This window comes from Pongo abelii, chromosome X (assembly GCF_028885655.2).
Source record: "Pongo abelii isolate AG06213 chromosome X, NHGRI_mPonAbe1-v2.0_pri, whole genome shotgun sequence".
In the NCBI taxonomy this organism is placed as follows: domain Eukaryota; kingdom Metazoa; phylum Chordata; class Mammalia; order Primates; family Hominidae; genus Pongo; species Pongo abelii.
This window is the reverse complement of record NC_072008.2, coordinates 46,355,477-46,427,565: the sequence shown is the minus strand read 5'-3', so window position 1 is coordinate 46,427,565 and position 72,089 is coordinate 46,355,477. Positions and strand designations below refer to the sequence as shown.

General features: G+C 38.0%; 1 pseudogene; it reads left to right on the top strand.

Moving 5' to 3' along the window:
* The first annotated feature begins 38,546 nt into the window (after positions 1-38,546).
* LOC100457446 (proliferating cell nuclear antigen-like) lies at positions 38,547-39,483 on the top strand (annotated as a pseudogene).
* The last annotated feature ends 32,606 nt before the right edge of the window (positions 39,484-72,089 follow it).

Genomic DNA, 72,089 nt, shown 5'->3' with positions numbered 1-72,089 from the left:
GCAATTGTGAATGGGAGTTCACTCATGATTTGGCTCTCTGTTTGTCTGTTATTGGTGTATAGGAATGCTTGTGATTTTTGTACATTGATTTTGTATCCTGAGACTTAGCTGAAGTTGCTTATCAGCTTAAGGAGATTTTGGGCTGAGACAATGGGGTTTTCTAGATATACTATCATGTCATCTGCAAACAGGGACAATTTGACTTCCTCTTTTGCTAATTGAATACCCTTTATTTTCTTCTCCTGCCTAATTGCCCTGACCAGAACTTCCAACACTATGTTGAATAGGAGTGGTGAGACAGGGCATCCCTGTCTTGTGCCAGTTTTCAAAGGGAATGCTTCCAGTTTTTGCCCATTCAGTATCATATTGGCTGTGGGTTTGTGATAGATAGCTCTTATTATTTTGAGATAAGTCCCATCAACACCTAATTTATTGAGAGTTTTTAGCATGAAGGGTTGTTGAATTTTGTCAAAGGCCTTTTCTGCATCTATTGAGATAATCATGTGGTTTTTGTCTTTGGTTCTGTTTATATGCTGGATTACATTTATTGATTTGTGTATATTGAACCAGCCTTGCATCCCAGGGATGAAGCCCACTTGATCATGGTGGATAAGCTTTTTGATGTCCTGCTGGATTCGGTTTGCCAGTATTTTATTGAGGATTTTTGCATCAATGTTCATCAAGGATATTGGTCTAAAATTCTCTTTTTTGGTTGTGTCTCTGCCAGGCTTTGGTATCAGGATGATGCTGGCCTCATAAAATGAGTTAGGGAGGATTCCCTCTTTTTCTATGGATTGGAATAGTTTCAGAAGAAATGGTACCAGTTCCTCCTTCTACCTCTGTTAGAATTCGGCTGTGAATCCACCTGGTCCTGGACTCTTTTTGGTTGGTAAGCTATTGATTATTGCCACAGTTTCAGAGCCTGTTATTGGTGTATTCAGAGAGTCAACTTCTTCCTGGTTTAGTCTTGGGAGGGTGTATGTGTCCAGGAATCTATCTATTTCTTCTAGATTTTCTAGTTTATTTGTGTAGAGGTGTTTATAGTATTCTCTGATGGTAGTTTGTATTTCTGTGGGATTGGTGGTGATACCCCCTTCATCATTTTTTATTGCATCTATTTGATTCTTCTCTCTTTTCTTCTTTATTAGTCTTGCTAACAGTCTATGAATTTTGTTGATCCTTTCAAAAAACCAGCTCCTGGATTCATTATTTTTTTGAAGGGTTTTTTGTGTCTCTATTTTCTTCAGTTCTGCTCTGATTTTAGTTATTTCTTGCCTTCTGCTAGCTTTTGAATGTGTTTGCTCTTGCTTTTCTAGTTCTTTTAATTGTGATGTTAGGGTGTCAATTTTGGATCTTTCCTGCTTTCTCTTATGGGCACTTAGTGCTATAAATTTCCCTCTACACACTGCTTTGAATGTGTCCCAGATATTCTGGTATGTTGTGTCTTTGTTCTCATTGGTTTCAAAGAACATCTTTATTTCTGCCTTCATTTTGTTATGTACCCAGTAGTCATTCAGGAGCAGGTTGTTCAGTTTCCATGTAGTTGAGCGGTTTTGCGTGAGTTTCTTAATCCTGAGTTCTAGTTTGATTGCATTGTGGTCTGAGAGACAGTTTGTTATAATTTCTGATCTTTTACATTTTCTGAGGAGAGCTTCACTTCCAACCATGTGGTCAATTTTGGAATAGGTGTGGTGTGGAGATGAAAAGCATGTATATTCTGTTGATTTTGGGTGGAGAGTTCTGTAGATATCTATTAGGTCTGCTCGGTGCAGAGCTGAGTTCAATTCCTGGATATCCTTGTTAACTTTCTGTCTCGTTGATCTATCTAATGTTGACAGTGGGGTGTTAAAGTCTCCCATTATTATTGTGTTGGAGTCTAAGTCTCTTTGTAGGTCACTCAAGACTTGCTTTATGAATCTGGGTGCTCCTGTATTGGGTGCATACATATTTAGGATAGTTAGTTCTTCTTGTTGAATTGATCCCTTTACCATTATGTAATGGCCTTGTTTGTCTCTTTTGATCTTTGTTGGTTTAAAGTCTGTTTTATCAGAGACTAGGTTTGCAACCCCTGCCTTTTTTTGTTTTCCATTTGCTTGGTAGATCTTCCTCCATCCTTTTATTTTGAGGCTATGTGTGTCTCTGCACGTGAGATGGGTTTCCTGAATATAGCACACTGATGGGTCTTGACTCTTTATCCAATTTGCCAGTCTGTGTCTTTTAATTGGAGCATTTAGTCCATTTACATTTAAAGTTAATATTGTTATGTGTGAATTTGATCCTGTCATCATGATGTTAGCTGGTTATTTTGCTCGTTAGTTGATGCAGTTTCTTCCTAGCCTCGATGGTCTTTACAATTTGGCATGATTTTGCAGTGGCTGGTATCGGTTGTTCCTTTCCATGTTTAGTGCTTCCTTCAGAAGCTCTATTAGGGCAGCCCTGGTGGTGATAAAATCTCTCAGTGTTTGCTTGTCTGTTAAGTATTTTATTTCTCCTTCACTTATGAAGCTTAGTTTGGCTGGATATGAAATTCTGGGTTGAAAATTCTTTTCTTTAAGAATGTTGAATATTGGCCCCCACTCTCTTCTGGCTTGTAGAGTTTCTGCCGAGAGATCCGCTGTTAGTCTGATGGGCTTCCCTTTGTGGGTAACCTGACCTTTCTCTCTGGCTGCCCTTAACATTTTTCCCTTCATTTCAACTTTGGTGAATGTCACAAGTATTTGTCTTGGAGTTGCTCTTCTCGAGGAGTATCTTTGTGGTGTTCTCTGTATTTCCTGAATTTGAATGTTGGCCTGCCTTGCTAGATTGGGGACGTTCTCCTGGAAAATATCCTGCAGAGTGTTTTCCAACTTGTTTCCATTCTCCCCGTCACTTTCAGGTACACCAATTAGACGTAGATTTGGTCTTTTCACATAGTCCCATATTTCTTGGAGGCTTTGCTCATTTCTTTTTATTCTTTTTTCTCTAAACTTCCCTTCTTGCTTCATTTCATTCATTTCATCTTCCATCACTGATACCCTTTCTTCCAGTTGATCACATCGGCTCCTGAGGTTTCTGCATTCTTCACATAGTTCTCGAGCCTTGGTTTTCAGCTCCATCAGCTCCTTTAATCACTTCTCTGTATTGGTTATTCTAGTTGTACATTCGTCTAAATTTTTTTCAAAATTTTCAACTTCTTTGCCTTTGGTTTGAATTTCCTCCTGTAGCTCGGAGTAGTTTGATCGTCTGAAGCCTTCTTCTCTCAACTCATCAAAGTCATTCTCCATCCAGCTTTGTTCCATTGCTGGTGAGGAACTGCATTCCTTTGGAGGAGGAGAGGCGCTCTGCTTTTTAGAGTTTCCAGTTTTTCTGCACTGTTTTTTCCCCAATCTTTGTGGTTCTATCTACTTTTGGTATTTGATGATGGTGATGTACAGATGGGTTTTTGGTGTGGATGTCCTTTCTGCTTGTTAGTTTTCCTTCTAACAGACAGGATCCTCAGCTGCAGGTCTGTTGGAGTTTGTTAGAGGTCCACTCCAGACCCTGTTTGCCTGGGTACCAGCAGCGGTGGCTGCAGAACAGCAGATTTTCATGAACCATGAATGCTGCTGTCTGATCGTTCCTCTGGAATTTTTGTCTCAGAGGAGTACCCGGCCGTGTGAGGTGTCAGTCTGCCCCTGGGGGGGGTGCCTCCCAGTTAGGCTGCTTGGGTGTCAGGGGTCAGGGACCCACGTGAGGAGGCAGTCTGCCCATTCTCAGATCTCCAGCTGTGTGCTGGGAGAACCAGTGCTCTCTTCAAAGCTGTCAGACAGGGACATTTAAGTCTGCAGAGGTTACTGCTGTCTTTTTGTTTGTCTGTTCCCTGCACCCAGAGGTGGAGCCTACAGAGGCAGGGAGGCCTCCTTGAGCTGTGGTGGGCTCCACGCAGTTTGAGCTTCCCTGCTGCTTTGTTTACCTACGCAAGCCTGGGCAATGGCAGGCGCCCCTCCCCCAGCCTTGCTGCTGCCTTGCAGTTGATCTCAGACTGCTGTGCTAGCAATCAGCGAGACTCCATGGGCATAGGACCCTCTGAGCCAGGTGTGGGATATAATCTCCTGGTGCACCGTTTTTTAAGCCTGTCAGAAAAGAGCAGTATTGGGGTGGGGTGACCCAATTTTCCAGGTGCCGTCTGTCACACCTTTCTTTGACTAGGAAAGGGAACTCCCTGACCCCTTGCGCTTCCCGAGTGAGGCAATGCCTCACCCTGCTTCAGCTCGTGCACCGTGCACTGCACCCACTGTCCTGCACCCACTGTCTGGCACTCCCTAGTGAGATGAACCCAGTACCTCAGATGGAAATGCAGAAATCACCCGTCTTCTGCGTCGATCACGCTGGGAGCTGTAGACTGGAGCTGTTCCTATTCGGCCATCTTGGCTCTCCCTCTCAGGTATTTCCCAATTGTCAGTTTTGGCTTTTGTTGACATTGTTTTTGGTGTTTTAGTCATGAAGTCTTTGCCAATGCCTATGTCCAGGACGGTATTGCCTAGGTTTTCTTGTAGGGTTTTTACAGTTTTAGGTCTTACATTTCAGTCTTTAATCCATCTTGAATTAATTTTTTTATAAGGTGCAAGGAAGGGGTCCAGTTTCAGTTTTCTGCATATGGCTCTCCAGTTTTCTCAACATCATTTATTAAATAGGGAATACTTTCCCCATTTTTGTTTTTGTCAGGTTTGTCAAAGATCAGATGGTTGTAGATGTGTGGCATTATTTTTGAGGCCTCTGTTATGTTGCATTGGTCTATATATCTGTTTTGGTACCAGTACCATGCTGTTTTTGTTACTGTAGCCTTGTAGTATAATTTGAAGTCAGGTAGCATGATGCCTCCAGCTTTGTTCTTTTTGCTGTGGATTGTCTTGGCAATATGGGCTCTTTTTTGGTTCCATATGAAGTTTAAAGTAGTTTTTCCAATTCTGTGAAGAAAGTCATTGGTAGCTTGATGGGGATGGCATTGAATCTATAAATTACTGTGGGCAGTATGGCCATTCTTACAATATTGATTCTTCCTATCCATTAGCATGGAATGTTTTTCCATATGTTTGTGTCCTCTCTTATTTCCTTGAGTAGCAGTTTGTAGTTCTCCTTGAAGAGGTCCTTCACATCCCTTGTAAGTTGGATTCATAGGTATTTTATTCTCTTAGTAGCAATTGTGAATGAGAGTTCACTCATGATTTGGCTCTCTGTTTGTCTGTTATTGGTGTATAGGAACACTTGTGATTTTCGCACATCGATTTTGTATCCTGAGACTTTGCTGAAGTTGCTTATCAGCTTAAGGAGATTTTGGGCTGAGACAATGGGGTTTTCTAAATATACAATCATGTCATCTGCAAACAGAGACAATTTGGCTTCCTCTCTTCCTATTTGAATACTTTTATTTCTTTCTCTTGCCTGATTGGCCTGGCCAGAACTTCCAATACTATGTTGAATAGGATTGGTGAGAGAGGGCATCTTTGTCTTGTGCTGGTTTTCAAAGGGAATGCTTCCAGCTTTTGTCCATTCAGTATGATATTGGCTGTGGGTTTGTCATAAATAGCACTTATTATTTTGAGATATGTCTCATCAATACCTAATTTACTGAGAGTTTTTAGCATAAAGGGAAGTTGAATTTTGTCAAAGGCCTTTTCTGAATCTATTGAGATAATTATGTGTTTTTTGTCATTGGTTCTGTTTATGTGATGGATTGTGTTCACTAATATGCATATGTTGAACCAGCCTTGCATCCCAGGGATGAAGACCACTTGATCATGGTGGATAAGCTTTTCAATGTGTTGCTGGATTCGGTGTGCCAGTATTTTATTGAGGATTATTGCATCGATGTTCATCAGGGATATTAGCCTGAAATTTTCTTTTTTTGTTGTGTCTCTGACAGATTTTGGTATCAGGATGATGCTGGCCTTGTAAAATGAGATAGGGAGGAGTCCCTGTCTTTCTATTGATTGGAATAGTTTCAGAAGGAATGGTACCAGCTCCTCTTTGTACCTCTGGTAGAATTTGGTTGTGAATCCATCTGATCCTGGGCTTTTTTGGTTGGTAGATTATTAATTACTGCCCCTATTTTAGAACTTGTTATTGGTCTATTCAGGGATTCAACTTCTTCCTCCTTTAGTCTTGGGAGGGTATATGTGTCCAGGAATTTATGCATTTCTTCTAGATTTTCTAGTTTATTTGTGTAGAGGTGTTTATAGTATTCTCTGATGGTAGTTTGTATTTCTGTGTGATCGGTGGTGATATCTCTTTTATCATTTTTTGTTGTGTCTATTTGATTCTTCTCCCTTTTCTTCTTCATTATTCTGGCTAGTGGTCTACCTATTTTGTTAATCTTTTCAAAAAACCAGCTCCTGGATTCATTGATTTTTTTGAAGAGCTTTTTGCATCTCTATCTCCTTCAGTTCTGCTCTGATCTTAGTTATTTCTTGTCTTCTGCTAGCTTTTGAATGTGTTTGTTCTTGCTTCTCTAGTTTTTTTAATTGTGATGTTAGGGTGTCGATTTTAGATCTTTCCTGCTTTCTCCAGTGGGTGCTTAGTGCTATAAATTTCCCTCTAAACACTGCTTTAGCTTTGTCCCAGAGATTCTGGTATGTATGTCTTTGTTCTCATTGGTTTCAAATAACTTAGTCATTTCTGCCTTAATTTCATTATGTACCCAGTAGTCATTCAGGAGCACGTTGTTCAGTTTCCATGTAGTTGTGTGGTTTTGAGTGAGTCTCTTAATCCTGAGTTCTAATTTGATTGCACCGTGATGTGATAGACTGTTAGTTATTATTTCTCTTCTTTTGCATTAGCTAAGGAGTGTTTTACTTACAATTATATGGTCAATTTTAGAATAAGTGTGATGTGGTGCTGAGAAGAATGTATATTCTGTGGATTTGGGGTGGAGAGTTCTGTAGATGTCTATTAGGTCTGATTGGTGCAGAGCTGAATTCAAGTCCCGAATATCCTTGTTAATTTTCTGTCTTGTTGATCTGTCTAATATTGACAGTGGGATGTTAAAGTCTCCCACTATTATTGTGTGAGAGTCTAAGTCTCTTTGTAGGTCACTAAGAACTTGCTTTATGAATCTGGGTGCTCCTTTATTGGGTGCATATATATTTGGGATAGTTAGGTCTTCTTGTTGCATTGATCCCTTTACCAATATGTAATGGTCTTCTTTGCCTTTTTTGATCTTTGTTGGTTTAAAGTCTGTTTTATCAGAGACTAGGATTGCAATCTCTGCTTTTTTTGCTTTCCATTTGCTTGGTAAATATTTTTCCATCCCTTTATTTTGAGCCTATGTGTGTCTCTGCATGTGAGATGGATCTCCTGAATACAGCACACTGATGGGTCTTGACTCTTTATCCAATTTGCCAGTCTGTGTCTTTTAACTGGGGCATTTAGCCCATTTACATTTAAGATTAATATTGTTATGTGTGAATTTGATCCTGTCACTATGATGCTAGCTGGTTATTTTGCTCATTAGTTGATGCAGTTTCTTCATAGTGTTGATGGTATTTACAATTTGGCATGTTTTTACAGTGGCTGATACCGGTTTTTCCTTTGCATATTTAGTGCTCCCTTCAGGAGCTCTTGTAAGACAGTCCTGATGGTGACAAAATTTCTCAGCATTTGCTTGTCTATAAAGGATTTTATTTCTCCTTTGCTTATGAAGCTTAGTTTGGCTGGATATGAATTTCTGAGTTAAAAATTCTTTTCTCTAAGAATGTTGAATATTGGCCCCCACTCTCTTCTGGCTTGTAGGGTTTCTGCCGAGAGATTCATTGTTAGTCTGATGGACTTCCCTTTAACTCGACCTTTCTCTCTGGCTGCCTTTAATATTTTTTCCTTCATTTCAACCTTGGTGAATCTGAGGATTATGTGTCTTGGGGTTGCTCCTCTTGAGGAGTATCTTTGTGGTGTTCTCTGTATTTTTGAATTTGAATGTTGGCCTGTCTTGCCAGGTTGGGGAAGTTCTCCTGGATAATAACCTGAAGAGTGTTTTCCAACTTGGTTCCATTCTCACTGTCACTTTCAGGTACACCAATCAAATACAGGTTTGGTCTTTTCACATAGTTGCATATTTCTTGGAGGCTTTGTTCATTCCTTTTCATTCTTTTTTCTCTAATCTTGTCTTCACTCTTTGTTTCATTAAGTTGATCTTCAATCCCTGACATCCTTCTTCTGCTTGATCAATTCAGCTATTGATACTTGTGTATGCTTCACAAAGTTCTCGTGCTGTCTTTTTCAGCTCCATTAGTTCATTTATGTTCTTCTCTAAACTGGTTATTCTAGTTAGCAATTCCTCTAACCTTTGTTTCAAGGTTCTTAGCTTCCTTGAATTGGGTGAGAACGTGCTCTTTTAGCTTGGAGGAGTTTGTTATTACTCACCTTCTGAAGCCTACTTCTGTCAATTTGTCAAACTCATTCTCCATCTTGTTTTGCTCCCTTGCTGGCAAGGAGTTGTGATCCTTTGGAGGAGAAGAGGTGTTCTGATTTTGGTAATTTTCAGTCTTTTTTGTGCTGGTTTTTCCTCATTTTTGTGGATTGATCTACCTTTGGTCTTTAATGTTGGTGACCTTTGGATGGTGTTTTTGCATGGATGTCCTTTTTGTTGATGTTGATGCTATTCCTTTCTGTTTGTTAGTTTTCCTTCTAACCATTAGGCCCCTCTGCTGCAGGTCTGCTGGAGTTTTCTGGAGGTCCGCTTCTGATCCTGTTTGCCTGGGTATCACCAGTGGAGGCTGCAGAACAGCAAAGATTGTTGCCTGTTCCTTCCTCTGGAAGCTTTGTCCCAGAGGGGCACCCACCAGTTGCCACCCAGAGCTCTCCTGTATGAGGTGCGTGTCCACCCCTGCTGGGAGGTGTCTCCCAGTCAGGAGGCACAGGGGTCAGGGACCCACTTGAGAAGGCAGTCTGTCCCTTAGCAGAGATCGAGTGGTGTGCTAGGAGATCTGCTGCTCTCTTCAGAGCCAGCAGGCAGGAATGTTTAAGTCTGCTGAAGCTGTCCCCACAGCTGCCCCTTCCCCCAGGTGCTCTGTCCCAGGGAGATGGGAGTTTTATCTATAAGCCCCTGACTGTGGCTGCTGCCTTTTTTTCAGAGATGCCCTGCCCAGAGAAGAGGAATCTAGAGAGGAAGTCTGGCTACAGTGGCTTTGCTGAGCTGTTGTGGGCTCCGCCCCGTTTGAACTTCCTGGCAGCTTTGTTTACACTGTGAGGGGAAAACGGCCTACTCAAGCCTCAATAATGGCAGACGCCCCTCCCCCCACCTACCTCAAGCTTCCCAGGTAGACTTCAGGCTGCTGTGCTGGCAGTGAGAATTTCAAGCCAGTGGATCTCAGCTTGCTGGGCTCCATGGGGTTGGGATCTGCTGAGCTAGATCACTGGGCTTCCTGGCTTCAGCCCCCTTTCCAGGGAGGTTCTGGCATTCCAGGCACCACTGGAGTATGGAAAAAAAAAAAAAAAAACTCCTGTGGCTAGCTCTGTGTCTGCCCAAACAGCTGCCCAGTTTTGTGCTTGAAACCCAGGGCCCTGGTAGCATAGGCACCTGAGGGAATCTCCTGGTCTGAGGGTTGCAAAGACCATGGGAAAAGCATAGTATCCAGGCCACAATGCACTGTTCCTCATGGCACAGTCCTTCATAGCTTTCCTTGGCTAGGGGAGGGAGTTCCCCGACCCCTTGTGCTTTCCAGGTGAGGCGACGGCCCACCCTGCTTCAGCTCACCCTCCATGGGCTACAGTGCACCCACTGTCTAACCAGTCTCAATGAGATGAGCTGGGTACCTCAGTTGGAAATGCAGAAATCACCCACCTTCTGCATTGATCTCACTGGGAGCTGAAGACTGGAGCTGTTCCTATTCAGCCATCTTGCCAGCCAACCATTGCTTCTAATTTTGATGACTATGATTAAAGAAGCTATAAACATTAATGTACAGGTTTTTGTGTGGACATAAGTTTTCAGCTTATTTGGGTAAATAGCCAGGAGCACAATTGTTGGTAAGACTATTTAGCTTTGTAATAAACTTCCAAACTGTATTCCAAAATGGCTGTTCAATTTTGCATACATAACAGTTTCACTGCCCTAAATATCCTCTGTACTCCACATACTCATCCCTTTCCCATCTCCCAAACCTGTAGCAACCACTCATCTTTTCAGTCTCCAGAGTTTTGCCATTTCCAGATGTTATACAGTTGGAATAATACAGCATATAGCCTTTTCAGATTGGCTTCTTTCACTTAGTAATGTGCATTTGAGGTTCCTCAATGTCTTTTCATGCCTTGGTAGCTCATATTTTTTTAGTGCTAAATAAAATTTCATTGTACCACAGTTTATCCACTTACCTACTGAAAAATATCTCGGTTGCTTCCAAGTGCTGGCAATTCTGAATACAGCTGTTATAAACATCCATGTACAGGTTTTTGTGTGACCCACTTGTTTAACTCATTTAGGTAACTAGCTAGAAGCATGATTGTTGCATTGTTTGGTAAGGGTATGTTTAGTTCTGTAAGAAACTGTTGCATTGTCTTCCAAAGTGGCTGTACCACTTTGCATGCCCACCAGCAATGAATGAGGGTTCCTGTTGCTCCACATCCTCACCAGCAGTTAGTGTTGTCAGTGTTTGGGGTTTTCACTATTTCAATAGGTATATAGTGGTATCTCACTGCTGTCTTAGTTTGGAATTTTCTAGTGACATATGATGTCAAGCACCTTTTTATATGGTTCCTTTGCCAAATGCATACCTTCTTTGGTGAGGTGTCTGCTCTATACTGTATGGTTTCAACTATATGACATTCTGGAAAAGGCAAAACTATAGAGACAGTAAAAAGATCAGTAGTTGCCAGGGTTTGGGGAAAGGGAGCAATAAATAGGCAAAGCACAGAAGATATTTAGAGCAATGAAACTGTTCTGTATATACAAAGCTATGCTATGCTATACTATACTATACTATACTATACTATACTATACTAGTGGATACATGTCATTATACATTTGTCAAAATATATGGCATATACAAAACCAAGAGTGAACCCTAATGAAACTATGGACTTTGGATGGTAATGATGTGTCAATGTAGGTTCATTGATTGTAACTAGTGGGGGATGTTGATAGTGGGGGAGGCCGTGCAAGTGTGGAGGTGAGGGAATATATGGGAACTCTGCACTTTCTGCTCAATTTTGCTGTGAACTTAAAACTGCTTTAAAAAATAAAATCTATTTTTAAAAAAGGTATTCCTCTCCCCAATCCATTGAGGTTATCCATTATATTAACAGATTTAGGAAGGAAAAGTCACACAATGCTATGAACTGAAAATCATATAAAGTATTTGACAAATTAAAATCACCATAAGATACAATTATATACCAATTAGAATGGCTATATTTGGTATAAATATTATTTATACCAAATGGTGGTGAGGATGTGGGGCAACTGAATCTTTCATACATTGCTGTTGGCATAGCACTCTGACAGTTTCTTATAAAACTAAACATACAGTTATCATATCACCCAGCAATTGCACTCTTGATCATTTATCAAAAAAAAAAAAAAAGAAAATGTATATTCACAAAAAATCTTGTACATGAATAGCAGATTTATTTGTAATAGACAAACACTGGAAACAACCCAGCTGTCTTTCAGATAAATTCATGGTTAGACAAACAGTGGTACAGTCATATACATCCTGGAATACTACTCATCAATAGAAAGGAACAAACTATTGATATATGCAGCAAATTTAATGAATCTCCAAGGAACTATACTGAGTCAAAGAAGCCAGACCCAAAGGCTGCATACTGTGTGATTCTATTTGTATGTTATTCTGAAATAGAGAAACCTATAAAGATGGATAATTCATCAGTGGTTGCCAGGAGTTGGGGGTGTAGGGGGGAGGAGATGTGACTATAAAGGAATTGCAGGAGGGAGTTGTCAAATTATAACATTTTATTCCTAGTTCTACTCCTCCTCATCTATCACCTTCTCCTCCACCCTTCCTATGTGTTACTTAAAGAATAAGTATTCATCCAGCCTTCTCTAGACTTCCACCCCTCCTGCACCCCTAGTTTGGTTCAGAGAGAGTATCAATTCTTCCACGAGCTTATCTCTGGTTTGTGGCAGGTAGCAGCAGTGTGACATGCGTGTATGATGCAAGGGGTGACCACTCATTTTCATTCTATGTTGTGTTGACAATTACTTTGCAATTCTACCTTTGTCTCCTCCCTACTTTTGCATTAATATTAACATTTGATTTGGGGTCTAGCCTATTTTCTTCATTTGTTTTTGGTACTTGTTTTTATTACAGTGTGACCAGGGCCTACTCCTGGAAAAGGAGTTAATCTCACTATGCAAATCTATTCCTTTCCTCCCCCACCAAAATAGCTTAATTTAATTCTAAGACCACTGGGTAAAATGACAAGTGGAAAGGAGATTATTTGCTTGGATGTAAATCTGAAGTAAACTTGAAGTAATCACAGCTTCAAAGAATAGAAGAGAAGGAGCAAGATTTTTAGTGGTATAATAGTGCTCTTTTTGATTTTGCTGATGCCAGATGACAACACACCTTTCTTAGAAAAATGGCACTTATTTCTGTTCATATTATTCTCAAAAGGAATATATCCATACAGATGGGGGGATTTAATTAAATAAATAATTTTATTTATTCCATTATAAATGTATAGCTATTTAGAAAATTTCTCAAATATGTTTGTGTTTCTTTGTCTTGAAAAATCTGAGGAGTGTTTCTCTCCAACTGTATACTTTCAGTACAACTTTCATCACTTGACTAACCACAATAAATGGTGTGATATAGGCTCACTGGGTTTTGTTATATTTGTTATATTTTCACTAAACCTTGAACTTAACACTAAACAATATAAAAGAGAAGGTGAGTACAACCCATTCTGACTATTCACAGCATGTCAGGTACCATGGAGAAGGTCACAAGCGCACTAGTAGCTAATTCAAGGACAATTTCTTTAAGGAGATAAGACTAGCAAATAGGCACATGTTTTATTCCTTTACTTGGTTGGAAAACACACATTTCTTACTTCTTTCCCAAGCTTGGCTTCCAGGCCTGTTTGCCTCTCACTCCACTCTTACCTCTTCTAGTCAAAATGTTACCAGTTGTATTCAGTGTAAGGAGAATTTAGTCTTAACCAATATACAACTTGAGGTGGTAAAAATATGTCTAAGTTAGATGGTAAGAAAGAGGGGTAAATATTCAGAGAAAAAGGTGGTACACTGTCACCAAATTCCAGTCAATCAATAAAATCTCTCATCTGGTGAATGCACAGAGAATCTATGATAATGTTCTAAGGCACCTCTAAAATGGAGTGAAGAAGATGAAGAGGATTCCTGAAGAATATGCTGAAGGAGTAATCAAGCATAAGGCAGAAACTACAGACAAATCGTTACAGTCGAGCTATCTTCTAACATGAAATGTGGTAAGATGGGATGGATACAGTGGCTCATGTTTGTAATCCCAGCACATTGGGAGGCCGAGGCAGGAGGATGGCTTGATCCCAGGAGTTCAAAAGCAGCCTGGGCAACAGAGGGAGACCTCATCTCTACAAAACATAAAAAATTTAAAAAATGGCTCAGTGTGGAGGCATACACCTGTAATCCTAGCTATTCGGGAGGCTGAGGTAGGAGGATTGCTTGAGCCCAAGATTTCAAGGCTGCAGTGAGCTGAAGTAATTCCACTGCATTCCAGCCTGAGTGACAGAGTGGGACTCCGTCTCTTAAAAAAAAAAAAGAAAATGTGTTAAGCTGGGTGCAGTGGCTCATGCCTGTAATCTCAGCACTTTGGGAGGCCTAGGCAGGTGGATCACGAGGTCAAGAAATCAAGACCATCCTGGCCAACATGATGAAACCCCGTCTCTACTAAAAATACAAAAATTAGTCAGGCGTGATGGCAGGTGCCTGTACTCCCAGCTACTCGGGAGGCTGAGGCAGGAGAATCACTTAAACCCAAGAGGCAGAGGTTGCAGTGAGCTGAGATTGCACCACTGCACTCCAGCCTGGTGACAGAGTGAGACTCCTTCTAAAAAAAAAAAGTGTTAAAAATGATCACAGTGTTCCTATATGGAGTCAGACGTTGCCCTAATTATTAATGAGAATCAGTATGGGAAGCAAACAAATACCATGTTGGAATTTTAACTCTAAAATCTTGCCAGAGAACCTGCAGGCTTTGACATTACAGAGGTAGGTACAGATCTTGGGGAAGAATAGAGGCCCATATATTCACTCACATTTGGTATATGAAGAAAAGGCATAGAGTCATTGAGAAAGGTTCAAGTAAAGACTTGTAGTACATTTTGTTTATAAAAATATTACAAAGGGAGATTCTCATAGGACACAAGGGAATGGTAATCTTTTCCAGTGGGCATAAGGCAAAGGAAATATTTTCTTACATAGGAGAGGAAAAGGAATCTGGAAACCCCATTCTTTTTTCTTTTCCTCACAATCTATGATACCAAAAGTCTACAAATTTTGAAACTGGAAAGAGAACCTCAAGTTCAATATAATTAAATCATTAAATGTCCCTGGCATCTGTGATCGCATGGTAACTGCTAAAAAGTGATGGCATCCCAACCCTTTTTATAGATTATTTTTTCTCATTATTTTCAGCTCAAACTCTACAAATATCACAAAAACCTGCAATTACAGTAGTGCCATAAAAATATAAAGTTGACAAAGTCTTCTGTTAGAACAGATGGGCCTCTAGAGTTCCAACCAATGCAGATTAAAAGCTATTATAAAGTATAAAATCAGGCCATTGTGAATTTCAGTCAGGCTTTTAACAAAAAAACTCTGCTTCATGTGGTCTTGTTGATCTGTAGAGCCTGCAGCTCTGCATTGCATGGAGATTAAACTTTACCTGGTTGATGTTTCAGTATTTATATGGTTTAGTACAGAAAGGAGAAAATACATGTAATGCTCAAATAGAGGATATTGCTTCATAGGTTTCCAGGGTATATAGTATAGTAGATTGTTATTTTGTTTGGCAGCCCTAAATCTGAATACCCTTTCTAAGTCTGGTAGATAAACAAATTGTGAGTTTTGGTGGGAGGCAGAGCTATCTCTCTTTGGGAACTGAAAATGCCAGATACTTTTTAAGCTCCCTTAAAGTTTTGATACAGGCATGTGACCTGGAGTCAGACAATTATATGCAGCCACAATGGATGTTAAATCCAGGCTAAATGATGAAAAGAATCAGAATTACACAGACCTCCAATTAACATTCCTTAGTGATTCCTTGCTTTGAAAACCCTTTTGGATCTAAACACACAGCAATGGTGCATAAGATACAAAAAGTAAAAATAAAAAGAATGTAGTTGAGATCAAATACAAGAGATATATATTTGTGAACCAGAGATGGGCTGAGGATTGCTGAACTCGAAACCCAAGAACAGGCAATAGTAGCTAGAAATTTAGCTCCTGTATGGCCATGGAGACTGGAGTGATTCATACAAGACACGGAAAACAGATGCAGACTCACAGTGTAAAGCAATGGGTCAGGGGAACCAGGTCCCAACTCATCCCCTCTGAAAGGGGCCTAAAGAAATTACCCCAAATGTTTCCTGGGAGGACTAGAGTGAAGAACCTAGAACTAGAATAATGCTGCAGGTCAAGGAAGGTAAAAGAACAGACATACCATGTTGAAACCTGGGATTGAACTAAGCCACATGTTGGCCTTTACTGAATCTGTCAGGTCCTCAAGATCACTATGAGACAAAGCCCCCCAAAAGTTATTATTAGACCTAGCTTTGAATGGAAAGTACAGAGGGACAAGAATAAGCAACTACAAAACTGCCAAAATAAAAGGGGGAGCATAGATGGGAGAAAAAGAAAGAAAGAAAACTGAGGCTACAAACAAAAATTCCAAAATGCAAGAATAAATCTAAGACTATGAAAAAATTGATAAAACAAATAATTGAAACAGAAATTTTCCGCACAAGAAATTATTTTTGGATTCTGTTCCAAGATGTCTGAATAGGAACAGTATTGGTCTGCAGCTCCCAGCGTGATTGATGCAGAATATGGGAGATTTCTGCATTTCCAATCGAGGTACCTGGTTCATCTCATTGGGCTGGTTCATCTCGTGGGCTGTAGTGGGTGCAGCCCACGGAGGGCAAGCTGAAGCAGGGAGGGGTGTCGCCTCACTGGGGAAGGGCAAGGGGTAAGGGGATTTCCTTTTCCTAGCTAAGGAAAGCCGTGACAGATGGTACCTGGAAAAATGGGACACTCCTGCCCAAATACTGTGCTTTTCCAATGGACTTAGCAAATGGCACACCAAGAGATTATATCCTGCATCTGGCTCAGTGGGAGCCTTTCTTACTGTTAGCGCAGCAGTCTGAGATTGACCTGCAAGGCAGCAGCCTGGCAGGGGGAGGGGTGTCCGCCATTGCTAAGGCTTGAGTAGGTAAACAAAGCTGCTGGGGAAGCTCAAACTGGGTAGAGCCCACTGCAGCTCAGCAAGGCCAGCTGCCTCTCTAGTCTCCACCTCTGGGGGCAGGGCATAGCTGAACAAAAGGCAGCAGAAACTTCTGCAGACTTAAACATCCTTGTCTAACAGCTTTGAAGAGAGCAGTGGTTCTCCCAGCAAGGTGTCTGAGCTCGTAGAATGGACAGACTGCCGCCTCATGTGGGTCCCTGACCCCTGTGTAGTCTAACTGGAAGACACCTCCCAGTAGGGGCCAACTGACACCTCATACAGGCAGGTGCCCCTCTGGGATGAAACTTCCCCAGGAAGGATCAGGCAGCAATATTTGCTGTGCTGCAATATTTGCTGTTCTACAGCCTCCACTGGTGATACTCAGGCAAACAGGGTCTGGAGTAGACTCCAGCAAACTCTAACACACCTGCAGCTGAGGGACCTCACTGTTAGAAGGAAAACTAACAAACAGAAAGGAATAGCATCAACATCAACAAAAAGGACATCCACACCAAAACCTCATCTGTAGGTCACTAACATCAAAGACCAAAGGTAGATAAAACCACAAAGATGGGGAGAAACCAGAGTAGAAAGCTGAAAATTCTAAAAACCAGAGCACCTCTTCTCCTCCAAAGGATCACAGCTCCTCGCCAGCAACAGAACAAAACTAGATGGAGAATGACTTTGATGAGCTGACAGAAGTAGGCTTCAGAAGGTTGGCAATAACAAACTTCTCCGAGCTAAAGGAGGCTGTTCTAATCCATTGCAAGGAAGCTAAAAACCTTGAAAAAAGATTAGACAAATGGCTAACTAAAATAAACAGTATAGAGAAGACCTTAAATTATCTGATGGAGCTGAAAACCATAGCATGAGAACTACGTGACGCATGCACAAGCTTCAATAGCCAATTCGATCAAGTCGAAGAAAGGGTATCAGTGATTGAAGATCAAATTAATGAAATAAAGCGAGAAGAGAAGTTTAGAGAAAAAAGAGTAAAAAGAAACAAACAAAGCCTCCAAGAAATATGGGACTATGTGAAAAGACCAAATCTACGTTTGATTGGTGTACCTGAAAGTGATGGGGAGAATGGAACCAAGTGGGAAAACACTCTGCAGGATATTATCCAGGAGAACTTCCCCAACCTAGCAAGGCAGGCCAACATTCAAATTCAGTAAATACAGAGACCACAAAGATACTCCTCAAGAAGAGCAACCCCAAGACACATAATTATCAGATTCACCAAGGTTGAAATGAAGGAAAAAGTGTTGAGGGCAGCCAGAAAGAAAGGTCGGGTTACCCACAAAGGGAAGCCCATCAGACTAACAGTGGATCTCTTGGGAGAAATTCTACAAGACAGAAGAGAGTAGGGATCAATATTCAACATTCTTAAAGAAAAGAATTTTCAACCTAGAATTTCATATCCAGCCAAACTAAGCTTCATAAGTGAAGGTGAAATAAAATCATTTACAGATAAGCAAACACTGAGAGATTGTTGTCACCACCAGGTTGCCTTACAAGAGCTCCTGAAGGAAGCACTACACATGGAAAGGAAGAACTGGTAGCAGCCACTGCAAAAACATGCCAAATTGTAAAGATCATTGATGCTAGGAAGAAATTGCATCAACTAACAGGCAAAATAACCAGCTAACATCATAATGACACGATCAAATTCACACATAATAATATTAACCTTAAATGTAAAAGGGCTAAATTCCCCAATTAAAAGACAGAGACTGGCAAATTGGATAAAGAGTCAAGACCCATCAGTGTGCTGTATTCAGGAGACCCATCTCATGTGCAGAGACACCCATAGGCTCAAAATAAAGGGATGGAGGAATATCTACCAAGGAAATGGAAAGCTTAAAACGAAAAACAAAAAGGAAAGGATTGCAATCCTAATCTCTGATAAAATAGACTTTAAACCAACAAAGATCAAAAGAGACAAAGAAGGCCATTACATAATGGTAAAGGGAGCAATGCAACAAGAAGAGTCCCCTAACTATCCCAAATATATATGCACCCAGTACAGGAACACTGAGATTCAAAAAGCAAGTCCTTAGAGATGTACCAAGAGACTTAGACTCCCACACAGTAATAATGGGAGACTTTACCACTCCACTGTCAGTTAGACAGATCAACGAGACAGAAGGTTAAAAAGGATATCCAGGACTTGAACACAGCTCTGCACCAATCAGACCTAATAGACATCTAGAGAACTCTCCACCCCAAATCCACAGAATATACATTCTTCTCAGCACCATATCACACTTATTCCAAAATTGACCACATAGTTGGAAGTAAAGCACTCCTCAGCAAATGTAAAAGAACAGAAATAACAACAAACTGTCTCTCAGACCACAGTGCAATCAAATTAGAATTCAGGATTAAGAAACTCACTCAAAACCACACAACTACATGGAAACTGAACAACCTGCTTCTGAATGACTATGGAGTAAATAATGAAATGAAGGCAGAAATAAAGATATTGTTTGAAACCAATGAGAACAAAGACACAATGTACCAGAATCTCTGGGAAACATTTAAAGCAGTGTGTAGAGGGAAATTTATAGCACTAAATGCCCACAAGAGAAAGTGGGAAAGATCTAAAATCGACATCCTAACATCACAATTAAAAGAACTAGAGAAGCAAGAGCAAACACATTCAAAAGCTAGCAGAAGGCAAGAAATAACTAAGATCAGAGGAGAACTGAAGGAGATAGAGAGAGAAAAAAACCTTCAAAAAATCAGTGAATCCCAGAGCTGGTTTTTTGAAAAGATCAACAAAATAGATAGACCATTGGCAAGACTAATAAAGAAGAAAAGAGAGAATAATCAAATAGACTCAATAAAAAATGTTAGAGGGGATATCACCACCGATCACACAGAAATACAAACTACCATCAGAGAATACTATAAACACCTCTATGCAAATAAACAACAAAATCTAGAATAAATGGATAAATTCCTGGACACATACACCCTTCCAAGACTAAACCAGGAAGAAGTCGAATCCCTGAATAGACCAATAACAGACACTGAAATTCAGGCAATAATTAATAGCTTACCAACCAAAAAAAGTCCAGGACCAGATGAATTCACAGTTGAATTCTACCAGAGGTACAAAGAGGAGCTGGTACCATTCCTTCTTTTTCTATTGGTTGGAAACTATTTCAACCAATAGAAAAAGAAGGAATCTTCCCTAACTCATTTTATGAGGCCAGCATCATCCTGATACCAAAGCCTGTCAGAGACACAACAAAAAAAGAGAATTTTAGATCAATATCCCTGATGAACATTGATGCAAAAATCCTCAGTAAAATACTGGCAACCAAATCCAGCAGCACATCAAAAAGCTTATCAACCATGATCAAGTTAGCTACATCCCTGGGATGCAAGGCTGGTTCAACATATGCAAATCAATAAACATAATCCATCACATAAACAGAACCAATGACAAAAACCACATGATTATCTCAATAGATGCAGAAAAGTCCTTTGACAAAATTCAACAGCCCTTCATGCTAAAAACTCTCCATAAACTAGGTATTGATGGAACGTATCTCAAAATAATAAGAGCTATTTATGACAAACCCACAGCCAGTATCATACTGAATGGGCAAAAACTGGAAGTATTCCCTTTGAAAACTGACACAAGACAGGGACGTCCTCTCTCACCACTCCTATCCAACATAGTATTGGAAGTTCTGGCCAGGTCAATCAGGCAAAAGAAAGAAATAAAGAGTATTCAATTAAGAAAAGAAGAAGTCAAATTGTCCCTGTGGGTAGATGACATGACTGTATATTTAGAAAATCCTATCGTCTCAACCCCAAATCTCCTTAAGCTGATAAGCAACTTCAGCAATGTCTCAGGATACAAAATCAATGTGCAAAAATCACAAGCATTCTTATACACCAATAACAAACAAACAGAGAGCCAAATCATGAATGAATTCCCATTCACAATTGCTACTAAGAGAATAAAATACCTAGGAATCCAACTTACAAGGGATGTGAAAGACCTCTTCAAGGAGTACTACAAACCACTGCTCAACGAAATAAACGAGGAATCAAACAAATGGAAGAACATTCCATGCTCATGAATAGGAAGAATCAATATCATCAAAATGGCCATATTGCCCGAGGTAATTTATAGATTCAACGCCATCCCCATCAAGCTACCAATGACTTTCTTCACAGAATTGGAAAAAACTACTTTAAACTTCATATGGAACCAAAAAAGAGCCCATATTCCATATTGCCAAGACAATCCTAAGCCAAAAGAACAAAGCTGGAGACATCATGCTACCTGACTTCAAACTATACTACAAGGCTACAGTAATAAAAACAGCATGGTACTGGTACCAAAACAGATATATAGACCAATGGAACAGAATAAAGGCCTCAGAAATAATGCCACACATCTACAACCATCTGATCTTTGACAAACCTGAGAAAAACAAGCAATGGGGAAAGGATTCCCTATTTCATAAATGGTGCTGGGAAAACCGGCTAGCCATATGTAGAAAGCTGAAACTGGATCCCTTCCTTACATCTTATACAAAAATTAATTCAAGATGGATTAAAGACTTAAATATTAGACCTAAAACCATCAAAACCCTAGAAGAAAACCTAGGCAGTACCATTCAGGACATAGGCATGGCAAGGACTTCATGACTAAAACACCAAAAGCAATGGCAACGAAAGCCAAAATTGACAAATGGGATCTAATTAAACTAAAGAGCTTCTGCACAGCAAAATAAACTACCATCAGAGTGAACAGGCAACCTACAGAATGGGAGAAAATTATTGCAATCTACCCATCCGACAAAGGGCTAATATCCAGAATCTACAAAGAACTTAAACAAATTTACAAGAAAAAAACAAACAACCCCATCAAAAAGTGGGCAAAGGACATAAACAGACACTTCTCAGAAGAAGACATTTATGCAGCCAAAAAACACATGAAAAAATGCTCACCATCACTGGCCATCAGAGACATGCAAATCCAAACCACAATGAGATACCATCTCACACCAGTTAGAATGGCAATCATTAAAAAGTCAGGAAAACAACAGGTGCTGGAGAGGATGTGGAGAAATAGGAACACTTTTACACTGTTGGTGGGACTGTAAACTAGTTCAACCATCGTGGAAGACAGTGTGGCGATTCCTCAAGGGTCTAGAACTAGAAATACCATTTGACCCAGCCATCCCATTCCTGGGTATATACCCAAAGGATTATAAATCATGCTGCTATCAAGACACATGCACATGTATGTTTATTGTGGCACTATTCACAATAGCAAAGACTTGGAACCAACCCAAATGTCCATCAATGATATACTGGATTAAGAAAATGTGGCACATATACACCATGGAATATTATGCAGCCATAAAAAAGGATGAGTTCTTGTCCTTTGCAGTGACATGGATGCAGCGGGAAACCATCATTCTGAGCAAACTATCACAAGGACAGACAACCAAACACCGCATGTTCTCACTCATAGGTGGGAATTGAATGATGAGAACACTTGGACACAGGGTGGGAAATATCACACACTGGGGCCTTTCATGGGGTGGGGGGAGGGGGAGGGATACCATTAGGAGAAATACCTAATGTAAATGACGAGTTAATGGGTGCAGCACACCAACATGGCACAGGTACACATATGTAAGAAACCCGCACATTGTGCACATGCACCCTAGAACTCAAAGTATAATAAAAAAAAGAAGAAAAGAAAGAAATTGTTTTTGTATAATAGTCTGATGAAGAATTGAATATAAGTGTATTGAAAATGTTCAAAGACATAAATGAAAGCATAATTTTGACTAAAAGAGTAAAGAAATAAAAACAGAGAGATATTTTAAAATAACTGATATATTTGACAAAAATTAGCTGGGCATAGTGGCATGCACCTGTAGTCCCAGCTACTTGGGAAGCTGAGGTGGGAGGATCTTTTGAGCCTGGGAGGCAGAGGTTGCAGTGAGCCATGATCACACCACTGCACTTCAGCCTAGGTGACAGAGTGAGACCCTGTCTCAGAAAAAGAAAAAAAAATGTATATTTGAAAACAAACCCATTAGAATGTTGGAAATTTGATCTCTTGTCAGAAAAATTGAAATTTAATAAAGACTAGGCCAATAGAGAAAATTAGTGAATTATATGAAATAATCCTGAGGAATGCAGGATGGAAGAGGGAAATAAAAATAAACAGAAATATTAAAGAGAAGACTGAGATGCTTCCACATTTGTAGAAAAGTGTTTTAAGGGGGTGAGAACAGAGGAAATGGCAAAATACAGTAATTTGAAGATATAATAAGTGAGAATTTTCTTTTAATTAAGTTAAGCCTAATTTGCTGGGCCTGGTGGCTCATGCCTGTAATTCCAGCTACTTGGGAAGCGGAGGCAGGAGTATATCTTGAGGCCAGGAGTTTGAGAACAGCCTGGGAAATATAGTGAGATCCCCATCTCTAAAAAAATAATAATAATAAATTAGCTGGGTGTGGTGGTGCATGCCTATAGTTCCAGCTACTCAGGAGCATGAGGCAGAAGAATCACTTGAGGCCAGGAGTTTGAGGCCCATGGGGCTATGATTGCACCACTGTACCCCAGCCTGGGCAACAAAATGATATCTTGTCCCTTAAAAAAATAGTAAAATAAGATCGCTGTGGCTATTAGGTCTCTTTTTGGTTCCATATGAATTATAGAATAGGTTTTTCTAATTCTATGAAAAAGAATATTGCTAGTTTGATAGGAATAGTGTTGAACCCGTAGGTTGCTTTGGGTAGTATAGCCATTTTAATGATATTGAGTCTACCAATCCATGAGCATGAAATGTTTTTCCATTTGTTTGTGTCATCTGATTTCTTTCAGCAGTGTTTTGTAGTTCTTCTTGTAGAGCTCTTTTAAATCCTTGGCTAAAGGTATTTCTAGGTATTTTATTTTTGTGTGTGGCTATTTTAAACAGGATCGTGTTCTTGATTTGGCTCTCAGCTTGAACATTATTGGTGTATAGAAATGCTACTGTTTTTGGTAAATAGATTTTGTATCCTGAAACTTTATTGAAGTCATTTATCATTTCTAGGGACCTTTTGGTGGCATCTTTAGGGTTTTCTAGGTATAGAGTCCTATCGTCAGTGAAGAGAGAGATCTTGACTTCTTCTTTTCCTGTTTGTATACCTTTCATTTCTTTCTCTTGCCGGATTGCCCTGGCAAGAACTTCTAGAACTATGTTGAATATGTGTGGTGAGAGTGGGCATCCTTGCTAAGCAGCCAACAAACATGAAAAAATGTTTCATGTCATTAATCATCACAAAAATGTAAATCAAAACCACAGTGAGATACCATCTCACACCACTTAGAATGGCTATTATTTACAAGGCAAAAAATAACATGTTGGTGAGGCTGCAGAGCAAAAAAGGGGAATTCTTACACACTGTTGATGGGACTGTAAATTAGTTCAGCCACTGTGGAAAGCAATTTGGAGATTCCTGAAACAACTAAAAATAGGACCACCATTCGACATTCAACCTGGAAACTGCATTACTGGATATATACCCAAAGGAAAATAAATCATTCTACCAAAAAGATGCATGCATGTCTATGTTCATTGCAGCACTACTCACAATAGCAAAGATGTGGCATCAACCTAGGTCATCAATGGTGGACTGGATAAAGAAAATGTTGTACATATACACCATGGAATACTATGCAGCCATGAAAAGGACAAAATCATGTTTTTTGCAGCAACATGGACACAGCTAGAGGCCAATATCCTAAGCTAATTAACACAGAAAGAAAACCAAATACTGCATGTTCTCACTTGTAAGTGAGAGCTAAACATTGGGTACATGTGGACATAAGGATGGGAGCAATAAACATGGAGACTACGAGAGTGCGGGTGGGGAGCAAGGGTTGAAAAGCTGCCTATTGGGTACTATGCTCATTACCTGGGTGATGGGATCATTTGTAAACCCCAAACCTCAGCATCATGCAATATACCCATGTAACAAATCTGCATATGTACCTCTGGAATCTAAATAAAAGTTGAAATTTTTAAAAATAATAATAAATTAAATAGAACAAAAGCTTGAACATGCAGAATAAAAGGACTCTTGGCACCTCATACAATAAATTAAAACAAATACATAGCTAGGCATTTCATAGTAAAGTCGTAGAATTTCAGAGATGAAGAGACTGTAGTAATAGCTACAAAAGACATTATATACATATTAATAAGAATTTGAGAGAAGACTTCTCACCAGTAGCACTTAATGACAAAGAGAAAGGAGTAACGTTTTCAGAGGGGAAAAATAAATCTCAATTTACCATTTTTACACAGCTAAACTTATCATTTAAGCTTGGTGGGGAGAGATAGAGAAATTTAAGAGAAAAAAAGACTAAGAGATCCTTCATATATGCAAACACCATTTAGGAGGTTGAATGGGAGATACGAGCCTTTTTGCCATAGAAAAAAATTAAATAAAATGCTTAAACATAAACTTAACAAGAAATATTCAAAACAGACATGAGCAAACCTCTACAACACTTTAAAAGACCAAAATAGACTTAGCATATTCTTGCATTAAAGAATCAACATAATAGGGTATCAGATCTCCTTAAGTTTATTTTATAAATTTAACAGTTATTTTCCTGGAGCTTAACAAGTTGATTATAAGTTCATTTAGAATCACAAATAAGTAAGAATATCCAGGAAACCCTGAAAATGAAAAGTAATGGTGAAAGGTCTAACAATACTAGACATTAAAACATACTACATATCTTTTAAAATTATCAACATTTTGATACTGGTTCATAGACACACCAATGAGAAAGAATAGAAAATCTAGGCCAGGCATAGTCACTCACGCCTGTAACCCCAGCACTTTGGGAGCCCAAGGCAGGTGGATCACTTGAGGTCAGGAGTTTGAGATCAGCCTGGCCAATATGGCAAAGCCCTGTCTTTACTAAAAATACAAAAATTAGCCAGGCATGGTGTTGGGTGCCTGTAGTCCCAGCTACTCAGGAGGCTGAGGCAGGAGAATCATTTGAACCTGGGAGGCGGAGGTTGCAGTGTGCTGAAATCACACCATTGCACTTTAGCCTGGGCGACAGAGTGAGACTCCGTCTCAAAAAAAAAGAATAGAAGATAGACCCCATTTTATATGAAATTTAAGTGTACACTAAAAGTGACATCTCAAGTCAGTAGGGGGAGATGGACTTTTATTTAGTTGGTATGGGATAACTATATAACCTTAATGAAAAAGATAAAACCCCTCACACCATGCACTAGATAAGTTTTAAATGGATCAGAGATTCAAACACAGAAAATAAACATATAAGTACCAGAGGAAAACATGGGTGAATTCTTCTATAAGTTGAGAGTTGGAAAAACTTTCCTTACTGTTTTAAAATCCAGAAGTAATAAGGGAAAAAAGACTGATATATTTGATTACATTTAAAACATTCTGAATAAAGGAGAAAGAGAAATAATAAACTGGGAAAGAATATAGGACTTCTTAAAATAGGCAGGAAAAAGACCATCAGTCCTAGAGAAAACTTGGATAGAGATATGAACAGACAGTTCACAGAAAAAAATGCAAATGGACCTTAACCTTATGATGGTTAACTCAAAATGAATGAAATGCAAACTGTGCAGAAAGACCATTTCACACTTACCAGATTGGCTGAGGCTATGAGGCAACACTGCTGATGGGAGTGGAAAATGCAAAGTCCCTATAAAGGGAAATTGGCAAAATCCTGAAAAATTACATACTAAATTATCCTATGATCCAGCAATCTCATTTCTAAGTATATCATTCAAAGATACATTGCCAAAAATGCAAAAAGAGACATATATGTGTATATATATATATATAGTTATTCATTGAAACATTATTTGTAATGATAAGAAAGCAGGAAACAGATCTAAATGTCTATCAATAGGGAACTGGTAAAATAAATTGTGGTATTAAAAAGTGAAGTGCTATGCAGGTACAAAAACGGATAAAAAAATCTCTGTGTAATACTATGAAGTAATCTTAGGGTATGTTGTTTAGGGAAGAAAATCAAAAAGGAGAAAACAGTATAGATGCCATTTTTATCTAGGAAAGGGGAAATAGAAATTATAAATGCATGTATAATTATGCCCATATGTCATTGTAAATGAAATTATAAACCATAACATTAAAGAATGGTTACTTATGAGGAGAGGAAGTAGCATCAAAGAGACAGAAATAGAAGCTAGATTTCAATGAATATACCTCATTTTGTGTATTTGACTTTGAAACTATGTAAATATTTCCTGCATTTATAAGGCAAAATTAAATTTATACAAAGCAACTCCTAAAATTGAAATTAAGAAGACATAAATGAACTTATGTGTATATAGTTGGTGGCATAATCACCTAAAGAAGACTTATACCCATTGATTTTAAAACACAGAAATTTGTCTGTACATCCTTAATGGGGACAAAACCTAAGGACAAAACAACAACAACAAAAGGCAGCCCTGAAAAATAGATCTAAAACCACTTAGTAATTACATTGTTAGTGGTAGTGTTGATAATGTTATTTTGTGATTGTTGTGTGTTTATTGTTGAATAAGGCAAATGAGTAATTTTTTGGTGTCATCAAGATTTTTGACATGGGAGAAAGGAAATCAATATGTAAATTCAATGAGGTTAGGTAAAATTGGTTATTCTTATTTTGAATTGGAAGTATCATTATGAACTCATGATGCATTTTCTTCTTAAAAGGCCTATTTGTTTTTATCGCTAAAAAGATCTAGAAACAAAAATGAACCAGAAGTAATAAGCACCACTAGAGCCCACATTGTGGTCTCTAATTTCCCATTAGAAGGATCAGAGTTCCTGGATATAAAATGTATTAGATGAGCTTAAATATCATGTGATATAATAAAAGCAGGAAGTTTTATCAAAGAGTAATAGAATTGTGTCGGTAGGACTCAGAAACCAGTATGAATAGGTTCCAACTAATCAAAGGTAGGTCTGTCTGAACATCATGAAGGATAAAAACATGTAATGGATTTAAATCCATGAGTTCATAAGGATATTTTAAAAAATACTCTTTCATCTTCCTTGGAGGGTGCTAGAGAATGAATTTACTACTCAAAATTAACAAATAAGGGGGTATGCCAATGCACTCCAGAAAAAAACACACATAAATAAGGGGGGAAAATCAAGTATTAATTATGCCTTTCCTATATGAATTGTACCTCAGGGTAAACAAATAGTTGATAAGTACAAGTTTCTATCTATAGAAGTATTTCAACTAATAAATGAAAAAGAAATAATAAAAATAAAACATCACCATTTTGTAACACCTATCTAATTTATGATGTAGGTAATGGTCATTAGTGGCTATTAATGGCATAAAAAGAGAGCCAGTCATTATATGCTTTCTAATGGAAACACACCACATCACCTATAATAAATATGTGAGTAAATTTGTTTAACTATTAATTTAAAATAATTATAACAACTTTTCGTATTTAAAATGGATATAAAATTAAAACATTAAACAAAACCAAGAGCAAGTGTGTCCATTGGATAGTAAAACTAAGCTAAGGATCAAGGTTGGATAAAGACATAGATATTGAATAACTGAACTTTCTTAGAAAATACAGCCTCCAAATCAACAAATGGAAAATTTTATCTATCCAACAGAAGGCATAAGAAAAGGAACAAATAATAATTACACAAGTAACTTCAAATACATTAGTAATCAAAATAAATGTAACATATTATTACACTCTTTATTAAAAGAGTGGGCCATTTAAAAATTCAAGTATGTAAGACACACATCGAAAAATAAAGCCACCAGAAATGTTGACAACAAAGGAATGAAAAACATCATGCAGGGTACAACAAGATGGCACAATAGAAGTCCCCACCAATTATACCCTCTGCAAGGACACCAATTTAACAACTATCTATGCACACAAAAAAACCTTTGTAAGAACCAAAAATCAGGCAAGCACTCACAGTACCTCGTTCTAACTCTATATTGCTGAAAGAGGCACCGAAGAGGTAGAATAAACCCTTTTGAATTGCCGATGCCACTCCTCCCCCATCCCCTGGCAGTGGAGGCTTGGTGCAGAAAGACTTTCTGTGCCCTGGGGAGAGAGACAGCCAGCAATCCTTAGGTGATGAACTTTCGAGCTGCCTTTGTTAAAGCAGAAAGCAAAATGAGACAAAACTCAACTGATGCCCATCCACTGAGGATGCATTTAAACCTGCCCTAGCCAAAGGGGAATAGCCAGTCCCAGCAGTGGGAACTTGAGTTTCTGCAAGCCTTCCCACCATGGGCTAAAGTGCTCTGGAGCTCCAAATAAACTAGAAAGGCAGTCTAGGCCACAAGGACTGCAACGCTAGGTGAGTGCCAGGGCTGAACTGGGCCCAGAGACAGTGAACTTGGTGGCGGGTGGCAGGTGGTGGGGGCGGGAACTTCACCTACTGAATCACCATCTGGGGCAGCTAAGGAATTGCTGGTATCACTCCTTCCCTAAGCCAAGGGTGCACAGCTTGTGTCTCCAAAAGACATCCTCCCTATCATGGTAGCATCAGCTTCTACAATCCTCCTCCTTCCACAGTCATGGTGGAAGGCAAAGTGGGAGCAGACAAAAAAAAAAAAGAGAGTCCCTCCTTCTACTTGAGGAGAGGAGAGGGGAGAGTGGGAGGACTTTGTCTTGCTTCTTGGATACCACCTTAGCCACAGCAGGATAGGGCATTGATCAGAGTCATGAGGCCCCCATTACAGGCCCTACCACCCGGACATTTCTAGACACACCTTGGGCCAGAAGTGAACCCACTGCTTTGAAAGGTGTTATGCGCAACCATGTGAAGAGACCACCAAACAGGCTTTTTGTGAGCGATAAAGCTTTTTAATCACTTGAGTGCAGGTGGACTGAGTCCGAAAAAGGAGTCAGCAAAGGGAGATGGGGGTGGGGCAGTTTTATAGGATTTGGGTAGGTAGTGGAAAATTACAGTTAAAGGAGGTTTTCTCTTGTGGGCAGGGGTGGGGGTTACAAGGTGCTTGGTGGAGAGCTCCTGAGATTCATTGTCCAAGAGAAGGAATGTCACAAGATCAATTTATCAGTTAAGGTGGGGCAGGAACAAATCACAATGGTGGAATGTTATCAGTTAAGGCAGGAACTGGCTATTTCACTTCTTTTGTGGTTCTTCAGTTACTTTAGGCCATCTGGATGTATACGTGCAGGTCACAGGGGTTATGATGGCTTAGCTTGGGCTCAAAGGCCTGACAAAAGGACCCAGTCCTGACAGGATGAATCACCTACTAATAGAAGAGCCCTTGGACCCTGACCAGCAGTGATACCCAGGTACTACGTTAAGTATACTATGATGGGTGTAACACCCACCAGGCTCTTGGGGTCCCCAATTCCAGGACTTGGCTCTTGGATGGCATTTCTGGACCTGCTCAGGTCAAAGGGGAGCCCACTCCTCTGAAAAGTGAGTCTCAGGCCAGGCAGCATTCACCATAAGCTAACTAAAGAATCCTTGGGCCTTGAGGGAACATCAGAGGTAATTTGGTAAAACTCCTTGTGGGCCTGAGGTGGCAGTGGCCACATGCTGAGTTTCCTTTGCCTTTGGAAATGGGGGGAAGGAGTGGGAAGGACTGAATCTTGTGACTGGAATTTCAGCTCAGCAGCAGTACGCTAGAAGACCAGGTGTAATTCCAAGGTCTTTGACTCTAGTCCCTGGCTCCCAGATGGCAATGCTGGGCCCTCCTGAGGCCTGGGGGAGCTTGCTGCCCTGAAGGGAAGGAGATAGGCCTGGATGGATTTGCCATCTGCTGATTGTAGAACACCAGGACCTTGAGCAAACATAGGCAGTAGCCAGGCAGTAGTTACAGCAGGCCTTGGGTGAGAACCAGTGCTGTGCTGGCTTCAGGTCTGATCCAAAGTAGTCCTGGGGTAGTAGCAATAGGGGTGCTTGTGCCAATCCACCCCCAGCTCCAGGTGACTCAGAGCAGAGAGAGAAACTCCATTTGTTTGGGAGAAAGCAAGGGAAAAGAACAAAACTTTCTGCCTGGTAATCCAAATTCTTGCAGATCTTGTGCAAGACTGTCAAGGTGGTACTTCTATGAGTCTGATGAAACATAGCACTACTTGGCTTGGAGTGCCCCTTAAAGCAAATGTAACTTAGATCACAACACCCAAATCCTTTCAAATATCTGGAAAGCCTTCCCAAGAAGGGCAGGTACATACAAGCCCAGACTGCGAAGACTAAAATCAATACCCAACTCTTCAATACCCAGACATAGGTGAACATCTACAAGTATCAAGATGATCCAGGAAAACATAACCTCACAAAATGAACTAAATGAAACATCAGGGACCAATCCTAGAGAAACAGAGATATGTGACTGTTCAGACAAAGAATACAAAATACCTATTTTCAAAAAACTAAAAGAAATTCAAGATAATGCAGAGAAGGAATTCAGAGCTATCAGATAAACTTAACAAAGAAATTGAAATAATGTAAAAGAATCAAGCAGAAATTCTGGAGTTGAAAAATGCAACTGGCATACTGAAAAATGCATCAAAATCTTAAACAAATTTACAAGAAAAGGACAGATGACACAATTAAAAAGTGGGCAAAGGACATGAACAGACCCTTTCTAAAAGAAGACATACATATGGCTGTGGGATATGATAAGGTTTCTCTTCAAATAATCTGATCAATCTTTTATTCTTTAATTAATAATACCCGCCCTCTTTTCTCCTTTTCTCCTTTTTTCCTTTTTGCCTCTGTTAAATGCCCAAACATGCCACAATACCAAACGTTATCAATACCAACTCACATTCCTTTCCTTATTTAAAAAAAAATTTTCTAACTCATTACAAACACCCCTTCCCCTTCCTCTCCACTTTCTTTTATGTGCCCACCTTATCTAAAAAAATCAAATGTTTAGCCAACCAAAATTAGTTTAAATTATACAACCCGACCCCAGCCAATAAAAAAAATACAAAAACAAAACTTGTGTCAAAAATAAAAACTTTCATGCCCCTTTGTTCAAATATACTCTCATAGCAACTGGCCAAAAAACACCCCTCTACACAAAAGTAAAATTGCTTTACTAAAAATCCTTTATTCAAGTGTTCAATTTCCTTAAAATTTTAAGTGTTATTCCTAACATGGCCAGCAGTCATATGAAAAAATGCTTAATATCACTGATCATTAGAGAAACACAAATCCAAACCACAATGAGATACCATCTCACACCAGTCGGAACGACTATTATTAAAAAAGTCAAAAAATAATAGATGCTGGTGAGGTTGTGGAGAAAAGGGAACACTTATACGCTGTTAGTGGAGGGTAAATTAGTTTAACCATTGTGGAAGACAGTGTGGTGATTCTTCAAAGACCTAAAGACAGAATTACCATTTGACTCAGCAATCCCATTACTGGGTATATATGGAAAGGAATATAAATCATTCTATTACAAAGACACATGCACATGAATATTCAATGCAGCACTATTCACAAAAGCAAAGACATGACATGGAATCCACCTAAATGCCCATGAATGATAGACTGGATAAAGAAAATATGGCACATATACACCATGGAATACTATGCAGCCATAAAAGAGTATGAGATCATATCCTTTGCAGGGACATGGATGGAACTGGAGGCCATCATCCTTAGCAAACTAATTCATGAACAGGAAACCAAATACTGGATGTTCTCGCTTATAAGTGGGAGCTAAATGATGAGGGGAACAACACACACTAGGGCCTATTGGAGGGTGGAGGATGAGCAGAGGGAGAGAATCAGGAAAAATAACTAATGGATACTAGGCTTAATACCTGGGTTATGAAATAATCTATACAATGAGTCCCCATGACACAAGTTTACCTATGTAACAAACCTACACATGTACCCCTGAACTGAAAATAAAAGTTAAAAAAATTTTTTTTAAAAAGAGAGAGAGTAGAAAGATGTTTACCAGAGGTTGGAAAGGCTCGTGGGGGGTTGAGCTGGAAGTGGGGATGGTTAACGGGTACAGATATATTTAAAATGAATAGCTAAGGCCTAGTATTTGTTAGCACAACAGGGTGTCTATAGTCAATAATAATTTAGATGTACATTTGAAAATAACTAAAAGAGTATAATTGGATTGTAAAACAAAGGATAAATACTTGCGGGGATGGATACCCCATCTTCCATGATGTGATTTTTATGCATTGCATACCTTATCAAGACATCTCATATACCCCATAAACATACATACCTATCCACAAAATTATCCACAAAAATTTAAAAACTCATGCAAATACTAACTATAAAAAGGCGTTAAATTATATTCATATCACTCAAGTTAAAATTGGAAGCTAAAAGCATTAACTGTTATAAAGACAGATAACTAGCAATAATATAATGAAATGAAAATTGTACCAGAAAGATATTTGTTTTCAACTTGTATGAAACTGACAATGTTGCCTCGATGGATATACAACAAAACTCCACAATCATAATACGAGATTTAAAATAATCTCTACTATAAATTGATAGATCAAGAAGATAAAAAATTATTAAGGGTGTAGAATCTGTGATATTGCAAAATATATATTTGATCTTTGTCCCTATTTCCTTACATACAGCTACCAAAACCCTTGGATTCTCTAAAGTGATGAAAATCTTTTGTATACTAATGAGATGACTGGTAGCTGGGGCCCCTAAATATCTTCAGGAAGGAGGGTAGTCACTGGAAATACCAACATATTATTAGAGGGTTGTGATATTTAGCCCCACCTCCCAACCTTTGGGGAGAGAAGAGGGGCTGAAGGTTGAGTTGATCACCAATGGCCAATGATTTAGTTAATCATACCTACACATGAAGCTGGTTCAGAGAGCTTCTAGATATCTGAACACATGGAAGTTCCTGGAGTGTGGCATGCTCAGAAATGGGATGAAAACTCTGTTCCGCTTCCCACATGGTTGCCCTGTGCAGCTCTTCCATCTGGCTGTTTATCTGTATCCTTTTTAATATCCTTTATAATAAATTGGTAAACATAAGTAAAGTATTTCCCTGAGCTCTGTGCAATGCTCTAGCAAATTGATAGGATCCAAGGAGAGAGTCATGGGAACTCCAATTTACTGCTGATAGGTCAAAAGTACAGATCAAACCTGGGGTTTGTGTCTATCGTCTGAAGTGGGGGACAGTCTTGTGGGACTGAGCCCTCAACCTATGGAATTTGACAATAGTGTCAGAATTGAATTGGAGGACACACAGCTGGTGTCCTGTGGAGAATCTGGTATCCATGTGCTATGTGTTGAGTGTGAAAGTAGAGAGCAGAAAGGAAAAACAGGGTTTTTTTCTCTTACAAGAAAGAATTTTGTTATTCAAAGGAACAACAAAATTAATTACCATTCAATAAATATAAAATATACATTATTTCCAAATATAGATGGAATATTTATAAAAACTAGTCACTTAATAGGACTTAAAGAAAGTTTCTAAAAAGTATAAAAGATCTGTTATCATATTGACTATGTTCTTCCTTGATCACAATAAAATTGAATTAGAAATCAAGCACCAGAAAAAGGTAGTTAAAAACACAATGTTTGTAAACTTAAAAATGTTCCTGGAACTAACTCATGCTTAATAAGAAAGAATGAAAATTGCAAAATAGAAATTTAGACCTGAATGACAATGAAAATACTACACTTCAAAACTTGTAACATGCAGCTAAAGCAGTGTTTAGAGAGAAATTTATAGTCTAAAATGTATTTATTTAAAAATGAAAAAGATTGAAAATAAAGACATTAATTGAAAATAAAAAAGTTGTGTTCTCTTCCAGCAACTAGAAAAGGAATGACAGATATTCAGTTAATATGGAAGAAATAGAGGCTTTATGGGACTAGGAAACTTAAAAAAAATCTTCCTTGAAACAAGAACAGGAAACTACAAAAAAATCACATTCAGGAAACAACAATAAGAGCAAAGAAATAAAAACATGGAAAGTTTTCAATAAAATGGAGTGTAATTTTGAGAAAAATTTCCTGGAAAACAGCAACAAGACAACTTTACGAAAATGGGAGATAAAAGATAAACTACCTGTTGAGGTTTTACATCTACGTAATAGGAATTCATAAGGAAAGACAAAGAGATGCAGAGAACAAAGAAAATAGCACAGAAGTCATGGATGAAACGATTTAAGAATGTTTCCCATATCTGAAAGACCTGTTTCACAACTAAATGGATCAATCAATTGAAGGGCTCCAACCTAGGCATGTCTTCATAAAATTTTAGAGCACCAGAGATCCTGCAGCTTCCAAAGAGGAGAAAAGGAAAAGGTTTAACAGGAATGTAAAAGAGTTGGAATAGCACTGGCATTCTAACCAGCAACAATGAAAGCCTAAAACCAATAGAGCAGCATCATTCTTAGAAAATAATTACAATTAAGGATTAACAAGCAGCTAAACTATCAAATAAGTGTGAGGGTAGCATAAAGGCAGTTTTTTCCCAACATGCAAGATCTCAACCATTTTTGCCTCCCAGAAAGTGAGGGAGTAAACCAAGAAAGAGGAAAACATGGGATTCAAGTAATGGGTGCTGATATAAGAAAGAAGGAAGGAAATTCCCCCTATTACTGCTGACGTGAAATCTCAGAAAGACAACTGCAGATTAGGGAGAGAGCAATCACTACTTTCCAGAAGGGATTTCTCCAAGAAGATGGAAAAAAAAAATAGAATCCAATATTATATTATTCTATTATGAGGCTATTTACACAATGGAGCATAATTTTAGGGGGAAGCATTTGCAAACAAAACAAAAAGATATCAACTACAAGAAAACAAAAGATTATGCAGGAAAAAAATATTCCAAGATAAATAGCGTTTATATAGACTCAATAATGACTCAATTATGGTTAAATTATTATGATTTAACCAAAGAAACCATATAACTGTTCTGGAAGGACAGGGCACAGGGAAAATAGGGCATGAGGGAATGTAGTGGGGATTGAGTAATAGTGAGAGGTAACTAAACGCAGATACCAATATTCCATATTGGGAAATCAATGGATAATGTTTAAAACTTTGCAAGCAAAAAGTAGCAATATAAGCCATGTTTTTAAGATACATGAATCATAAGTAATAGCTAAAAGAATGAACATGGTTGCTTCTGGGGAGCAGGAATGGGGAAGGTGTGGCAGGACAGTGTTATTTGTTATGAAACGATCTATTTGCACAACTCTGTAACTTTTCCAAATATATGCATACACACACACACACACAAAATCTTTTATAAAGACAAATACTAAATAAAAATAAAAAGACTAACATTGCAAATAAGTTGGAATACAGGGGACAAGAGCTGTAAAAATAAAGTGGAAAACTACATAGGATCAACAAAAATAAAAACTGTTACAAAATCTATAAATTGAACATATCTCTAGTAATACTGAACAAAAAAAAGGAAATCACACAAAAAGCACACAAGTAAACAATATTAGGAACAATGAGATATTACAAGCAAGGAGTTTTCTAAAATTAAAAGATAAAGAGAATATAAATAGTATATTTAGGAACAGATGAAATAATTTCTTTTTTAAATTGCATATTGAGTTGCATATATGAATTATTAAGTTGCATATATCATGCTATTTTCTCATGTTTCTTAATGTACACTGCTTTTTTACTATTATAATTTTTCTTTTCTTTTTTTAAAATTTCACTTTAAGTTCTGGGATACATGTGCAGAACGTGCAGGTTTGCTACATAGGTATACATGTGCCATGGTGGTTTGCTGCACCTATCAATCTGTCATCTAGGTTTTAAGCTCCACATGCATTAGGTATTAGTCCTAATGCTCTGCTTCCCACCCCCTGACAGACCTGGTGTGTGATGTTCCCCTCCCTGTGTCCATGTGTTTTCATTGTTTAACTCCCACTTATGAATAAGAACATGCAGTGTTTGGTTTTCTCTTCCTGTGTTAGTTTGCTGAGAATGATGGTTTCCAGCTTCATCCATGTCCCTGCAAAGGACATGAACTCACTCTTTTTTATGGCTGCATAGTATTCCATGGTGTATATATGCCACATTTTCTTCATCCAGTCTATCATTGATGGGCATTTGGGTTGGTTCCAAGTCTTTGCTGTCATAAATAGTGCTGCAATAAACGTATGTGTGCATGTGTCTTTATAGTAGAATGATTTATAATCCTTTGGGTATATACCCCGTAATCGGGCTGGCAGGTCAAATGGTATTTCTGGTTCTAGATCCTTGAGGACTGGCCACACTGTCTTCCACAATGGTTGAACTAATTTACACTCCCACCAACAGTGTAAAAGCGTTCCTTTCTCCACAGCCTTGTCAGCATCTGTTGTTTCCTGACTTTTTAATGATTGCCATTCTAACTGGAGTGAGATGGTATCTCATGTGGCTTTGATTTGCATTTCTCTAATGACCAGTGATGATGAGCTTTTTTTCATATGCTTGTTGGCTGCATAAATGTCTTCTTCTGAGAAGTGTCTGTTCATATCCTTCACCCACTTTTTGATGGAGTTGTTTGTTTTTTTCTTGTAAATTTATTTATGTTCCTTGTAGATTCTGGATAATAGCCCAGTGGAACAGAATAGAGGCCTCAGAAATAACACCACACATCTACAACCATCTGATCTTCAACAAACCTGACAAAAACAAGCAATAGGGAAAGGATTCCCTACTTAATAAATGGTGCTGGGAAAAAAATGGCTAGCCATATGCAAAACTGAAACTGGACCCCTTCCTTATAATATCTTATACAAAAATTAACTCAAGATGAATTAAAGACATAAAAGTAAAACCTGAAACCATAAAAACCCTAGAAGAAATCCTAGGCAAAACCATTCATGACATAGGCATGGGCAAACACTGCATGACTAAAACACCAAAAGCAATTGCAACAAAACCAAAATTTACAAGTGGGATCTAATTAAACTAAAGAGCTTCTGCACAGCAAAAGAAACTATCATCAGAGTGAACAGGCAACCTACAGAATGGGAGAAAATTTTTGCAATCTATCCATCTGACAGAGATGAAATAATTTCTAAGAAAATGTAAATTATAAAAAATTGACTCAAGATGTCAATTAACCACTGAAAGTTTTCAAAAGTAATCAACTGTCTTATTCAAAAGATATCAGGCCCCATTAATTTTATAGGCAATTTTAATCAACTTTCAAGGAATACATTCTCTCTATGTTGTATAAACTGTTCCAGAGAATATAAGAACTCATTTATGAGGCTAATAAAAACTTGATAACAAAAATGGAATAAAAACAGTGCAAAAAATTAAACCATTCTCGCTTATAAACATAGATACTAAAGTTCTAAAAACAGACAGTGCAGATTTAAAAATATATTATACCAATGTATTAGTTTTCTATTGCTGTGTAACAAATAATCACACAATGTAGCAGTTTGAAACAACATTCATTTACTATCTCAGTTTCTGTAGTTCAGAAATTCAGACACAGCCTAACTAGATTCTCTGCTTAGGGTCTCATAGGCTGCAGTTAACTTGGCCAGAGCTGGGTCCCATTTGAGTGCTGGAGTCTTCTTCCAAGCTCACAAGTTGTTGGCAGAACTCATTTTCTTGAAGCTGTGGAACTCATAGGGGCATATTTCTTCAAGGCCAGCAGCGGAATCTCTCTAATCACTAGACCCTCTTTTAAAGAGCTTGCCTGAGTAGGTCAAGCCCACCCAGGAAATCTCTCTTTTAATTAACTCAAAGTCAACTGAATAGGGACTTTAATTGCACCTGAAAAATCCCTTTGCTTTGCCAAATTCTATTGGTTAGAAGCAAGTTATATGTTCCACTCACACTCAAGGGAGATGATTACACAAAGGCATGGATACCAGAGAGTGGGAATCACAGGGGCCATCTTAGAATTCTACTTAGGACAACCAGGTAGAGTTTATCCCAGGAATAAGTAGAGTACATTCCAGTGATGCAAGGATGATTAAACGTTAAAAAGTCTATTAATGGTCGTCATTCTAGGTCTCAGCCTCTCCCCACAGCATTCGCCCGCTTGCTCTGAGGCTCGTGAAGCCAAAACTGGCTAGACTTTCCTACTTTCTGCCCGCCTGTAGCCGCGTTGTTGCCACTCCGCCACCATGTTCGAGGCACACTTGGTCCAGGGCTCCATCCTGAAGAAGGTGTTGGAGGCACCCAAGGACCTCATCAACGAGGCCTGCTGGGACATCAGCTCGAGCAGCGTGAACCTGCAGAGCATGGATTCGTCCCACGTCTCCTTGGTGCAGTTCACCCTGCCTTCTGAGGGCTTTGACACTTACCGCTGCGGGTGCAATCTGGCCATGGGCGTGAACCTCACTATTATGTCCAAAATACTAAAATGCGCTGGCAATGAAGATATCGTTACACTAAGGACTAAAGATAATGTGGATAGCTTGGTGCTAGTATTTGAAGCTTCAAATCAGGAGAAGGTTTCAGACTATGAAATTAAGTTGATGGATTTGGATGTTGAACAACTTGGAATTGCAGAACAAGAGTACCACTCTGTAGTAAAGATACCTTCTGGTGAATTTGCATGTACACGCCGAGATCTCAGCCATATTGGAGATGCTGTTGTAATTTCCTGTGTAAAAGATGGAATTATATTTTCTGCAAGTGGAGACCTTGGAAAATGGAAAACAAATTGTCACAGACAATTACTGTCGATAAAGAGGAGGAAGCTGTTACCATGGAGATGAATGAACCAGTTCAACTAACTTTTGCACAGAGGTACCTGAACTTCCTTACAAAAGCCACTCCACTCTCTTCAATGGTGACACTCAATATGTCTGCAGACATACACCTTGTTGTAGACTATAAAATTGCTGATATGGGACACTTAAAGTACTACTTGGCTCCCAAGATCGAGGATGAAGAAGGACCTTAGGCATTCATAAAATTCAAGAAAATAAAACTAAGCTCTTTGAGAACTGCTTCTCAGATGCCAGCATATACTGAAGTCTTTTCTGTCACCAAATTTGTACCTCTAAGTACATATGTAGATATTGTTTTCCGTAAACAACCTTTTTCTCTATTCTCTGCAATTTGTTTAAAGAATAAAGTCCAAAGTCAGTCAGATCTGGTCTAGTTAACCTAGAATTATTTCTGTCTCTTAGAAATACTTGTGATTTTTACAATACAAAAGGGTCTTGACTCTAAATGCAGTTTTAAGAATTGTTTTTGCTACAGCTCCCAGCATGAGCGACTCAGAAGACGGGTGATTTCGGCATTTCCAACTGAGGTACCAGGTTGATCTCACTGGGGAGTGTTGGACAGTGGGTGCAGGACAGTGGGTGCAGTGCACTGAGCATGAGCCGAAGCAGGGCGAGGCATTGCCTCACCCACGAAGTGCAAGGGGTCAGGGAATTCCCTTTCCTAGCCAAAGAAAGGGGTGACAGATGGCATCTGGAAAATTGGGTCACTCCCACCCTAATACTGCACTTTTCCAACGGTCTTAGCAAACAGCACACCAGGAGATTATATCCCATGCCTGGCTCGGAGGGTCCCACGCCCACGGAGCCTCGCTCACTGCTAGCACAGCAGTCTGAGATCAAACTGCAAGGCGGTAGCGAGGCTGGGGGAGGGGCACCCACCATTGCCTAGCCTTGAGTAGATAAACAAAATGGCTGGGAAGCTCAATCTGGGTGGAGCCCACTGCAGCTCAAGGAGGCCTGCCTGCCTCTGTAGACTCCACCTCTGTGGGGAGGGCACAACCAAACAAAAGGCAGAAGAAACCTCTGCAGACTTAAATGTCCCTCTCTGACAGCTTTGAACAGAGTAGTGGTTCTCCCAGCACACAGCTTGAGATCTGAGAACAGACAGACTGCCTTCTCAAGTGGGTCACTGACCCCTGAGTAGCCTAACTGGGAGCCACCCCCCAGTAGGGGCAGACTGACACCTCACACGGCCGGGTACTCCTCTGAGACAAAACTTCCAGAGGAACGATCAGGCAGCAACATTTGCCGTTCACCAATATCTGCTGTTCTGCAGCCTCCACTGCTGATACCCAGGCAAACAGGGTCTGGAGTGGACCTCCGGGAAACTCTAACAGACCTGCGGCTGAGGGTCCTGTCTGTTAGAAGGAAAACTAACAAACAGAAAGGACATCCACACCAAAACCACATTTGTACGTCACCATCATCAAAGACCAAAGGTAGATAAAACCACAAATATGGGGAAAAAACAGAGCAGAAAAACTGGAAACTCTAAAAAGCAGAGCACCTCTCCTCCTCTGAAGGAATGCAGCTCCTCAACAACAACAGAACAAAGCTGGACGGAGAATGACTTTGATGAGTTGAGAGAAGAAGGCTTCAGATGATCAAACTACTCTAAGCTAAAGGAAGAGGTTCGAACCCATGGCAAAGAAGTTAAAAACCTTGAAAAAAAATTAGAAGAATGGCTAACTAGAATAACCAATGCAGAGAAGTAGTTAAAAGACCTGATGGAGCTGAAAACCATGGAATGAGAACTACGTGATGAATGCACAAGCCTCAGTAGCTGATTTGATCAACTGGAAGAAAGGGTATCAGTGAATGAAGATCAAATGAATGAAATGAAGCGAGAAGAGAAGTTTATAGAAAAAAGAATAAAAAGAAATGAACAAAGCCTCCAAGAAATATGGGACTATGTGAAAAGACCAAATCTATGTCTGATTGGTGTACCTGAAAGTGACAGGGAGAATGGAACCAAGTTGGAAAACACTCTTTAGGATATTATCCAGGAGAACTTCCCCAATCTAGCAAGGCAGGCCAACATTTGAATTCAGGAAATACAGAGAATGCCACAAAGATACTCCTCGAGAAGAGCAACTCCAAGACACATAATTGTGAGATTCACAAAAGTTGAAATGAAGGAAAAAATGTTAAGGGCAGCCAGAGAGAAAGGTCGGGTTACCCACAAGGGGAAGCCCATCAGAATAACAGCGGATCACTCGGTAGAAACTCTACAAGCCAGAAGAGAGTGGGAGCCAATATTCAACATTCTTAAAGAAAAGAATTTGCAACCTAGAATTTCATATCCAGCCAAACTAAGCTTCATAAGTGAAGGAGAAATAAAATACTTTACAGACAAGCAAATGCTGAGAGATTTTGTCATCACCAGGCCTGCCCTACAAGAGCTCCTGAAGGAAGGACTAAACATGGAAAGGAACAACCGGTACCAGCCGCTGCAAAAACATGCCAAATTGTAAAGACCATCAAGGCTAGGAAGAAACTGCATCAACTAACGAGCAAAATAACCAGCTAACATCATAATGACAAGATCAAATTCACACATAACAATATTAACCTTAAATGTAAATGGGCTAAGTGCTCCAATTAAAAGACACAGACTGGCAAATTGGATAAAGAGTCAAGACCCATCAGTGTGCTGTATTCAGGAAACCCATCTCACGTGCAGAGACACACATAGGCTCAAAATAAAGGGATGGAGGAAGATCTACCAAGAAAATGGAAAACAAAAAAAGGCAGGGGTTGCAATCCTAGTCTCTGATAAAACAGACTTTAAACCAACAAAGATCAAAAGAGACAAAGAAGGCCATTACATAATGGTAAAGGGATCAATTCAACAAGAAGAGCTAACTATCCTAAATATATATGCACCCAATACAGGAGCACCCAGATTCATAAAGCAAGTCTTTAGAGACCTACAAAGAGACTTAGACTCCCACACAATAATAATGGGAGACTTTAACACCCCACTGTCAACATTAGACAGATCAACGAGACAGAAAGTTAACAAGGATACCCAGGAATTGAATTCAGCTCTGCACCAAGCAGACCTAATAGACATGTACAGAACTCTCCACCTAAAATCAACAGAATATACATGCTTTTCAGCACCACACCACACCTATTCCAAAATTGACCACATAGTTGGAAGTAAAGCACTCCTCAGCAAATGTAAAAGAACAGAAATTATAACAAACTATCTCTCAGACAACAGTGCAATCAAACTAGAAGTCAGGATTAAGAAACTCACTCAAAACAGCTCAACTACATGGAAACTGAACAACCTGCTCCTGAATGACTACTGGGTACATAACGAAATGAAGGCAGAAATAAAGATGTTCTTTGAAACCAACGAGAACAAAGACACAACATACTAGAAACTCTGGGACACACTCAAAGCAGTGTGTAGAGGGAAATTTATAGCACTAAGTGCCCACAAGAGACAGCAGGAAAGACCTAAAATTGACACCCTAACATCACAATGAAAAGAATTAGAGAAGCAAGAGCAAACAAATTCAAAAGCTAGCAGAAGGCAAGAAATAACTAAGATCACAGCAGAACTGAAGGAGATAGAGACACAAAAAACCCTTCAAAAAATCAATGAATCCAGGAGCTGGTTTTTTGAAAAGATCAGCAAAATTGATAGACTGCTAGCAAGACTAATAAAGAAGAAAAGAGAGAAGAATCAAATAGATGCAATAAAAAATGATAAAGGGGGTATCACCACCAATCCCACAGAAATACAAACTACCATCAGACAATACTGTAAACACCTCTATGCAAATAAACTAGAAAATCTAGAAGAAATGGATAAATTCCTCAACACATATACCCTCCCAAGACTAAACCAGGAAGAAGTTGAATCTCTGAGTAGACCAATAACAGGCTCTGAAATTGAGACAATAATTAATAGCTTACCAACCAAGGAGGACCAGATGGATTCACAGCCGAATTCTACCAGAATTCTACCAGAGGTACAAGGAGGAAACTATTCCAATCAATAGAAAAAGAGGGAATCGGCCAGGCACGGTGGCTCATGCCTGTAATCCCAGCACCTTGGGAGGTCGAGGCAGGTGGATCACGAGGTCAGGAGATGGAGACCATCCTGGATAACACGGTGAAACCCCATCTCTACTAAAAATACAAAAATATATCCAGGTGTGGTGGCAGGTGCATATAGTTCCAGCTACTCAGGAGGCTGAGGCAGGAGAATGGCATGAACCCAGGAGGCGGAGTTTGCAGTGAGCCGAGATCGCGCCACTGCACTCCAGCCTGGGCAACAGAGCGAGACTCTGTCTCAAAAAAAAAAAAAAGAAAAAGAGGGAATCCTCCCTAACTCATTTTATGAGGCCAGCATCATCCTGATACCAAAGCCTGGCAGAGACACAACAAAAAAAGAGAATTTTAGACCAACATCCCTGATGAACATTGATGCAAAAATCCTCAATAAAATACTGGCAAACTGAATCTAGCAGCACATCAAAAAGCTTATCCACCATGATCAGGAGGGCTTCATCCCTGGGATGCAAGGCTGGTCCAACATATGCAAATCAATAAATGTAATCCAGAATATAAACAGAACCAATGACAAAAACCATATGATTATCTCAATAGATGCAGAAAAGACCTTTGACAAAATTCAACAATGCTTCATGCTAAAAACTCTCAATAAATTAGGTATTGATGAGACGTATCTCAAAATACTAAGAGCTATCTACGACAAACCCACAGCCGATATCATACTGAATGGGCAAAAACTGGAAGCATTCCCTTTGAAAACTGGCACAAGACAGGGATGCCCTCTCTCACCACTCCTATTCAACATAGTGTTGGAAGTTCTGGCCAGGGCAATCAGGCAGGAGAAGCAGATAAAGGGTATTCAATTAGGAAAAGAGGAAGTCAAATTGTCCCTGTTTGCAGATGACATGATTATATATCTAGAAAACCCCATCATCTCAGCCCAAAATCTCCTTAAGCTGATAGGCAACTTTAGCAAAGTCTCAGGATACAAAATCAATGTGCAAAAATCACAAGCATTCTTATACACCAATAACAGACAAACAGAGAGCCAAATCATGAGTTAACTCCCATTCACAATTGCTACTAAAAGAATAAAATACCTAGGAATCCAACTTACAAGGGACATGAAGGACCTCTTCAAGGAGAACTACAAACCACTGCTAAATGAAATAAAAGAGGATACAAACAAATGGAAGAACATTCCATGCTCATGGGTAGGAAGAATCAATATCATGAAAATGGCCATACTGCCCAAGGTAATTTATAGATTCAATGCCATCTCCATCAAGCTACCAATGACTTTCTTCACAGAATTGTAAGAAACCACTTTAAACTTCACATGGAACCAAAAAAGAGCCCACATTGCCAAGTCAATCCTAAGCCAAAAGAACAAAGCTGGAGGCATCACGCTACCTGACTTCAAATCAAACTATACTACAAGGCTACAGTAACCAAAACAGCAGGGTACTGGTACCAAAACAGAGATATAGACTAATGGAACAGAACAGAGCCCTCAGAAATAATGCTGCATATCTACAACTATCTGATGTTTGACAAACCTGAGGAAAAACAAGCAATGGGGAAAGGATTCCCTATTTAATAAATAGTGCTGGGAAAACTGGCTAGCCATATGTAGAAAGCTGAAACTGGATCCCTTCCTTACACCTTATACAAAAGTTAATTCAAGATGGATTAAAGACTTAAATATTAGACCTGAAACCATAAAAACCCTAGAAGAAAACCTAGGCAATACCATTCAGGACATAGGCATGTGCAAGGACTTCATGACTAAAACACCAAAAGCAATAGTAACAAAAGCCAAAATTGACAAAAGGGATCTAATTACACTAAAGAGCTTCTGCACAGCAAAAGAAACTACCATTAGTGTGAACAGGCAACCTACAGAATGGGAGAAAATTTTTACCATCTACTCATCTGACAAAGGGCTAATATCCAGAATCTACAATGAACTCAAACAAATTTACAAGAAAAAAACAAACAACCCCATCAACAAGTAGGTGAAGGATATGAACAGACACTTCTCAAAAGAAGACTTTTATGCAGCCAAAAGACACATGAAAAAATGCTCCTCATCACTGGCCATCAGAGAAATGCAAATCAAAACCACAATGAGATACCATCTCACACCAGTTAGAATGGTGATCATTAAGAAGTCAGGAAACAACAGGTGCTGGAGAGGATGTGGAGAAATAGGAACACTTTGACACTGTTGGTGGGACTGTAAACTAGTTCAACCATCGTGGAAGACAGTGTGGTGATTCCTCAGGGATCTAGAACTAGAAATACCATTTGACTCAGCCATCCCATTACTGGGTATATACCCAAAGGATTATAAATCATGCTGCTATAAAGACACATGTACACGTATGTTTATTGCGGCACTATTCACAATAGCCAAGACTTGGAACCAACCCAAATGTCCAACAATGATAGACTGGATTAAGAAAATGTGGCACATATACACCATGGAATACTATGCAGCCATAAAAAATGATGAGTTCATGTCCTTTGCAGGGACATGGATGAAGCTGGAAACCATCATTCTCAGCAAACTATCGCAAGGACAAAAAACCAAACACCGCATGTTCTCACTGATAGGTGGGAATTGAACAATGAGAACACATGGACACAGGAAGGGGAACGTCACACACCAGGGCCTGTTGTGGGGTGGAGAGACGATGGACGGGAGAGGGATAGCATTAGGAGATATAGCTAATGCTAAATGACGAGTTAATGGGTGCAGCACACCAACATGGCACATGTATATATATGTAACAAACCTGCACGTTGTGCACATGTACCCTAAAACTTAAAGTATAATTAAAAAATAAATAAATAAGTAAAAGAATTGTTTTTGAATTTAAGTTACTTGAATTTCAAAAAGTCTATTAATGTAATAAATATGCTATGTTAACAGATAAAAGTAGAAATATCATATAGAGTGATATCAAAAACATATTCAACAAAAGTCAATGCAGAACAAAATCCTTTAGCAAATTCAGAAAAAAGGTAACTTCTCTAACCTAGTAAAAGTATCTATCACAATTTACGGGAAAAATCATTTGAAAAATTGGAAACATGCCCATAAAACTTAGGAACAAGACAGACGTGGCTGCCATCTTTTTTAAAAAAAAAAATAGACTTTAATATTTTTTGAGCAGTTTTAGGTTCACAGCAAAATTGAGCAGAAGGTACTGAGATGTCCCATATAACCCCTTCCCCCACATGTGCACAGCCTCCCCCTCTAGCAACATCCCCCCACCCCCACCATGCCAGAGAGTTACATTTGTTACAATTGATGAACCTACATTGACACATCACATCATTATCACTTAAAGTTTGTAGTTTACATTAGGGTTCCCACTTGGTGTTGTACATTCTATGGGTTTGGGCAAATATATAATGACATATATTTACCATTATAGTATCATACAGAGTAGTTTTACTGCCCTACAAATTCTCTGTGCCCTAGCTATTCATCCCTTTCTTCCTTCTAAACCCTGGAAACCATTGATCTTTTTACTGTCTTCATAGTTTTGCCTTCACAGAACATCAAAGAGTTGTAATTATACATTATAGACCCATTTCAGATTGGCTTCTTTCACTTAGTAATATGCATTTAAGCTTCATCCATGTCTTTCAATAGGTTGATAATTCATTTATTCTTAAAACTGAATACTATTCCATTGTATGAGTATAACACAGTTTATTCACTTACCTACTGAAGGATATCTTGGTTGCTTCCAAGTTTTGGCAATTACAAATAAAGCTGCTAAAAACATTCATGTGCAGGTTTTTGTGTGGACATGTTTTCAACTCCTTTGGGTAAACACCAAGGAGCATGATTGCTGTATCATATGATAAGAGAATGTTTCATAAGAAACTGCCAAATATTTTCTAAAATGGATGTAACCCTTTGCAGTTCCATTAGCAATGAATAAGAATTCCTGTTGCTCCACATTCTCACCAGCATTTGGTGTTGCCAGTGTTTTGGATTTTAACTATTTTATTAGGCATGTAGCACTATCTCAATGTTGTTTTAATTTGCATCTCTCTGAAGACATATTACATGGAGCATCTTTTCAAGTGTGTATTTGGGATCTATGTATCTTTGTTGGTAAGGTTTCTGTTAAGGTCTTGACCCATTTTTAAAAATCAGGTTGTTCATTTTCTAATTGTTAAATTTAAAAAGTTCTTTGTATATTTTACATAACAGTTCTTTATCAAATATGTCTTTTGAAGATATTTTCTCCCAGACTGTGGCTTGTCTTTTCACTCTCTTGACAGTATATTTTGCAGAGCATAAAATTTCAATTTTAATTAGGTCCAAGTTATCAATTCTTTCTTCCATGGAGTGTGCTTTCTGTGTCATATTTAAAAAGTCATCACCAAACCCAAGGTCATCTAAATTTTCTCCTAGGTTATGTTCTAGGAATTTTATAGTTTTGTGTTTTACATTTAAATCTTTAATTGATTTTAATTTTTGTGAAGAATGTAAGGTTTGAGTCTAGATTAACTTCTTTTGCATGTGGATGTCCAGTTGTTTCAGCAGCATTTGTTGAAAAGACTATCTCTGCTCCATTGAATTGCCTTTGTTCTTTTGTCAATTATCAGTTGACTATATTGATGCGAGTCTATTTCTAGGCTTTCTATTCTGTTCCATTGACCTATTTGTCTATCCTTCTACCAAAACTATACTGTCTTGATTACTGTAGCTTTATGGTAAGTCTTAAAGTTGGGTAGTGTCAGTTCTTGAATTTTTTTCTTCTTCTTCAACATTGTGTAGCTATTCTGTTTTTGGGTTTTTTTTTTTTTTTTTTTTGCTTCTCCATATAAACTTTAGAATCAGTTTCTCAATATTCACAAAAATAATTTGCTGGGATTTTGATTGGGATTTCATTGAATCTGTAGATCACGTTGAGAAGAACTGATATCACAATTGCCACAAAAAGAATAAAATACCTAGGAATACAGCTAACTAAGGAGGTGGAAGATTTCTACAAAGAGAACTTCAAAACACTGCTCAAAGAAATCAGAAATGACACAAACAAATGGAAAAACATTCCATGCTCATGGATAGGAAGAAACAATGTTGAAAAATGGCTATACTGCCCAAAGCAATTTATAGATTCAATGATATTTCTATTAAGCTGCTATCGAGATTCTTCACTGAACTAGAAAAAACTATTTTAAAATTAATGTAGAACAAAAGAAGAGCCCGAATAGCCAAGGCAATCTTAAACCAGCAAATCTTTTACATATTTTGTTAGATCTATACCTAAGTATTTGATTTTGTGAGGGTGTTAATATAAATACTAGTGTATTTTTTTTATTTCAAATTCCACCTGTTCCTTCCAGGGATATAGGAAAGCATACTTTTGTATATTAACCTTATATCCTGCAACCTTACTGTAATCACTTTTTGGTTCAAGGAGATTTAAAAAATCAATTCTTTAGAGTTTCTCCATAGACAATTGTGTTATCTACAGACAAAGACACTTTTATTTTTTCTTTCCCTATCAGTATATATTTTATTTCTTTTTCTTGTCTTATTGCATTAGGTAGGACTTACAGTACAATGTAAAAAGGGAATGGTGAGAGGGGACATTTTTGCCTTGTTCTTTTTTAAAATTTATTTTTTATTTTTTATTTTTGTGGGTACATAGTACCTGTATATATTTATACAGCACATAAGATATTTTGGTACAGGCATGCAATGTGTAATAGTCACATCATGGAAAACTGGGTATCCATCCCCTCAGGTTTTTATCTTTTGTGTTACAAACAACCCAGTTCTTGTCTTGTTTTTGAGCTTATTGGGAAAGCTTTGAGTTTCTCACAATTATGTTTATTAGCTGTTAGTTTTTGTAGATATTCTTTATCAAGTTGAGGAAGATCCTCTCCATTCCTAGTTTATTGACAGTTTCTAATCATGAATGGATGTTGGACTTTGTCAAATGCTTTTCTGCATCTATTTATGTGATCATGTGATTTTTCTTCTTTAACTTGTTGATTTAATGCATTACATTAATTGATTTTTGAATGTTGAACCAAACTCGTATACCTGGGATAAATCCCACTTAGTCATGGTGTATAATTCTTTTTCTACATTGTTAGACTTGATTTGTTAACATTTTGTTGAAGACTTTTGCAGCTATGTTCATGAGACATGTTGGTCTGTGGTTTTCTTTTCTTATAAAGTATTTGTCTTTTGGTATTAAGGTAATGCTGGCCTCACAGAATGAATTAGGAAGAATCCTTTTTACTTTTGTCTGCTGAAAGAGATTACATAGAATTGATGTTACTTCTTTTTTAATGTTTGGAAGAATTTACTTGTGAACTCATCTGGGCCTCATGGTTTCCATTTTGAAAGGTAATTAAGTATTTATTCAATTTATTTGATAGACAATAGACATATTCATATTGCGTATTTCTTCTTGCATAAGTTTTGGCAGATTGTTTCTTTCAAAGAATTGTTCTACTTCATCTCAGTTATCAAATTTGTGGCCATAGAATTGTTCCAAGTATGCCTTTATTATCCTTTTAATGTGCATTGGAGCTATAGTGATATCCCCTCTTTCATTTCTAATATTAGTAATTTGTATCTTCTCTTTTTTTTCTTAGTTAACCTGGCTAGAGGCTTATAAATTTTATTGATATTTTTAAAGAATAAGCTTTTAGTTTCATTGATTTTTAAAATTGATTTTCTATTTTCAATTTCATTGATTTACTCTCTAATTTTTATTATTTCTTTTCTCTACTTACTTTGAAGTTAATTTGCTCTTCTTTTCTTTAGTTTCCTAAGGCAAAAATTATTGATTTAGATTATTGATTTTAAATTTTTCTTCTTTTCTTCTATATGCACTCAATGCTATAAATTTCCCTCTGTGCACTGCTTTCTCTACATCCCACAACTTTTGGATAAGTTGTGTTTTCATTTTTATTTATTTCAAAATACTTTAAAATTTCTCTTGAGAATTTTTTTTTGATCCATGTGTTATTTAGAAGTGTGTTGTTTAATTTCTAAGTGCTTTGGGATATTCTAGCTATCTTTCTGTTATTAATTTCTAGTTTAATTCTATTATTGTCTGAAAGCAGAAAACATGTGATGTCTATTTTTAAAACCTGTGTTTTATGGCCCAGAATGTGGTCTATTTTTGTGAGTGTTCTATGTGAATTTGAAAATAACATATATTCTGCTCTTGTTGGATGAAGTATTCTATAATATCAATTAGATTCAGTTGGTTGATGTTGTTGTTAAGTTCAGTTATGACCTTACTGATTTTCTGTCTGCTGAATCTGTCCATTTCTGATAGGAGTGTATTGAAATCTCCAAATATAATGGTAGATTCATGTATTTCTCCTTGTAGTTCTATTAATTTTTGCCTTATGTATTTTGGTGCTCTGTTGTTAGGTGCATACACATTACAGATTGTTATTAGTCTTAGAGAACTGATCCCCTTATCATTATGTAATACCTCTCTTTATCCCTGATAACTTTCCTTACTGTGAAATATACTGTGTATGAAATTAATGTAGATAATCTTACTTTCTTTTAATTAGTGTTAGCATAGTGTATCTTTCTCCATTCATTTACTTTCAACCTATATGTGTCTTTAAAGTGGGTTTCTTGTAGACAATATATAGTTAATTTGGGATTTTTGATGTTCTCTGACAATCTCTCTTTTCATTGATGCATTTAAGTAGTTTATATTCAAAGTGTTTACTGATATAGTTACATTAACATCTGTCACATTTGTTACTGATTCTATTTGCTGCCCTTATTCTTTGTTTCTTATTTTTGACTTCCATTATTTTTCAGCCTTTTGTGGTTTTGAGCATTTTATATGATTCAATTTTCTCTTCTTTTAACATATCAGTTGTATTTCCTTTTCTACTTTTTTTAGTGATTGCCTTAGATTTTACAGCATTCATTTATAACTAATCCAATTCCACTTTCAAATAACACCATATTGCTTCATGGTTATGCAAGTATTTTATAATAACAAAATAATCCTAATTCCTCCCTCCTGTCCCTTGTATCATTGCTGTCATTCACTTCACTTATACATAAGCATATATATATATAATACATTGTTGCTGTTATCTTTCAAACAAACTATCCATTAGGTCAAGATTACATTAATCAAGATAAGATTAAGACAAATAAAAGTTTTTATTTTACCTCTATTTCTTCTCTGATGTTCTTCCTTTTTAGTATAGATCTGAGTTTCTGACCTATATTGTTTTTCTCCTCTCTAAATAACTTCTTTTAATATTTCGTGCAAGGAATGTCTACTGGTGACATTTCCCTCAATGTTTGTTTGTCTAAGAAAGTCATTATTTATCCTTCACTTTTGAAGGATAATTTCTCAGGGTACAGAATTCTAGGTTGGCAGAGTTTTTTTCCTCTTAATAATGTAAATGTTTCATTTCACTCTTGTCTTATTTGCATTGGTTTCTGAGGAGAAATCAGATGTAATTATGATTTTTGCTCCTCTATAGGTAAGGTTTTTTTTTCTCTAGCTTCTTTCAGAATTTTTTCTTCATCTTTTATTTTCTGTAGTTTGAATATGATATATCCATGTGTAGCTTTTGGGGGGCATTTATCCCATTTCATATTCTCTGAGCTTCCTGGGTCTGTGGTTTGGTGTGACATTAGTTTGGAGAAATTTCATTATTGTTTTAAAAATTTCTTCTGCTGCTTTCTGTCTTTATTTTCCTTCTGGTATTCTTATGATGTACATGTTACACCTTTTGTGGTTGTCCCACTGTTTTGGGATATTCTGTTCTGCTTTTTTCCGTCTTTTTTCTCCTTCCTTTTCAGTTTGGGAGGTTTCTATTGAGATATCCTCAGGTTCAGAGTTCTTTCCTCAGCTATGTCCAGTCTATTAATAAGCCCATCAAAGACATTTTTTTTTCATTTTTGTTACAGTGTTTTTTATTTATATAGCAATTATTTTTGTCTCTTTCTTAGAATTTTCATCTTTTTGTTTATGTTGTCCATCTATCCTTGCATGCCGTCTACTTTATTCATTAGTACCCTCACTATATTAATCATAGTTGTTTTAAATTTCTGGTCTGATAATTTCAACCAATCTGCCATATCTGGACATCATTTTTCAAAAGTTAAGATTGTACTGGAGGTCCTTGGCAGTGCAAGAAGATATAAAAAATAAAAATGGTAAAAAAACTGAAAGGGAAGCATCAAACTTTCCTTATTTGTACCTGACAGATTGTCTGCAGAGAAAATTAAAGAGAAGAAGCAAGCTCTTTGAATTAGTAAAAATGTTTAGCAAGGCTGTTAAATACAAAATCAACATATGAAAATCAATATCATTCTTACACAACAGTAATAACCAATCAGACAATGGAAAAAGATGGGCAAAAAGAGTCTATTGACAAATAGCAATCAGACCACAAGGTGCCTAGCATTAATCCCTTCAAAATACATAAAAGATTATTGAAGTGGAAAAGTATATTAAAATATAATATAGAAACATATATTGAAATATATAATATAGAAGACATGACTACATAATGAGATATATGTACCATTGTTCATCCACTAGTAGATTCACTGGAATAACAATAACAGTTTTTCCTAAACTAATCACTTTAGTGTAATTTCAATAAAAATACTAATAGTGATATTTTCTAGAATTTGATAAGCTTATCCTAAAGTTTATTTGAAAGATCAAAGGGCTAATACTAGCCAGGAAAAGTTTGAAGAACAGTGTGAATGAATTTGCCTTACCAGAATCCAACTTACTATAAAGCTAATTACTATTAATGTAGCACAATATTGGCAGATAAATAGACAAATAGAGTAATGGAACCAAATGGATGGCTCAGCACCAGACCTATATATGTGAAATATAAAATCTGTAACAGATAAATCAATGGGAAAAGAATTCAGTAAATGGTGCTGTTAACACCATTCTTAGGCCTTTGTCTCCTTCTACTTATAAATACTTTTCTTAGAAATATGATCAACTTCTTTGAATTTAACCAGTGATTTCCAAATCTGTTCCTCTACCCCAGCTGTCACCCTTGAGCTCTAGGCCTATCTATTCAATTGCTTGTTAGAGATATCCTCATGGATTTCAAAACACGCAAACTAAACTTATTATCTTATTCTACAGATCTTCTCTTACTAATGTATTTGCTAACTCAGTCAGTGAAACCACCCTTTACTCTATTAAACAAGCCAGAGTTCCCTGGAAGCCATCCTAGACCAATATTTCCCAAACCTGTAGTTCTAGGCAAACCTACCAGAACAGGATATTAATGCGTTATGTAAAAATTAAAGTTATTTGATAAAATAAAATTTTGAACTACTGCATTAAACAAAAATAAGCAGATTTCCCATGTCAAATTAGTTATCAGAGCTCTTATCATTCTAGTGATCACCTAAGAGAGTCACACATGTTTCTCAAACCTTTGTTATGTCAGAACCCAATTTGTAAATAAAACATCTTGCTGGACTAACTTTTTAGGACTTTAGGATATGTTTTCCTTTCTTCACCTCCCTCACCCCTGAATAATCACTAATTTTTTAAAATTTATTGTTTAAATATCATGGGACTTCTCCATTTAATGGCCACTGGCCTTTGTACATTGAGTCTTATTCCCTTTATCTCAACCCTTTCTCCATACAGTTGCCAGTGACCCTAGTTACAGAACTGACTGTGTTAGTCTCCTGCTTGAAGCACTTCGATAGACCACCATTTCAGTATAAAGCTCGAAGTTCCTTAGTTTAATAAGACCACTTAGTTATTAGCTCCAATGTTCCTGCTCCTTCTCAATGCTTTCCACCCCAGTGATAGTAAATCATCTGATGAGGTCCAAGATACACTGCCCCAAAATGTGTCATCTTGTGATTTGAGAAAACAGCAGAAGCAAGAAGATCACTTTCACATTTCTCTTTCCCTTCTCCCCTAAAGCAGACCATAAAACCCTCATTTTAGAGCTACTTTCCTGGATTAGTCAGGGTTATCCAGAGAAACAAGTCAATAAAAGGTATATAAGAGAAAGAGAGAGATAGACAGATAAGAGGGAGATTTACTATGGGAACTGGCTCATATAATTATGGAGGTTGAGAAGTCTCACAATACACTATCTGCAAGCTGGAGAACCAGGGAGCCTGGTGGTGTCATTCAGTCTAAATCCAAGGACCTGAGAACCAGGGGATCCAACAGTGTAATTCTCAGCCCAAGACTGAAGACTTGGGAAACTGGGGGCCTCCTTGTATAAATCCCAGAATCTAAAAACCTGAGAACCTGGATTTCTGATTATTGAGGACAGAAGAAGATGAATGTTCCAGCTCCAGAAGAGAGAGTAAGTTTATACCTTCCTCTGCCTTTTTGCTCTATCTGGGATCTCAACAGATCAGATGATGCCCATTCACATTGGTGGGGGCAGATCTTCTTTACTTGATCTATTGATTGAGATTCTAATCTCTTATGAAAACATCCTCACAGACCTATGCAGAAATAATGTTTTACTGGCTATCTGGGTATCCCTGAACACAGTGAAGTTGATACCTAAAATTAACTATCACAGCTCCTTATACCCAGAGGAAAGAAATATTCTTGTCTCTGAAGACATAGGGACTCAGAAAAGAATCTGAATGAACAGGTCTTGCTAAGTTTCTCCTGGTTTATTACCATTAGATTACACCCTTTTGTCCTCTAATCATAGTTCTCCATGACTATTTACTTCTTCATCAAACCTTGTATAAAAATGTACAAGTTCAACTGTTACTTTATGTCATTTCCTTATTAAGGCTCCCATATCACATAAAACTTATATGAAATACATTTGTATGCTTTTCTCTTGTTAATCTCTTTTGGTATAGGGCCCACAGCCATGAACCTAGGATGGGTAGAGAATAAGTTATTTTTCCTCTCCTACACCTCTATAGCTCACTATGTATTACCCAGCATTAATTTTCTCTGTTCTATACTCTGCCTGCAAGTTCACACATTATATAGTATGTCCAAGGATAATGAATTCCATTTGCTGGACTGGATTTTAAAATCTAATTTAGAAACCAATAATAGGTTTGAAATAATTAGCAAATAAAATATGAGTATTAGCCTCATGGACAGGCTTATTTCCAGGTCTTGGTCCTAGTAACTGAGCCCTGTGCATTTGTGTAATGAGTTCTGATAAAGGCTTCTCATCAGAAACTTGTGTTATTCTCTGTTTGATTAAAAAACATATCAACATCATGTGCGCTCTATTTTTCTATAACTGGCTGCAAATATGATTCATCTAGTCTTTGGCAAAATCTCTCTTTATCTTTATGGCTCTCTTCTTATTACAGTGAAGTCATATTGACATTAAAAACCCTGATAACTTTAATTGCGTTAAAATTAAGACTTTTGTCCATAGAAAGATACCAGTAAGAGAACATAAAGACAAGCCACAGAGTGGTAAGAGACATTTGCAAAATATATAACTGACAAAGGACTTGTATCTAGAATACACGAATAACTCCTACAAATCAACAGAAAAAAGACAGACAGCCCAATAGAAAAATGAGCAAGGATTCAAACTAGCACTTAACAAAAGAAGAAATTCAAATGGTCAATAAATAAGAAAAAGTGCTCAACACTGTTAGCAATCAGGAAAACACAGATTAAAACCCCAATAAGATATCGTGAAACCATCCCTATACACTTTATAAAATTAATCAAGGAAGAAGAGAGAAGGAGATAAATAAACCAAGATTGCAGCACATTTAGCATTAATCATGAGGTCAATTTGCTCTCTGACCTGTTTCCTCATAGTTGTTTGGTGCCTATTGTCCTAGAATCCCATAGACCCTAGATTATAGTTCCCCTTAACTGTTCTATAATGACTTGAATGTTATGAAATATTAAGTTTTCCCTTTGAGATATTCCTCCAGGTCTTTCCTATTGATGAAACTACTGGCTCAGTTGATCTGAAGGACCTCACTAATGCCAGCTGATCTGAAAGACCCCACTGACACCAGCTAGTTTGAAGGATCCCACAAGGAACTGACCCAGCAAAGAATGCAGTTTCCAAATCCTGATGATTTCAACCATCTTGCCCCGACCAATCAATGACCTCAATTTTCCAGCCCCTCCCCCTCCATGATCCTCTTAAAAACTCCAGCCCAGATTTCCTCAGGGAGATGGATTTGAGGACCTCCTCCCATCTCCTCACGCAGCACCCTGCTATCATTAAACTCTATTCTGCAAACCCTGTTGTCTCAGTGTAATGGGTCTGTTACTGTGCAACGGGATATAAGCCTGTTGGTCTTATAGTAATTGTGTTTAAAATTTAGCCCATCAGAATGCCTAAAGCTAAAAAAGGCTGATAATAACAAGCTTTAGTGAGATCATGGAAGAAAAATAACTCTTAGACATTGCTTGTGAAACTGTAAGTTGGTACAACCACTTTGGAAAATTGTTTGGCAATATTTGCTAAAGCTGAACATATAAACTGATGACCTAATCATGATACACATGGGTATAAATCCATCAGGAAGGCATATTTAAAGGCATTAAGACATGTACAAGAATGTTCACAAAAGCCCAAAATTGGAAGCAAGGCAAACGTTGGCCAGTAGTAGAATGGATAAATGAAGTGTGAAATAGTCATGATAGTATAGTATTCCAATAGTAACTATGGAATACTATACAGCAATGAAAACAAACAATATACAACAAATTAGATCAATTTCACAAACATAATGCTGAGTGATGAAGCCAGACACCAACGAATGTGAAGAATTCCATTTAAATACATTTCAGAGACAGATCAAACTCATATTTAATATTTTGGTATATGTATATATGTGGTAAAACTATAAGGAAAAGCAATGAATGATGACCATAAAAGTCAAAATAATGGTTACTTTTAAGGGAAGAAGGAGATTGTGATTGGGAGAGCACATGGAGTCATGGAAAGGAGACTGATGGAGTATAGGAAATGTTCTATTTCTTGGCCTGGATATTGATGACACTGGTATTCATTAAAAAACAATTTCTTAAACTGTACATTCTCATTATATGCTCTTTAAAAATTTGTATTTTATTTCATAGTAAACAAGCCTCAAGGCCAGGCATGGTGGCTAATACCTACAATTCCAGCATATTAGGAGGCCCGGGGGGAGGATTGCTTGAGCTAAGGAGTTTGAGACCAGCCTGGGCAACATAGTGAGACCTAATCTCTACAAAAACATAAAAAAATTAGCCAGGTGTGGTCGTGCATGCCTGTAGTCCCAGCTACTTGGGAGGCCAAGGCAGGAAGATCACTTGAGTCCAGGAGATTGAGGCTGCAGTGAGCCATGATCACACCACTATACTCCAGCCTGGGTGACGGAGCAGAACCCTGTCTCAAAAAAGAAAAGTTTCAAAATACTAATACCTGGGCTCTACCACAATTCAACTGTAGCAGAATATCTGGGTTAAGGTAAGGCATTTTGAAAAAACCTCTTATGTGACTCTAATAAGCAGCCAGGGTTGAGAGCTGCTGATCTAGAGGATGATTAAAGTTTCTCAAATATTAGTTTTTCATCTTTTGATGAAAAACTTAATTTATGATTAAGGTATCTGGTGAGTTCCAAGTATAGGAATTCCATAATATTAATAAAAATTCTTGTCATACTTATTAGTGAAGTCTTCACATGTTTGTGTCTTGCTTCCTCCCGCACACACCTTGAGGGCAGGGGCTAGTCTCATACCTGTATGTACCACACCCTGTAGCACAGTACTTATTGGTGAAATAATTTCATATGTATATAGAATGTCCCCAAAAGCTGCACACCAAACATATGAATCAACTTAGAGAGCTGAGCACTATGGGAAATACTGAGCAAGTTAGAAGAAAGAGGAGTGAAATGGGAGAAGCAGTGATATGGTTTGGCTCATTGTCCCTACTGAAATCTCATATTGAATTGTTATCTCCACGTGTCAGGGGAGGTGCCTGGTGGGAGGTAATTGGATCTTGGGGGCGGATTTCCCCCTTGCTGTTCTCATAACAATAAGTGAGTTCTCATGAGATCTGATGGTTTAAAAGTGTATGGCACTTCTCCCTTTGCTCTCTCTCTCCTGCTTTGCCATGGTAAGACATCCTTACTTCCTCTTCACTTTCCGCCACGGTTGTAAGTTTCCTGAGGCCTCCCAGCCATGCTTCCTGTTAAGCCTGCAGAACTGTGAGTTAATTAAACCTCTTTTCTTCACAAATTACCCAGTCTCAGGTAGTTCTTTATAGCAGTGTGAGAAGAGACTAATACAAGCATTTCAGGAAGTTGCATCCTCCTTTGCCCGTTCCTTCCTCTCTTTTGAAGAGCCACTTAGCAAAGAAACCCCACCTCTGGGAGGACAGTCTCTACCAGCTCCTTCTGTGAGACAGGGTTTCATGCTCCTAGATTTCTTCTTGCCTCTTCTGAGAGCCAATTAAAGCAAAAATGTGCCAGAGAAACAGAGAAATTCAAAGAGACTCATAGAGGTATGATTTCAGGAGAATGGCCTTAAGCTTCCAGCCAAGTTAGGTAGAATCCTATCCTAAAGCTCTTCATTGAAACCTTTAGGGGCAAAACCATCTACCAACTACAGGTATTTGCATGATGGATGCTTTGAAGACACTCCTTTCCCATATCCCAAAGTATTTTGTGGCGCAGAACCAAACTGGCCAAAATTCAAAGTGGCATCTTGACTGGGGCCTCCCTCTAGGTGGAGTTCTTCTTATTCTGAGGAACCTAATCATCTAATACGAGTTATGGTGTTAATGACCAATAGGGTTATATAACTTATTCTTTCAAGATGGATGCCATTGACATTTGAACAGCTGCCTCCAATATGGTACAACCAGAGGAGTGACTAGATTTGGAAAGTTCAGACACTAGGACAGTCTGGTGAATCCATAAAATCTTTTGTGAGGAGGCGTCAGGACACCTCAAGCCACACTATTTAACTGTAGGTGCCCACAGGCTGATTCCACACTAAGAAAGCAACTGGGGACACAGCCAGCTCTTTATTTGAAAATTTGTGTATAAATGATGTACCTCTTAACTCCTATCACATAACCAGTCCAACTCTTCACTTCCAACTAGCCTGGACATTTAACAGGCTGGGTCATCCCACCTCTTCACATGCCTTTGTCCCTGTCTAGAACTGCCCCTGTACCCTGACATTATCCCAGTCTTATTCAAAGTCAAATTCCTGCCCTCCTCTTTCATAAACTCTTACAGACCTTTATCAATTTCCTTCTTTAAATTCTAGCTTTTATTGTCTGATTAATTATTTTATCCATTAACTTTAAAAATATTTTCTGAGCACTCTAGAAACTATACAGAAAAACTGTGTCTCAATGGAAAACATGCATTGTCTAGAGAAGGAGTCATCAAACTTTTTCTGCAAAAGAACAAGATCATAAATATTTTAGGCTTTGAAGGCCGTAGTGTCTCTGTCGCCACTACTCCACTCTAGCATTATAGTGTAAAAGCAGCCATACAGAATACATAACTGAGTAGGCATGTCTGTGTTCAAATAAAACTTTATTTACAAAAACAGGCATGGGGCTAGATTTCATCTGAGAGCCTTAGTTTTCTGACCCTCTGGTCTAGCTGACACTCCTTCAGGTTATCTGATTCTGATTTTATGGGGGCTATTTTGCAGCTCCCTAAATTATAGATAACAGATAGCAATGCAAAATAATTCTTATTTATAGACATGCAAATTCTGTTCTCTCGTAGGGGTTTAATTGACTCCCCTCTCCTACTGTGGAAGACATCAGTTTAGTCTCCATTTGCACATTCATTTCAATATTCCTGAAATATATATATATATATCTGTTCTTTGTATTCTCCTTTGAATTGGTTATAACATCTGCCTTGCCCCTCATTATGAGTTAAATCAAACCCTAAAAATGTGCTAATTTTTACATCTTTATGAGAATTAAAGGTTTACCATTTTTTAAAAATTATCTTCAATAGGGCAGATACCATTCTGGATACCAAAGGAAATAAGGCATCGTTTCTGTCCTGTTAATTGTCTTTGAACCCCATCAGAATAGTAACTTCCTTAAGGGCAGAAACACCTTGTATCTCATTCAATGAGGACTTGCTTGTTAATTGCTTACTGGGTTAATTTCCTTCTATGTAACTTTTTTCCTTTTCTGCTCTAAACCAAATAGTTGCTGCATTGTGATGAGAAGGTAAAAGGATTTCATTTTAGAATGCAGTTAGCAAATCTTTGGGGAGCTCAGAAAAACAGTTCCTCTAATCAAGGGCTTAACATTACTGGAACCATGAACATTTTTGGCCATGGAGGAAATGAATATCACATTCTTGCCAGCACAAATGTACAAAATTAAACTCTGTGGTTTTATCTATTTTTTAGGTTTTCCAGAAAGAACAAAAGGCTGACTAAACCTTCCTTTCATCTTTGCCAACCAAATTTTTTACACTTATATAGTATATTTCTATTTCATTTGAGGTGCTTTAAATGCCTGGAAAATGCTTAAGCTTATAACCACCTTGGGATTTGTATGGGAATCATTTGTCCCCATTTTGTAAAAAATGAAACTGAGGAGTATGCCTCACAAGATTTTCCCAGAGTAGCACAGAAGGCTATAGAAAAGGCATAGAGAACTCTTGAATCCCAGACCAGTCCCCAGAACTCGCTAACCTTCACAGCCCTGTACCTTATAGCCATTGGAAAATACTAAGCTTTTTGCTAGTGGACATGGAAAAGGCATGACCTAAAAATTCTCATAAAACTCCAAATTTTTATAAAATCTTTGGGAATTTATATGAATTTTCAAATTAATTAGTGTTCTGATTATCAGCACTTTACTATAACTACCATTTACTCTGAAAATGTCACAGTCCCCCACAGCTCCACTAATAATAGTGTTCTGACTGGAGATCTAAGCTGAGTTTTAATCTGATTTTGGTATATTAAATATAAATTGTTATGTCCACACAAATTTGTATATGTGAGTGTTCATGTCAGCATTACACATAATAGCCAAAATGTAGAAATAAATGAAATGTCCGTAGACTAATGATAAACAGGACCACATCTTGCATGACTCCATTTGTATGGAATGGAATTTGACCATGCTATGAAATGTTCAGAAAAGGCAAATCTATATGACAGAAAGTAGATTGTTGCTTGCTTAGGGCTGGGTTTGGGAATGGAAAGTGATGGCTAATGGGTATTGGTTTCTTTTTGGGGTGATGGAAATGTTCTAAAATTGGATTTTGATGGTGGTTGCAAAAGTCTGTAAATATACTAACAATCATTGACTTGGAACGCTTAAAATGGATGAATTTTATGGTATGTGAGCTATACCTCAATTAAGTTCATAATAAATAAATAAATTGCTGCGTGACACCCCCACATACACCTCTACCCTTGACTGCTCCACAAGAATACCATAGAAACAAATTGCCTTTGAAAGGACACCAGGAATAATTTTATATAATTTTAAGTTTGACTTTCAGGACAATAATATAGGTGTCATGAGATTCAAACTTCAATATTGTGATCTGAGGGTAATTTCACCACAGGTGTGCAGCTTAACAGGGTGTTAATTGGGAAGCCCATGAACACCTCCTCCGCAGGCAGCCCAGAAAGCTGTGCCAACATTGCTGGTGAATAGAATAATTCAAGAGCCAAATTCATGATCAAAAATAAAGAGAAATTTAACTTGCTTTTATACTGGAGCCATTACCACACAAAATGACTTAATGCCCATTTTAATTGGAGCTGAAGGCTTCTTGACTTCACCACTAATCAGAACCACTTCAGGTTTTGGTAATATTTCTGTACTGTGGAAGGAAAATAAAAGAGCCAAATTAAGGGCTGAGGTTTTCTAATAGAAGTAACTTCCCTACATTCAGCAGATTGGTTTATTTAGAATGAGTACTAAAAGGTCTTGCTGATTCCCTGGGGGATTGGATGTCCAAGGTTTCTACAGATAATAACAGAAGCATAGCTATCTAAGAATGTAGTTTGCTTCTCTGATAATATCCATTGCTTCTCCTGAACTCCCAGCCCCCAGCTAATAGGGTAGGGGATGGTTACCTTCTCTTTGGGAAGGCATCTAACACTCTGTGGAGCCAAGAGAACTCTTGACCAGAAACTAACATTCTATTTAAGGCAACAGGGCTTGAATCCTGTATATTTAACTTGCCCTGGACATCCATTCCCTTCCTCTTCCAGGAAGACTCCAAGAAACAAGCAATCCATTACTCTTCAAGGACAAAAGCCACTGGTTCAACAATAAGATAATTTTGAAAAGCCTTGATGTCTTTTTCTAGGTAGAAGAGGAAAAGCCATTTTTTATAAAAAAAAAATAGCTAGAAATAAAAAGCTTCTGAGTCATTTTATTAACTAAAATAGCTTTCCGAGAACCCTTGTCCAATCCAAAAGGTAATGGACAGCAATTTTGTTCTTTTTCAAACCTCTTAATACTTAAGTGCATCATACGCCTAAGGAAAACAGAAATTTTCTTTTTTTTATATCCAGCAATATGTGTAGGAAAAAAGAAATCTAAAACAAAACACAAAACTAAAAAGGCATGACTAGACTTCAAAAAAGTACCAAACTTGCTCTATGGAAAAGGCAGTGTTTTCCCAAAAAGATTTCCAATCACTACATCCCAACATGCCATTGCATAAAAGCATTAAGTCTTAAATCCCTACAACCAACCAACCTCTTTGAAAACAGAAAAATTGTCCTGTTCTTGGCCTAATGCCAAGTACAATTTGACATATTGAAATGTGCTAAAACAGTCTCTTAGCATTTGCTATGAATGATTTGAACCACATCATTTAATGAGATCCATAAAAAGAAAATCTCACTTCAGGCATAAGAAATGAAATACTGTTCTAAGTTTTTTGATATCCAGATTGGAGTAAACTCTTTGGTGTTCAACTTGTTCTGCTTTATCTTGGTACTATTTTGCATAGAAGTTAGGGAATTTAGACCTAGCCCATTGCAAAAGCAGCACAAATCTAGAGCAATTTTTCCAGTGTGTTTCACAGGACAAAGTTAAACATGTTTCTTTAATATAGAACTTCTCAGAACCTTTAATACGACCATGTCATTGTGAATCTCTAAGGTGATTATGTATTGCAGCATGTCCTTCTTTAACCATGGTCTCCTTTTCTGCAGAAAATATTACACAGTAACATTGTGAGGGCTACACTTCAAGAAATACAGTGGAATAATTTTAAGGGACTTGAGTTTCAAGTTGGCCAACCGGAATTGTAAAGATGAGCCACTTGACTTTCCAGTGCCTTCTATTCCATCCTTTTCAAAGTTTGGTCTCCTTTCTGTGAATTTCCAGGGATTTTTTAAAAATTAAATGAAAAGATATGAAAGTCTTTTGAAAAGTTAAAAATGTAACCCAAATGTGAAGCATCATTTCAATATCTGTTATCCCATACTGCTAACACCCACCACCATTATTCCTTCTTAAAAGTTGTAAGAATTCAAAATGAGATCAAAGTAATGCAGTTTAAAAGTAAAACTCAATATGATTTAAATACAAGGTAAGTATCTCTTTTTCTTTAAGACACAGGGTCTTGCTTTATCAGTCAGGCTGGAGTGCAGTGGTGGGATTATAGCTCACTGCAACCTCCACCTCCCAGGCTTAAGCGATCCTCCTGCCTCAGCCTCCAAAATAGCTGGGACTACAGGTACCTTCCACCATGCCCGGCTAATTTGTTAAAACTTTTTTAGAGACGAGGGTCTCACTATGTTGCACAGGTTGATCTTAAACTCCTGGTGTCAAGCAGTTCTCCTACCTCAGCCTCCCAAAGTGCTGGGATTACAGGCATGAGCCACTGTGCCTGGCCAGATGAGTGTCTTTACAGTAGTTTAAAAAGTTAGAGCTCAAAAAGAAAATCAAGGGATACTGAATTTCATCTCTTGGCTCAGTGTGTAAGCACTTATATTTTTACATTAATTTCAAGGGTTTTCTGTTTTTTTTTTTTTTTTTTGAGACAGGGTCTGGCTCTGTCACCCAGCCTGGAGTGCAGTGGCCTGATCTCAGCTCACTGCAACCTCTGCCCCCCAGGCTCAAGCGATTCTCCTACCTCAGCCTCCCGAGTAGCTGGGAATATAGGCACGTGCCACCACGCCAGGCCAATTTTTGCATATTTTGTACAGAAGGGCTTTCATCATGTTGCCCAGACTGATCTCGAACTTCTGGGCTCAAGTGATCCACACACCTCGGCCTCCCAAAGTGCTGGGATTACATGTGTGGCCACTGTGCCAGGTGACATTACTTTTATTGGCACATTAGGTGAATACATATTTAGGAGCCACTGAGACATGGATTGCTGGCCTAGACTGAGACCTTTTTGCCTATTGGTGTAAATACTTTGTTTCAAGGTTCTTTTCTTTTCTTTTCTTTTCTTTTTTTTTTTGAGGCAGAGTCTTGCTCTGTTGCCCAGACTGGAGTGCAGTGGCACGATCTCAGCTCACCGCAACCTCTGCCTCCTGGGTTCAAGCGATTCTCCTGCCTCAGCCTCCCGAGTAGCTGGGAATACAGGCGCGTGCCACCACGCCTGGCTAATTTTTTGTATTTTTAGTAGACACGGGGTTACACCGTGTTAGCCAGGATGGTCTCAATCTCCTGACCTTGTGATCCGCCCGCCTCGGGCTCCCAAAGTGCTCGGATTACAGGCGTGAGCCACCACACCCGGCCTTGTTTCAAGGTTCTTAAAACGATATGTCAGGTCCATTAAAGTCTGCTGTGTTGATACAGTGGTTATACTTGCCCACTCCATGAGAAAATCGGAAAACGTGACCTTTTTTTTCTTTAGGAAAACATTACAAGACAGAATCCATGTGTTACTAGAGACTGCTCTCCTCAACCAAGGATATTTATCCTTTATTTACTCTTTATTTTGCCTTCTAAACTGCCTGAACTGAACATTCTTCCAGTTCTTGACATGGGAGGGGCTTGGCAGAGAAGAGATGGGATGGAGATAGGCTGAAAGGCCTGAATTCCGAGACTGAATTTCTGATCCTCTGTTTCAGATACTAGAAGACAGATTGTCTGCTATGGTTCTCCTTTTTCTTTTCCCCCATCTTTCCCTTTGCTCATTTCCTTCTTCTTTTATTTTATCTTGCCTTTTCTTCATCTCCCTCTGAACACATTCCAAGTTATTTCTTTTCTTTTCTAAGTCAAAATTCCATACAGTGAAGCAGTCAGAGAGACCAGACAAAAGACACTAGATCTTACGCTTCTGTTAACTCCTACAACTTTGACTATACATATTCCTGAAAAGCTCTGACCCCTTCACTCCAAGCCTGCACAGTTGAGTTATTCAGGCCAGAGTGAGGAAGCTTACATATATTCTTGTTGCATTTCATCTGCTCTGACTGAGCCCAGTCACCTCAACCTTTCAAGATCTTTTGCAATTCTTTTTATGTTGCACACGCCATCACTCACCTAGCTGGTCATTTGGAAATTTGATAAATGTGAATGAACAACCTTGCACAAGGCAGGAAAAGGGCAGAGTTGAGTGGTCTATGGGTGTGGTCTAGTCTATGAGTTATAAGTCACTGGACTGCAAAGACATTAATATGAGGGCAAAGAAGATGTAGAAAGGGAGGCATGGTTTTCCACAGAGAAGAACCCTCAGGATTAGGTCAGTGGGATTCTCAACCACCCCCATAACTTTGAAATTTCTTTATAATGTTAGAATAATTGGGTGTGGAAATGTTGATTAAAGCATAGGTGATGATTATGAGTCTCCATCTATGAATGTTTATGAGTCCTCATCTGTTAATGAAAGTAGTTGACTTTTTATCAACAAGTGGTTTGAGCAGAATTTCATTCACAACTCAAACTTTCAGTCATCTATTACCCAACTGATCTCGGAACAATTTAGTGGTCATCTGTTAGAGAGAATGATAGCTTCAAGTAACCTAAGCAACAAGTTTAACCTAAGCAACCTACTGGCTGGGTTAGAGAGGAAACAGTAGCTAATAATGGAGAGACTAGTTGAAGAGCAGGGGTCTTGGTAAAGTCAGAAGGATCTGGTTTTTGACAAACTCTGAGATGGAAAGACACTTTTTAGTTAACAAAGTATCTTCCCTGATTTAAAATATAAATTTTGGAATACTCTGAGCAGGGAGGTAGACAGGGACAGTTTCTACATAAAAACCTATTATACATATTCCCCTTTCCTGATCAATGTGAAAATAATGTGATTAAACCTTTCATTTTTTTGTTTTCTGAAACCACAGAAACCAGAAGCATGAGAAATGAGAGCAAATTCAATAAAAATTGCCCAAGTATTTTTATTATGCTAATGTCTCTTCATTTGGATGAGAGCAGGGGGTACAAAGGAAGCATTGCCATAAATTTTTGGTAGTATAAAAAGTGATTTAAAAATGTGTTTCATGTAAACAGTAAGTACAGGATTTCTGTGGATTGGTTAGCTCAGTTTCTCAGACTATTTTCTTCAAACCATAATCCATTTGATTGTGATCTCTCAATCCATTTTTTAAAATCAATTTTTAGAAAAACAAGCTCATTCCTCATACCCTATACTTTATATTAGCTTATACGTCAAGCACCATGTATCACAGCAGGCATTCCATAGAACAGACCTTTTTACAGATGGGAGAGTGGGAGAAGCCCCTATAAGTTGTAATCTTTCTTAAAAAAAGACAAAACCACAACCCTGAAACATGGGTGGGCTTCTAAGTTTGTTTTGTTGGGGTTTTTTGGACACCACCTAGCTTATTGCAGGTTGTCAGCAAATGTTTTTTGAAATGGTTTGTTACATAAAGGGTCACTTAGTAATAATTTCAAGCTAATTAAAAAGCTGAAGCATAGATGCTGACAATGTACTGTGATGAGATAATCAGCTTTTGTTAGCACTGTTAATTTAGAAAATGTGATTCTTAGAAACACATTTCTAAACTAACAGTTTATAAAATGAGAGAATGAGAGAAATGGCTACTCCGTTCTAGGATTATAGCAGAAAAGAACGCCAAGGAAAACTGGCCAGAATGAAATGTTCATTTCATATTGCCAGCATATGAGAGGCTAAGGACCATGTCCTACTCATGTACCCTCCATAGCACCTAGCACAAGCTGTACACGAGTTGGCCTTTGATGGATTTTTTTAGATTGCCAAATTTTTATAAATCAAATAATGGAAGTCATAGACTTTTGGTGATAGAAGACTTTTTATAATATAGTGGGAAGAGAAAATACTTTGAAATGAGAAAGATACACCTTCAAATCTCCACTCTACCACTTAGTCATTGTGACTTTAGGCAAGTTACTTATACATTTTGAGTTTTTGTCTCTTCACGTGTAGAATGAGGACATTATAATTGTGAGAATCAGGTGAGCTAATATATGTAAGTAGCTTTGAACATGTCCCGGCCAATTCTCGCTTGTTGTTTATTATTTCAGTATTATTATTATTTTTCAGTAAAGACAGGACAACAATTTGATAGTTTGGAGATAATAAAAATGATAATGGTTAATATTTGTTGAGTATTTGTCATATGCTTGGCATTAGGCTAGGTATTATTATTAAGTATTTGTCATATGCTAGGTATTATTTTTCAGCAAAGGCAGGACAACAATTTGATAGTTTGGAGATAATAAAAATGATAGTAGTTAATGTTTATGAAGTATTTGTCATATGCTAGGCATTATGCTAAGTGGTTGATGAGCCTTGTTTCATCTATTTACTTTTTTATAAATAGAAACCCATTACATAAATTGCCCCATCAGATATTTACTCAGACCTCATAGGTCAGGCAACTAAGGCTAATGGAAGGCAAAAAAAAACTGCCTATATCCACACAGCTGCTGTGTGGCAGTCATCCAAGCTATGTCAGAATAGAAGGCATTAATCTGAGTCCCAGTATGTAACACAATGGAATATTATCCAGCTTTAAAAAAGAAGGAAATCTTGTCTTTTGCGACAACATGGATGAACCTGGAGGATATTATGCTAAGCAAAATAAGCCAGTCACAGAGGGACAAATACTCAATTCCACTATATATGAGGTATCTATAATAGTGAAACTCATAAAAGCAGAGACTACAATTGTGGTTGCCAGGATCCTGGGGTTTCGGGAAATGGGGAGTTGTTCAATGCCCATAATGTTTCAAATTATGCTCAGTGAATAAGTTCTAGAGATTTGCTGCACAACTCAGTGCCTATAGTTGACAATTTGGTATTGTGCACTTCAAAATTTATTAAGAGAGTAGATCTCATGCGAAGTGTTCTTACCGCACACAAAGCAAACAACAAAAACAAACAAAAACCCCAAAAGACATAAGGAAACTTTGAGAGGTGTTGAATATGTCTATTACTTTGACCATGGTGATGGTGTCACAGGTGTTTACACATAACCAAGCTCATCAAATTGTACACATTAAGTATGTGCAGTTCTTTTTATATCAATTGTACCTCAATACAGCTGTTAAAAAAATGAGTCTCAAGATTGAGGAGAGATATTTTAGATCATCCTGTTGGACAAAGTCAGAGCCAAGATTAGAACTCGGAGTTTCTCTCTGAGCCTCTATTTTTATGGTTGTGTAATAGAAATAATAATACTATCACAAAGGACTAGGAGATAATGAGGGAATAGGACACAGGGTAGAGTTCGTGGGGACATAATGGCACTAAGAAAAAGAGATGAGAAGAAATCAAAGACAAAGCTTCTGGACTTCAGAATTTGGCCTGGAGCTTGCCCCTTAAGCAGGCAGGAGGACTGCAGATCCTTGAGAATGCAGAACTTGATTTTTATTCATTTATTCATGCATGAATTTGTTCATTGACTCATCCATCCACCCAACTGTTATTTTTTAACCACTTACAGTATGATTTCTTCTTGGTATCTGAGATACAATGGTGAGAACAACAAAAATAAGAAGCTCATTTTTGATGTTGATGGTATGATGGCAAGATTTGGGGAACCTCATGAAGGCTAAGACACCTGTGAGCTACTGAACCCCTGAGCCAGAAATAACAGATTCCTGTTACCCCTGCTGTGTCTTTTGCATTCCTGGCTGAATGCAAATCGACACTTTGGAACCACTGTTCAATGTCCTGTTGGTTTCACAATGTTTGGGCTTTCTGAAGACTAGTAGAGACAGGTCTGGAAAAGGAAAGCTACTGATACAAAAAGGGACAAAAACCTTACTGAGCCAACATCAGACAGGGATGATGTTTAACAGAGCTGATTGCTCCACTGTACTTGATGAGTAGGCCATATTGAAAATGTTTGCTAACAATAAATGGCTTAATGTAACAAAGTCAAGTCACTTTGCGGGTAGATAGCTTTGCTTTTACAGTTCTTTGCGCGTACTGACTCAATTTCAATCTGTTGCAGTTACTTTGTAACAGAAAACTGTAATTTTCCAGTTACCACTTCACAACTTGATTTATTCACCTCTTGAAAATTTTGTGACATTCCACAAAATTAATTTACATTTACTACATGAGAAACAATCTCACACATACTATGTTTTTATTACCAAGGCTTATTTTCTGATAGTGGCCAATGTGGTTCTCTCTTAAGAGGAAGTATTAGAATGTCTCCTCTTAAAAATAGTCAACCTATATTCCATTATTAACATCTGGAGAGAGGATAAAATAGATATTATTAAAACTCAACAGTAACTACTGCTTTGGTTCAGGCCTTAGACATACGTTGTTCAATATGATAGCCGTTAGTCACATGTGGCTATTGAGCATTTGGTATGTGGCTAGTTCAAATTGAGATGTGTGGTGAGTATAAAATACACAGCAGATTTCAAAGACTTCGTATGAAAAAAATATAAAATATTTCATCAATATTTTAAATATTAATGACAGGATGAAGTGTTAATAATTGGGATATATTAAGTTAAATAAGTATATTTTCAAATGAAATTTACTTATTTCTTTGGTTTTCTTTTATTTTATTTGAGACTGAGTCTCACTCTGTTTCCTAGGCTGGAGTGCAGTGGTGTGATCTTGGCTCACTGCAACCTCTGCCTCCTGGGTTAAAGCAATTCTCCTGCCTCAGCCTCCTGAGTAGCTGGGACTACAGGCACCCACCACCATGCCTGGCTAATTTGTGTATTTTTAGTAGAGATGAGGTTTCACCATGTTGGCCAGGCTGGTCTCGAACTCCCGACCTCAAGTGATCCACCTGCCTCAGCATCCCAAAATGCTGAGATTACAGGTGTGAGCCACCATGCCCAGCCTGAAATTTACTTTTTTTTTTTTTTTTTAACATTTTAAAAGGTAACTACTAGAAAATTTGAATTAATAACCTTCCAAAAAAGAAATCTTCAGGTTCGGATGGTTTTACCAGTGAATTCTTTAAAATATTGAAGGAAGAAATAATACTGATTCTCCAGAATTTATTCCAAAAAATAGAAGAGGTAACACTTCCTAACACATGCTCTGAGGTCAAAATTATGCTAATACAAAAACCAAATAAAGGCATTACAAGAAAAGAAAATTACAGACCAATGTCTCTCATGAACATACACACAAATATCCTTAATAAAATGTTAAAAATGAAATTCAACAATGTATATGAAGAATTATTTACCGCAATGAAGTGGGATTTAGAGAGGTATGCAAGACTGGCTGAACATTCAAAAATCAATCAATGTAATCTACCACATCAACAGTCTAAAGAAGAAAAACCATAGAATTATATCAATTAATGTAGAAAAAGCATTTGACAAAATCCAATACTGATTCCAATCGGTATCCAATACCAAAAACTCTCAGCAAACTAGGCACGAAGGGAAACTTACTCAATTAAAGAACATCTACCAAAAAATGTATAGCTGAATTATACTCAGTAATGAAAAACTGGGTGATTTCCCCTAAAATCAGGAACAAAGCAATCATGTCCTCTCTCACCACTCCTATTCAACATGGTTCTGACTAATGAAATAAGATGAGAAAACGAAATAAGACATATACAGACTAGAAAAGAAAAACTGAAACTCTCTCTACTCACAGATGACATGATTGTCTATGTAGAAAATCCCAAAGAATCAACAATAATCTCCTGGAACTAATAAGTGAGTATAGCAAGGTTGCAATATAAAAGTCAACTGCTCTCCTATATACCAGCAATGAACAAATGGAATTTGAAATGTGAAAAAATATATACCATTTATAATAGCACCTAGAGGGCCAGGTGCGATGGCTCACACCTGTAATCCCAGCACTTTGGGAGGCTGAGGTGGGTGGGTCACCTGGGGTTAGGAGTTTGAGACCAGCCTGACCAACATAGTGAAACCCGTCTCTACTAAAAATACAAAATTAGCTGGGCATGGTGGCACATGCCTGTAATCCCAGCTACTCAGGAGAATCACTTGAACCCGGGAAGTGGAGGTTGTAGTGAGCCAAGATCACACCATTGCACTCCAGCCTGGGCAACAAGAGCGAAACTCCGTCTAGCAAAAAAAAAAAAAAAAAAAAAAAACAGCTAGAATTTAAAATACTTAGAGATAAATATAATAAAATAAGCACAAGATTTGTATGCAGAAAGCTACAAAATGCTAATGAAGAAAATCAAGGAAGATCTAAATAATGGAAGAATAGCCTATGTTCATGGATTGGAAGACTCAATTATTAAGATGTTAATTCTTTCCAGCTTCATCTATAGATTCAATATAATCCCAGTGAAAACCCTGGCAGGCCGTTTTATAAATATCAAGAAACTAATTCTACAGTTTATATGGAAAAGCAAAAGACCAAGAATAGTCAGCACAACACTGTAAAAGAAGAATAAAGTTGTAGCACTCATGTTACTCTACATAAGACTTACTATAAGTCTGCAGTGATCAAGACAGCATCATATTGGAGA